We start from the raw sequence: 68,368 nt of genomic DNA, 5'->3' as shown, positions 1-68,368 counted from the left end.
GGGAAAACTGAGTCCTAATTACTGTGCTAGTGTATTCCTCACTCAGGACTTAAGATTTCCAGGCCCTCCCCGCTCCAATCTCTTTCAAAACTGAGACAAATTCCAGCGTGGCACCCAAACAGAGCTTGGTTTCAAGCAAAGCAGCAGCTCCATTGCCCAGTGTGGTGCCCATATCCAGTGGGCTCCAAAACAGAGTCCCAGCTGCAGGAGGAAATGCCGGGGTGTGGGCTCAGGATTGGGGTGTAGGCCCAGGATCAGGGTGTGGGCCCAGGATCGGGCTGTGGGCCCAGGATTGGGGTGTAGGCCCAGGATCAGGGTGTGGGCCCAGGATCAGGCTGTGGGCCCAGGATTGGGGTGTAGGCCCAGGATTGGGTGTTTGAAGGGATTGGCTTTTAGCAGAGAGGAGGCAGAGGGTTAGTGTGGCTTAAGAAATCCTCATGCCCAAAGAGTCCTGCCTAGGTGCAGGCTTGAGAAGTAAATTAAAGGCTGGAGTTGGTGCCATGGAGGAGTGCTTGTCCCCTGCAGTGTGTGTGGATGTGCTCTGAGGGGGAATAAGGGACAACAGGTGACTCTACTGTGCTATCGCTGGGAAAATAAAGGATGTGAGAAAGGTACCACCACACTTCCACAGGCAGCTTGTAGTCCAAGCTGGGATACATGCAGACCTGGGTAAAAGATGAAGAGCCTTACTGTTAATGTTTTCTGCCCCACTCAGCCTTCTGACAGTTGTCTTGAACTTGAGCTTCGTGAAGCTGTTGTGACACTTCCCAAGGGAAATTCAATTTACAGCGAGCTCTTAGTGCTTTTGTGATGGTGGCTGTAAGTACGGCTTGTACTTCTCTCTTTTTTTGAAGTGCTGTGAAGACAGATTTGGTTCCTCTTCACCATTCCTGGAATTGCCTGATTATTCACACCAGCTTCTAGCCTCAAAATAAGTTATAAATTCTTACGTATCCTCCTCTCAACAGTCTCTACAATGATTAATCAACTTTTCTAAGGTTGATTAATTGCTTGACGGAGAGCGGGTAAAATAACTGCACAGAAACCAACTCTTAGTTCCCATATCAGTATTCCTAACCAAGGAAAGTGACCTTGAGTGCCTCCATGAAAGAGGTGAGACCCGTACTGCTGTCCCTGTGAAAACAACAGGCTCGAAGGAGCTCTTGTTTTCCTTGCCACCAGATTCAAACTGCTCAGGAGAAATGGATGCACTGAAGGCTTTTCCCTCTCTTAAATTCTGAATAAGCTTTTAGAAAGAAAACCAGCCCTGCAGATAATGTCAAAATGAGACTTTCTGCCTTTCTTTGTGTTATTCACAGGCCCTGCAATGGGTTAGCTAGTGGGGTATCTGAGGTCCCAACCGTCTTTCAAGACCAGATAACGGCAGCAACCAGAAATTCATAGGGACTTTGTCTTTAAAAGCCAAATCTTCAAAAATTACTGCTAGAATCTGAAACTCTGGTTTGTCCAGGAGTTTATTGGCAGATCAGAGCCCACATTGCAGCCTGTTCTTAAGTTTCTAGCTAAAGGAAACTTTATTTTTCACGTGGGCATGAAGAGAGCTTTTCTGGGCTATTTAAAAGCTGTTTTCCTCTAAGAAAATATATTCAGTTGCCTATCCATCTTCCCTTGGAAAGTGTCATTTTTTCCATTAGAAAAAACCCAGCCTCATAGTGCTCTGTGAAAAGGAGCTCACAGGCTGAGAATGGGAAGGAGGAGTAATAAAAGTGAAAGGGATTTACGAGAACTAACGAAGAAAATCCGTGATGGAACTGAGATTAGAATCTTAATCTCTTTCCCTCTCTGCACCTTACTGTAGATTTAGGTCAGCTCTTGCTGGGCTGAAAGCAGCGAAGCCTTCCAGGAACTTCAGATGCAGTAAGAATTTTCTCCAAATAAATCTGAAATAGAAATGTCAAACTTTATAATCATTTTTTTTTTGCTGTACATCCAGTGCAGGCCACCACCAGCTCAGAGTCTGGTTTAGGATTTCTTCATGGCATTTGTCATCATGTAATGTTCATTGCATGGCTTGCATTGTATTGAATTAAGAAGACACATTACAGAGACTGAAAACACATCTCAGAAGCAGGAGAGAATAAAGGCAGATAGATGTCTTCTACGGGCTGTAAGCAAAAGCTCTTATAACCTTGTGGTGATACAGATGTTGGGTGCTAAATTTTACTGGCCATCCAGAGATTGCTACAGTAGAGGTAAAGGGGAAGAATATCCTTCATGCCCTGATTTCATCATTGAGTTTGGTGCTGATGGAGTATCAGTGAGGGGTCAGAATACAGCTGGAGCCAAGTACTGAACCAGATCAGAGAGTCTGTGTTTGCAGGATGTGAGAGTCTGCTTTGGGCAGCACTGGGGCAGGGATGGCTTTGAAGACCATCACAGAAACTTTGATACCTGCCCATGGTGCCCAGCCACAAGAACAGTTTTTGGGCTGATATATATGGCAAGGGCATAAGAATCACTGAATCACAGAATCATGAAGGTTGGAAAAGACCTCCAAGATCATCTAACCCAACCATGACTGGGAAGTGGTTGAGTCACCTTCCCTGGATGTGTTTAAACAAAGGGTAGATGAGGTACTTAGGGATATGGTTTAGCATAGTACAGGAACAGTTGGACTTGATGATCTTAAAGGTCTTTTCCAACCTTGTGATTCTGTGAAGCTGCGACTCGATTCCAGGAGGTTAGCCTGACTTGGTTCCTTGCGACTGCTAGGTAATCAAGTCAAATACTGGTAATCAAGTCAAATATTGGTAATCGAGTCAAATATTGGTAATCAAGTCAAATATTTCCTGGAGTATATTGCTGGAAAGTGTTTCTGGGTCTGAGGTTTGGCATTGCCAACAGAGAAGCGGAGGCACAACCCACTCAGCAGGTACAAGACTTCCCTAGCTGGGCTCAGGCAGAACATGGCGCTGCAGGAAGGGAGAGCAGGAGGGAAATGGCTGAACGTGGAGGGGGCAAAACTGCGGAGCAGCAGGAAGAGACTGAGAGGGAAGAGGGGGGTTGTAGAAGGGAGGCAGAGGAAAAAGCAGAAGCCAAGTGTCTGTGGAAGCAAATGAAATACTGGGTGTGATAAATGCTGGAAAAGGCCAGGAGAGTTGGATGAGTAACAGGAGGAAGAGGGAGAGAGCTGCTCTTGCTGCAGCCCTGGCTCTGCCTCTCACAGGCCCCTGCACCACTGCTTTGTCCCTCCCGGCCTTCAGATACACAGAGAAAACCCCAATTCACTCCGGTGATATAGTCTGTTCCTCTGTGTCATTACTTCTGGCTCTGAATTCTCCAAGGGGACCAGAGGGCAGCAAAGGGCTTCAACAACTTGTTGCTTTGGGGGGTTTTAAAACTTTCTTTTCCAGGCTTAGTCTGCAGCCTCATTTGATAGAGGAAACTGAGTTTAATCCTCAGGCCTATTAGGGAAACGGCACAGCAGGAAACTAGTTAGACTGTTGAGTAGAAAATAGACTTGCTAATAAACCTCTTGTTCTCATTACAGCCCCGAGATGCTGAATGCTTTTTGTTTCCATAAACAGAAGTTGATTTTGGATGGCAATGGTTTGGGTTTTCGGCCTGTTAGCTGAATACTGTGCAGTGTTTCAGAGCGAGCTGTGCATTTCTTGTATACATCTCCTCCCTTTGTTCGGTGTGTAGAATCACAAAGACAATAAAAACTTGGCTTTTTTGTCTCAGTGTAACTTTACTGTCTGGTGTGGCATAAATAAGAGGAGGACAAGGCCCTGGAGATTGTGTTTCACTCATTGCTTTGTCCTTTCATCTCACCAGTCCTTGTTTTAGTGTATGTCTGTCTGGAGCCAAATTTCATGGCGTTCTTTATGCCTGTTGTTTTTGGAGACCTATTTCTATGAGCATCTCTGTGACTATTTGTGCTTTCCTTAGGAGTGGAGAAATGCCAGCATTGAGAAATGTCTTGTTCAGAGGTACGGCAGAAGGGCTGAAGTGCCCAGAGCAATACATGTAGGAACATTGCATGGAGCTTTTCTTAGGTGAAAGAAATAAAACAAATAAAAACAATAAAAATGGCTATTTCATTAGGGCACTGTTGTGAACTGGTGTGTGTGGGAGCGAGAGGAGCTGAGGGAGAGGAGCTGGTAGCCCTGTTAGTAAAGCCCCAACAAGCATCTGCTTGTGAAGGTCTGACATTCCTCCAGAAGGATTTTTCCCCCCTCCAGGGATGTGGCAAAATCTCTGTCCACTCTGGGTTTGGAACAGGGATATCCTGATCCCCAGATCTCGACTTGCACCACTTCTTTTCCTTCTTCCTCCCAGATACCTTTTGGATGTAGCTAGAGGAAGTGGTAAAATTCTTTGCCTATCTTCAAAGGTAAAGGTTCCTGAATCTAGAAATAATCCCTCAGATCACTATTGCATCAAATACAAGCCTGAGGGGCATTTAGATAGTCTTAATATTGTCCTAAAACAATTAGGAGGAGTTTTTCCAACTTGAAAGCCTGATAAGGCAGGTCTCACCCTGTCTGTAACAGATGACTTTGTTGATTTGTTCAAATGAGGCAGTGAATTGGTGATTTTTTCCTTAGGGTAAAAAATCCAAATGGAATTCCTGATCATCTGATAGGATAACGAGTCTGTAACTTCTTTCTCATTCATTTTCAGCCAGTTTATCTGTTGGAGTTGCAAATTTGGTTCATTTTCTCAGGATTGGGGCTTCTTTAAGGCATCTTGTCATCCTGCTGAAACCAGTTGATGTTCTGGAGAACAGCAATGAGGCCACTTACTTTTGTAACTCTTTTCAGAAACCTTTCATCTTCTCTGAGGTTGTTCACTCTGCATTTATTTGCATTGCCAATTTGATTAGCTCAGTCTTTCATACTTCCCTTTCTTTCCTGGAAGATCCAGCTCTGAAGTCTGTATCTTCACAGTAGGAGACAGTAAATCAGTTGGCTTCTTTGCAGTGTCTCTGCTCGGATTAGTTGCTCTGTGTCCTTTACAGAAGGACTTGTGGCCATCAGGCCCAGATTAACATTCCTTGATGGGATCATCTGTCTTTTAAAGGACATCCCATCTCTTTCTTGCTGCTCTGAGCATGCTACTTAGAAGCTGGTGTTGATGGAGATGGCTAGGAGAGGCTTAGCTTCAGTCCTTAGGAGAATTTTCTCTTGAACAGTGTAAGCAGCCTAAACTTTCTTTTGAAGCCTGAGGATGTGGCTGTTGGGGTTGGAGAATGTGAAACTCCTGAGAGAAAATTAGCACTTTTGTACTACTTGAAGTAACTTAATCGCTGGTGATCAGTAATAAACCACAGCATTTGTTGGACAGGTTCTGGCTTTGAATAAAGACTTTGGCAAGAGAAAGACAGAAACAACTACATTTACATAATTTAAGGAAGAGATTTCTCTGAGGAGACATAACCAGAGGCTCTAACTGTCTTCAAGGTAACTTGGAATATATCCTTTACTTTGTGAATTCCTTTCCAGTGGGACAGCATAATCCATTTCAGAGGGTGGCAGGACAGAGAATGATGCCCTGAGGCTCAGGCAGCGAAACTTTCAGCTGAGCATCACCAAAGTTATTCAGGAGCTCTGAAAGTCAGCACCAAGAAAAGGTACAGAGGGGAGAGGTATGAAGTACCAGTTCGTAAGGGAATCAAAACCGGCCACCTTACTCAGGGGTCTGTGACCAAGGAGAACTCCACGGGTGTCAAGATGTGAAGCTAGAAAGGGGCTTGGTCTGCTGTGATTTCCTGTCCCGAAGCTCCTTTTACTTTACAATATACCAGAGTAAAACCCACCCAATTAATTAAATCAGAGGAAGGGACTCCCACTTGTTCCTCACTTAGGTGGAAGTTTAAAGTTACCCAGGTAAATCCAGCTCTTCTGAAGCTAAGAAAATGTGCTGTGAAATAACCTTCAGTCGTAAGCTTTGTCCAAAAGGTTGTACTTAACATAGCTACTTGTGGTTAATTGGCTTTTTTTCTACAGGATGCAGTTTAACTCACTGATTGGAGATACACTGGGAGTGGGCTGGGCTTGAGTTTGTTTTGGTAGACAAAAAGGGTTGAAATGGAAGAGAAAGGTTAAAATATTCCCTTATTGATGTGGAAAACATGACCTGTACAAGATCACACTGAAACAGTACCTGAAAAGCCAAGAAGTACAGCAAGCTATAAATACAAAAGGTAACTAAACCGACACACTAGTATGTGATCAAAAGAAACTAAAGTGGCTTAGCAAATTATTTCCTGTCAGCTGAGCTGCAGTAACAGCCCATATGGATGTTTTTAATCTACACCAGCAGTGAGATAACATCCATTTCACAGGCGCAGCGGGTGAGGAGCAGGGATGCTCTTCGCTCCGCCCGGCAGCAGGCAGGTGGCAGTTTGCATCTCCAGCTCTGAGCCTGTACTTCCAGCTGACGAATGACTGCAAAATGCAGATTAACCGCTATTAGCCATAGGGAGCATTCCCAGGCTACTGATTTATGTTTCCCCCTCTGAGGTTTTAGGCAGGTCAGCTTCATTTGCTACAAACCTCCTTGAGGCAGCAGAAATATTCCTCGGCGCATCCGAAGTACCAGTAGTAAAGCTGTACCTGGCGATCTTCCCTTGCCAGGGATCCCCAGAGGCTGCCTGTTCCTTCTCAGACCTTGGCTAGCCCTTTGCTGTCACCCTTTGCTGTCCCGTGGTGGTCGTACAGGCCCATTTGACACCTGACTCTGCTTTACTGTTTCCCTCCGCAGCCTTTTAGCAAGTCACGTCCCAGCGTGGGCCCAGGGGTTGGGTTTTGCACCCCTGCCCTGCAGAGTTATTAATTTAATAGCGATGTGATAGAAGGTGGCAGATGTTGCTCCTAATTTGAATACAGAGCTGATTGCTCCTGAGGACTCTTTGTCCCCATATTAGGAGGGAACAGAAAATACTGTACCACAACCAGCTCATGGTGTTTTTACTACGTCCTACTCATCTCTTTTATTCTTCTCCCTCCTGACAGAGGGTTATACGCCTTAATTATCTTTTGGCAAATGGTTATTCTCTCCAGTTTATCATTCTCTGTGTGTGAAGCTATTTACAGCCTTCCCTTTCACTTGCTTCTGTCTAAATAGATTCTAGGGTTGCTTGCAAGGGTTAAGAACAGACGCAGACAGAAAAAACAGGGGACTAGATTGCGGGGTCTGTCTTTTTCTTTCCTCTCAGCCATAGTCACACACATTTTACCATTATTATCTGGTCACTGTGAAGAAATAAAACAAAAATAAGCAAAAATAGATAAAATAATTTGTAGGTAGTTACTGCTTTTGTAGGTGAAGTTACTTCTTTTTATGTGCCTCTTGTTCTCTGTTACACACAGAGGTGCTGGTGATCTGTGAAACACCGTAAGGTGATGGTAACAGGAAGGACACTTGTCCTCACTGACAGAAACAGGATTTCTCTCCTTTGGAGGTGGAAGCTGCTCTATTAGATCAACGTCTTGGCACTTTTCCCTCTGTTTAACTTCAGTCACAGTAGTTCACGTTAAAAGGCGTGTTACAGACACATTTATCCCACAGTTCTCTTGCTCTTTCACTACCCAGAGGCAGGACAGCACTTTACCTTCCCTCAGTTTCTAACCTATTCTTTGTGATCCTCCCTTGGATTCCTCCCTGTGTCACTCACCCCAGATATAAGGATGGAAATGAGCCCAGCCGTGCCACTGGGCCAGGCAGCTTGGCAACGCACTGCCCTTCCTTGGGGCATCACCCCGCATGACCCGACCAAAGCTTTTTATTGTCATGTGATTCTGTTTTTGGGGGGTTGGCGATTAACTTGACATAGAGCACAAGTCCTGTGACTGGAGCAGAAGTCCTGTGAGGAGCAGCTGGGGCTTTTTAGTTGAGAAAAGGAGGCTGAGGGGAGACCTTATCATTTGCTACAACTACCTGCAAGGCAGTTAGAGCGATGTTGGGGTTGGTCTCTTGGATGACAAGCGATAGGATGAGAGAGAATGGCTTAAAATTGCCCCAGGGGAGATTTAGGTTGAATATCAGGAAGAATTTCTTTACTGAAATAAACTAAAACTAAGCAAGAATAGATAAAATAAATACGCTCCAAACGTACTTTTTTCCTAAGCTGCTTAATACAGCTGTGTGAGATGGCAGCTGTAAGGTGTGAGATGGCAGCTGTAAGGTGTGAGATGGCAGCTGTAAGGTGTGGGATGTACAGGGCATAGTAGTTTCATGAAACCACGTGTGCACTGTGTGTATTCCAGCAAGCTCAGCATGAGTACCTGGCTTTGAGCAGTTCCCTGGACAATTCCATCTGCATTTACATCCCATGCCTCAGTTCCTCTTTTGGGGATGATTTTCATCGCCCCATGAAGCAACTGGAGGTTTTGCTTTCCTGGCAAATGAAGGGAACTGGCTGTATAAACTTCACAGGGTTTATACGTGTGGAACACATGAGTCCCCGTTTCGGGGCTGCATGAGAAGGGCAAGATGGGAGATGCTGGTGTGAGGTGTCACTTGGAGGGGAGTAAACTGCTGAGATAGGAGGAGTCTGTTCTCACTGGGTTAAATCTTACCTCTGCTCCCCTTGTTACAGTGCTGTGGGAACAATAACACTGTAGTAACTCCTCTGAGTCCCATGAGTAATTGTAAACCATGAGTTCACCCCTTTTGGTAACAGAGGTTTAAAAGACTGGTAAATCCATTAGTGAGTGGTATTGGGGAGCAGGGGAATCCTTTGTATTACAGCACAAATGCAGAGGTCACCCTGTTTGTTAGGAGGGGCAGCAGCCTGACTGCACTATGGCCACCGTGAAAGGAGATGCTGCTCTTTGCACCCCTTCCTCACCCACCACCTTTATTTCAAACCCAGCATCTTCCCTGAAAGGGCCAAGAGGAGATGGATGGATTGGCTGTGTCACTGCTGGTGGTTTGATAACACGCCTTCAGTCACTGCCTGCCAGCTCACAGGCTCTGGGCCATTGAAAGGAAGCTCCAGCCATCAGGGCAGGGCTGTCCTGTCCATAAGGAAGAAAAAAGATATGCAGCTTCTAGTGTATTTTGTTGTGTTCCTGAGACACTCTGGGAGCCAGCCAACAAGGGCTGCACAAGGCCCACTGACTCTCAGAATCACCAATAAGAGGAATGTAAATGTGAACTCTTTGATTAATGCCAAGAGCCACATTCTGCTCTCTGCCTCACTGGAGTAAAACAGGACAGGATTTTGGTGTAACCAGCAGACTCATTCTAGTTTTCCCCTCAGGTAACAGTATTTGACCCAAAGAGACTGAAAAGAACTGATGTATCACTTTTATTTAGCTGAGTATGGCTGTCCTGCACCAGGGCCCATGTAATATCACCTGGACTCGCTGCCTGATTTCTGCAGCAATCCTCATTTCATTCTGTAGCAATTTATTGACCAGGATCTAAATTGCTTGGCAGGATAATGGCGAGAAGAAAGAACTTGGCAGGAGGGTTAAGTGCTGCAGATTCCATTGACCACAAGCCTGTCACACACACTACAGACCACACAATACACTGAAAGAAAGTTCCTGTAAGAACAATAAATAAGGAGCTTAATACATCGCTGGCATGGAGGAGTTGCTTGTTCTGCTGAAAGATGTTGTGCTTTTTGTCTGCTTGGAAGCTGGGAACCATCTTCCCTGACATGGAAGTTGTTTCAATGCCATGAGCTCCTAAAGAACCCCCCCAAAATGATGCTGTTATTGCAGCACTTCTGCTAACCTCATCTCCACATCATTGCCATGCTAAATCGGTGGGGGGGTGGAGGAGTTACAAGATGTGACTTGTTCTTAAAATCGAGAGTGGGGAGAGAGTTTATGTGGTTTTATTGTTGTGGGGGTTTTGTAAACATTAGGGATGATGTTGGTAAACTCGTATTAAGCAGGAAGGGATTTTACTTCTCCCCCTGTGGGTTTAGTTATTAAAATACAGAGGTTTTAATGTCACTTACTGAGATCTGTTCTGAGGAACGCAGAATAAAACATTCCAGAGGACTTGGACCTGCTGAGTTTTTGAGGATCCTTTCAGAGAGATTTCTGAGTGTCTGAATGAACCCAGGAAGATTAAGCATCAGAAGGACACCGCTTAAATAATGAGCTTGTAATTGCAGCTTTTATGAGCTAGGAACAAGCGTTTTGGTCATTTGCTCTCTTAGCTGAGATGGAAACCGCCTCCCCTTAATTCACTCTTACTCTACCGTGGAGGATGGTTTCTATGGAGCACCGAGGCTCCGGTGAGCTCCATCCGCAGGCTCCAGCCTGGCCTGGCTGTGACTGGAATCCAGAAGGAGGTTTCTCAGAGCCACCGAAGCTTGCCTGGCTGGTGGAGGGCACAAACAGCCATCAGTTTGTTACCTGGCTGTGAAATACATTCCTGTAGAGAACGTGTCACGTGGTTGTCCTGGGGTGACAGTAAATGCTCAGAGGATTGTTGGTCTGGGGCAGACAGGCTTGAAACGGTGCTGGGCTAGCACTCAGCTTAGGGTTATTTCTAACGCTGGGGGAAGGTGTAATGCTGGAAAGCTGAACCAGCTTTGCAGTGTGGGATGTTGCAGCTCCCTTAATCAACGGGGCAGGTTCACCAAAGCTTCAGGAGATGAAACGTTCTTCTGCGCTCTCGTCTCGGGGCACCTCAGCCCCGAGTCGGAGAGAAACCTGATGGTGCAAAGAATCAGTGGCTCTTAAGCTGTTCGACTCCCTGGGTCCTTGACATCCCTGCTGACAATACCAAGAGCCAGTTGAAGGGCTGCCTCACGCTCTAAGAAATACCCGTTCGTTTCCTATCGCCCAAGGAGACGTTTGGCTCTCCTGAAGCATTCTGAGAGCTGACAGGAAAGGCTTTGGCTTTACTTCTCATTTTAAAACATGACTTCCAGTATCCTCAGCCTTTGTCTTGCTTCAGTCCCGGTGTGTACAGGGCATACTTACTCTTTCCAGCTCTTGGCAGCACCAGCATGTCTAAAGCAGCTCCCTCCCAGTAACTAACCCTGAGTCAAGCACGGAAGGAAACTGGTGCAGCACTCAAACTGAGTGGAGAACCAGGGCAGGACAGGACAGGAGAGAAGCAGCCGACTTCCCACAGCGAGGGGCACTTGGGCAGCATGAGGACTGCTGAGCTGAGGGCTGGGAGAGAGGACATCTTCACTGTCCTGTTTTCTGCTAGTGGCAGGGATGCTGTGAGGTAGAGAAGCTAACACCACACCCCGAGGGACTGGGGTTTTGGAGCAGGTTCCCTGCAGACCTTCAGTGTTCTTGCAGTTCTGACTGTGGGAGGGAGGATGGGGGCAGGGGAGGGTGATGGGGCGGCCTCTGTGCCTGCAGACTGGGCAGTGCCCTGTCTGCCCCCCTTTCAGTAGCAAGGGGACGTTGCTTTATGTGCACTTTGCTCATGGTCAGCTTACACAGAACCCTCAGCGTTGGGCTGTGCCTTCAGGGTGGCCCATCTGAAAATCCCTTAATAAACGAAAGTCACCATCTCTTTCCATCCTGGAAGCTCTTCCCTCAGCATCTCCCAGGCCACATATGGGGTGTGCTGTTCCAAGCCCAGATTCACATCTCAGTGTAATTAGATTGTCATCCCCATCTCTGTCTTAATTAACAAGTCAGGCATGGGCAGATGGGAGACGTGATGCTGCTGAGCTGCCAGCTCTGCAGAGGAGACCCAGGTAGTTTAACAGGACAGTTTCATACCAGCTTTTCTTCCCCACAGACAGACGACTCATTATTTTCTCCTACCTGTTAATAACAACAACATTGTGAATGAACAACCATTTCCTTCAGCGTGTTCACAAACAGACTTTTGACCACAGTTGGTGTAGGCAGCAGCTGTCTCACTGGATGCTGGCTCGCAATACAAGAAAGATATAGAACTGTTGGAGAGGGTTCAGAGGAGCCATGGAGATGATCAGAGGGCTGGAGCAGCTCCCCTATGAAGAGAGGCTGGGGGAGCTGGGCTTGTTCAGCCTGGAGAAGAGAAGGCTGCAAGGGGACCTCATTGCAGCCTTCCAGTCCCTGAAGGGAGCAGAGAAACAGGAGGGGAATCAGCTTTTTAAAAGGGTAGATAATGGCAGGACAAGGGGGAATGGATTAAAACTAAAAGAAGGAAGGTTTAGATTAGATATTAGGGGCAAGTTTTTTTACAGAGAGAGTGGTGAGGTGCTGGAACAGGCTGCCCAGAGAGGGGGTGGATGCCCCGTCCCTGGGGGTGTTCAAGGCCAGGTTGGATGGGGCCCTGGGCAACCTTGTGTAGCTCCAGGCCTGGAGGTTGGTGTCCCTGCCTCTGGCAGGGGGTTGGAGCTCTGTGATCCTTGGGGTCCCTTCCAACCCAGACCAGTCTATGATTCTATGGAGCTAGGGAACACTACAACTCACCGGCTCGTGCTGCACCCAGGCAGATCCCCAAGGTGTCAGCCACCTCTGGGTCTGTTCATCCTGGGGACCGGTGAGGCTGGGAACTGTTCCATACCACATTTACACTCAAAACAGGCTGGGAGTGAGGTGGTTTAAGACTGGGAGGAAGGGATCTGGCCCAGCTGTAGCAGCAGTGCAGATGTAGCTGTGATGCAGGTGGCAGCAGTGGAAGCCAGGAAGGCGTTGGAAGGCCGATACTGTACATTGATATACAGAACGGAGCTCTTGATGTTGAAATGGGTTTTTTCTTCCCCTTAGACCCCACTCTCCTACTGCTGATGAAATATTGATGAGTATTGCAGCACATGGAGAGACTCTTAACTTCTGGCTTTCACCAACTCCGCTCAGAACTTGAGGGCTGCGGCCTGAAGAATTCTCTGCCATCGGTTTGTTCCTCCTCACAAGAGCAGTGCCCCAGACTCATTTTTCTGGTCTCAGCTGCAGCATTTTGGCACAGGGAAAGGGCACCCACTCCTGTTAAAGAAATCGGCACTTTAGGGATGCAAAACAAACATCTTGAATTCCACACAGGGCCTGCTGGTGTGACTGCAGGGCCCAGAGCAGTTACATGGTGTTTTCTCACAGTGACATGGGGAGCAGGATCTCCTGTTACTACCTCCAGCAGATTCCAGGTGCGGCCCTGTGAAGAACACCCTGCAGAAATCTAATCTGGAGGTGGGGAAAACAGCACGATTCTTGCATAGGCAGAGGGTCTGCATGTCTGCAGGATGCAGGAGGAGCTCTCAGGTGGGTGTCATACTGCATTGATGATGGGTTTTGCTACACAGCTTCCATCCTGCTCTCCCACTCAAGGACTTTCTTGTCCTACGCTTAGGACACTGTGTATATTTAGTAATGACAATTAATAATTTAGCAATAATGTCCCTGTGCTTTCTCCAGCTTTCAAATGGCTCAATGTGCTTTACTTCTTGTTTTCTCATAACAAGCTGTCTACAAAAACTTTTACATTTCATTCCAACCTGGGTGAGTGGGAAAACAGCCAGAGAAAGCAATGAGCTTAAATCTACCTGATCCCAGAATCATACCCAGCAACGTGAACGAATTCCGAGTGGTTCACACCTGGGAAGGAGCTTCAGCAAGTGGAGACAAGTTGCTTCTCAGCTCAGATGCTCTCAGGCTTTATGTCCCTCACCCAGTGCCAGCCATCACCCTGTTTTCCTCAAGAAGGACTCCACCAAACTTGGGCTGAGCTTCTCCCAGTGTGAAGCACAGGGAATGTGGATGTAGGTCTGGGTATGTCTGGTGGATCAGGTGTGTTGGGTGATGCTTTGGTGACTCTGGGCCGCTGAAACCTTGATGTGTTTACTGGCTTGGTGATCAGTGACAGATGGGAGGGCTCTGCCCAGCACATGATCAAGATTGGCTTTGCACCAGCACAGAGGGAATTGGGCTGCTCAGAGGGAGTTGTGCTGCATCAGGGCTTGATTCAGCTGGGCCAGGCAGGGAGATGGGAGTCCTGAGCGATCAAGGCTCTCCTTGGGAGTCTCATTAACCGTGTGTTTGAGGGGAGGCAGAGATCACATAAACGAGCAGGACACAGGGTAGTGGTGTTTGTGTTACGGGCTCGTCCTGTATCTTTGAAGTGCCGGACGCACACGGAGTGATTTGGAGCCTGGGTGCTGGTGGGGTGTGAGCTGCAGTGGGGTGAAGGCTGAGCGAGCCAGCCCACCCGTGGGGTTTGTCCTGCATCTCATACACCACTTCACTACCAGACAGCAGACCACAACCAGCTGGGATTCCTCAAGGGATGGAAGAAGAAAGACAACAGTGCTAAGAAAGCCAGGATTTAAACCCTAGTCTGGTTCTGGAAAGTATTTCCTGCCTCTATGACGAACCTGGGGTTTGAAAATTGCCCCACCTGAAAGCGTGCAGATTGTGAAGCCGAACCGATCCCATGTGCTGCCCTTCTGCACGAAGGAACACTGATGCTGTGTGTCCTTCCTGCTGGTTTCAACACTTGCCACCCTATAAACCTGTTTATAGCCACTCCATCCCTGCAGAAGTGGCACGGGTGTGGGTCGTAACCCCTGGCAAACAGCACGGGCTGGGTATCGACGTCACGGCCTGATCTCCAGGCAACAGCTTCTCCCCGGCCTCGTACCGTTGCTCTTTCTGAAATGGGAGGGATAAAGAGTATTAATAAGAACCCAGACAGGCTGTAAAGACAGCACAGCACTCGGGAAGAGGGTGCTGCTGGACCTTTGCTAATAAATCAGGATCGTTATCACACCGGGGGAGAGAAAGAGAACCCAGAGCAAAGGCATCTGCTGTGAATTATGTCCCCGAGCCGGCTGGAGCTCTCTGTCTTCCTGGAGCTCTTCCTTCAGCCAAGCCGCAGAGCCTGCCAGCAGCCATTAATCCCTCCTGCTCCTGCCAGAAAGCTGATGCTGGGCTGAGGCAAACAGTTCTCATGTCTGACAGGTTGGGGGGTAAAGGTTTTGGGGGGGTTCATGATTTTTAACACTTGCTGTAATGAGCAAAAGCCCAGAAACGCTCAGAGTGTTTCCTGCAGGGTCTCCAGGCGGGTGTGCCAACCCCAGGAGATACAAAGGCCAGAGCAGCATTCTCTGTGTGCAGGTTCCGTGGCTCTTTTGGCTCCAAATACATGTGCATATAAAGAGAGGAGCGATGTCTGCCGAGCACAGGGGCTTGGCTACAGCACCGCATGTCGGTACAGGATCCGCTGCCTGTGCAGAGCTTTCCCTTCAGGGGAGTCTGGGGGGACGTGGAGGGAATGCTGGCAGCAAAACTCCCCAATCCATTAGTTTCCAATTTCCCCCAGACTTGGTAGGACACAAATGCCCCAAACGTGATTTTCTAAGAATAATCCTGACTGAGGCAACTGATCCTGTTTGGGTTTTGGTTTGGGGGGTTTTTTGGGTTTGGGGGTTTTTGGATTTGGGTTGTTTTTTTTTGGGGGGGGGAGGAACAGCAAAGAGGCTTTTTAGTTTGAGAGCTTGTTTGGACAAAGCTGCCTTCATAGACAGGTGACGTGATGCTAGAACCACGACTGGAAGTAGTTTCAGGTGATGTAACACAGTGTGTTGGAGAATATTTTACAGACCTTTCCTTGTATTGATGTCAGGTTTCCCTAGGGTTTACCATGGCAGGGTACAAACACTTGCATGAGCAAAGCTTGCGTTTTTCAGCCAGTAAAACCTTATGGAGTTACCTGGTAGGCTTTTGTTCCTTGGCAGGTGGTGCTTGAACCCTCCATAACCAAATCTGTGTTTTTCAGAAATAACTGGGAGTCACAGGAAAAGATTCGACCTACTTTTCCTATAAAGGGGCAGGAGTAATGCCAGCAAGACCTTCTCGGGGGCTTGGCTCAACACCACCGGCTGTCATCAAGAAGCTGTGTTGCATGAGTGAGCGTGGTGCTGGTTTAGGTCCTGCACCTTTGCAGCATCCTCTTACACTGCTCCCCTCCGGGACCAGAGCACCAGCTCTCTACCCCTGCGGTGCCGCCTCTCCTCCAGGTCTGTGTTTGGAGGGAGCCTGGTGACTTGGCGTGGCAAGGTGGGCCAGGGGTAGGTCTCCGCAGCGCTTTTCTCCTCCGTGGAGACTAATTGCTTCCAAATGAACATTACCCAGCAGCTGGGCAGGTTCTGAAGCTCTGGCTTTCAAGCTGCTCTGCCACATGTTTGGATGACCAGGGGCAGGCTGAACAGATGAAATCCTCATCCCCAAAATGTTGCTTCACAGTGCCTTGTGCCAGTGCTCAAGAAGCGAGGGAAGAGCTGTGTGCTGGATGTTTACCAAGTGCTGAATAATGCCGGGGAGTGAATCACACAGATTTCCCTTTCTTCCTATTAGAATTATTGCAAGCAATAACATGATTGACCCAGAACAAAAATAACTCCCAACAGACGATGGTATAGTGAGGTATTAGGGGACTCCCTATCTCATAACCGAACCTTAAGCACTGAATTTAGCATTTCCATAAAGTTTTAATGGCAGTGCATGACAGCAAGTGGTGTACCATGACCTTTCTTTAAGGAAAATGAAAAAAAAAAAGAAAAAGAAGGTGGTAAAAAAAGATCCTTAGATGTTACAGGAGCTCATTTAAATTAAATGTGAAGTTCAGCTGTTTGCCATAGAGATGGAACCAATGGTAACAAAGGGTGACAGGTAACAGGAGAGAGGAAGGGTGGACAGGGTGTTCTGGATAATATCGAATGAAGTGGATAAAATAAAGGAGCACGAGTGCAGTTGAGGGGACCCTTGATACCAGCAGAGACTCCCCTGGAAGGAGCTGCCCTGGCCTGGGGAACAGCCCTGAGGCACCGGGGTGTCGGTAGGCCTGGGTGGTTACTGCTCTCTCCTTAGGCCTGTGCAGAGGAATAAAGAAGCCGTTCCAGGCACATGGGCACTGTGATGTGTTCCCAGCTCCGCTCTGCTCTGGCTGTTGCTGTTTCCCTCAGTTATCATGTGTGACAAGAGACAGTATTTCTAAGTTTGGGAGAAGACAAAAGGAGAACCGGCTGGAGTAGTGAAACCAATGGATCCAGCTTACAGCTGCCCCATCCCTCTGAACAAGAGAAACCCTGTGTGCTGCGGTGAGGAGAGGTGGTGGTAGTCAGTCTGCCTTCACTGGGGAGCAGGGTCACACATCACCAACACTCCTCTTCCCAGAGCGCTCTTCCCTTCAGCTTTGCTGCTCCTTCCAGTAATAACATCAGGCTGGTAGCCCCTTCCAGAGGTTTCCTTGGGAGTCAGCAGATTCCGGTGTTACTTTACTCTCTGGGAAAAGGGATGGTCACAACCAATGTGTGAGGGGGTTGTTCTGCTCTGGATTTCGCTCTCCTGAGTTACTACTCATCCAGCTACAGGGAGGGCTGTGCAGTAGCAGACACTTGGGGTTCCACCTGCACCTGGAGCAGTGTGGTAGTACACAACGCTGCTGCTGCCTGCAGTGCTGGTAGCACAGTTAATTGGACAAAACCAGCCCTGGAACACCCCGTGTGTTACCGAGGGCTGGTTGTTCTCATTAAAAACCACTGAATGCCTTTTCTGCTGCTGTCAACGCACCCGAGTCCAGCTCTGACCAGCTGTGCAGAGAGCAACAAGCTGCTTTCTGTCGAGCAGGGTTTTCAACTTCAACACCTGCTCCTTTATGAACTGGCTGCCTGTGCTTTTCCCCGACTCAGAAACATGCTGCTCAGATCAACCAGCTTCCCTGGAAGGACGGGGAAGTGCTGCTGTGTTCCCCAGGCAGGAGCACTGCAGTCGCACATTGTTGCCATTTACTCCTCATTGCCTCAGTAACAACAACAAAAAAATCCCAAAAAGGAAAAGAGAATCTCTTTGTTGTCAAGTTGCTGTGAGGATTGAGTGACTGCATGGAGCACCTCGCAATGCCTAGAATTGGGGGACCTCTGGCTTCTGCTGAGTGTAATTTTCTGCCCTTCCAAGGCAAGGAAGGATGCAGGTGCTGTCCTCTCATGCTGAGAAGCTCCACCTAAGGGACCCTGGTCTGAGTAAGGGTGCTGGTGAAAGCGCTTGTGGGCTTGCCTCGGCTTCTCCCAGAAGTTTCTGTTTCTCTCTCAGAAACAGTTTGTTCTGTAGGTACAGTCACTGCTTTTGTAGCTGAAGTTACTTCTTTTTATGTGCCTCTCGTTCTCTGTTACACAGAGGTGCTGGTGATCTGTGAAACACCGTAAGGTGATGGTAACAGGAAGGACACTTGTCCTCACTGACAGAAACAGGATTTCTCTCCTTTGGAGGTGGAAGCTGCTCTGTTAGATCAATGCCTTGGCACTTTTCCCTCTGTTTAACTTCAGTCACATTAGTTCACGTTAAAAGGTGTTACAGACACATTTATCCCACAGTTCTCTTGCTCTTTCACTACCCAGAAGCGGGACAGCACTTTACCTTCCTTCAGTTTCTAACCTATTCTTTGTGACCCTCCCTTGGATTCCTCCCTCTGTCACTCACCCCAGAGATAAGGATGGAAATGAGCCCAGCCGTGCCACTGGGCCAGGCAGCTTGGCAAGGCACTGCCCTTCCTTGGGGCATCACCCCGCATGACCCGACCAAAGCTTTATATTGTCATGTGATTCTGTTTTTGGGGGGTTGGTGATTAACTTGACACAGAGCACAAGTCCTGTGACTGGAGCAGAAGTCCTGTGAGGAGCAGCTGAGGGAGCTGGGGCTTTTTAGTCGAGAAAAGGAGGCTGAGGGGAGACCTTATCATTTGCTACAACTACCTGCAAGGCAGTTAGAGAGATGTCGGGGTTGGCCTCTTGGATGACAAGCGATAGGATGAGAGAGAATGGCTTAAAATTGCCCCAGGGGAGATTTAGGTTGGAGATCAGTTAGAATTTCTTTACTCAAAGGGTTGTCAGGCATTGGAATGGACACCCAGGGAGGTGGTGGAGTCACCATGCCTGGAGGTATTTAAAAGGTGCGTAGATGACACGTTTAAGGACACGATCTAGAGGTGGACTGGGCAGGGTTAGGCTGTGGTTGGACTCAACGATCTAAAGGGTCTGTTCCAGCCCAGGCGGCTCCGTGCCTCACAGCGTGCCGCGCTGCAGGCAGCGCCCTCTGGTCTCCTCCGCTCTCCGGTGCGGGGCCCATCAGGGTCAGCTCTGCCCAGCCGCGGTCACTGCCGGCACGGGTTCTGCCGCCTCGGTCTCCGTCCCGCGCTGAGGCTGCTTTTCGCAGCAGGGCCGGGGCTCCCCGCGTCCTCTTCGGCTTCTCCTGGTGCCGTTTCCCGGCCGCTCCCCAGCCCGTTCCCCACGTGCCCCGCGGGGTGCCCGGAGAGGCTCCGTCTGCCGCCCTTCAGCAGAGGCGAGAGCTGCCCGGCCCCTGCGCGGGGAGCTCGGCTCCGGCACAGCCACCGCTGGGCAGGCGGCTGCGGGTCTGGGGCCCGGGAGCGCGGCTGGCGGCTGCGCGCCCACCCGGGGAAGCGGCCGGGCCGGGGGCGGCCCCGGTACAGCCCGCCCAGCCCGCGCCCCACGGCGCATGCGCCAGCACAGGGTGCGGAGTGGCCGGCAGGCGGCGACAGGGAGCTGCGCAGCTCACGCATGCGCTCTGCGCACCCCGGCCTTGAAGCTGCGCTCCGGCGTCCCTAGGACCGCCGCGGGACCTTGGCAGCAGCGCTGGCGCTGCCCGGCGGGCGGTGCGCATGCGCGAAGCCGAACGGCCGAGTGCAGCAGCGGGGGTGTCACGCGCGGCCGAGTCAGGCGAGCGCTCTGCGGCGCGGTGGTGACGTCACTACCGGAAGGGCTGATCCACGCTTCCGGTTGGAGGCTCGTCTGCCGGTCGGCGGGACTCGCCGGGCTGGAGCGAGTGCGGGGCGCTGGGGAGGGCCCGGGACCGGCCGCGACAGCGAGGTGCTGGGCCTCGGGAGCAGCTTGAGGCCCGGCCCGGCCCGGCAGGCGGCTGGAGCTGCGCTGCCCTGCTCGGGGCCGGTGAGGCGCGGGGAACGCGGCCCTTGGAGCGCTGGCTGCCCGCGAAACGCCCGCAGCCGCTCCGTGCGCCCCCTGAAGCGAGCGGGACGGGCTGCTGTGCCCGCCGGAGCCGCTGGGCGGGGCCGGGATGCGGGGCCGGGCTCTTGAGGGAAGCGGCCGCTCCTACTCAACAACCGTCGGGGTTTCCCTGAAGCCTCGGCAGGCACCGACCGGCCCCGACGGGAAAACCCCACGGGAGCCGGTTGGGCGAGTGTGATGTTGGTACATCAGTGGAGACCCAGAGGCGAGCACGAGTTCAGACCCAGAGCCCAGCTTTGCCCACTGGGCCAGGCTGGCAGCAGTGAAACCACAAAGGGTGGTACGGAACCTGCGGTGGGGACAGTGCTCTGAGGTGAGGAACTCAGTAACCGTGTTGTTAAGCCGGCACTGTTTAGTGCAGTGCTGGGGATGGTTCCCTTGGAAGCACTTCAGAGGGCTAGCAAAGCACACAGTCCCTGCACAGGAGTGTCATACACAGCCCTTGAGCTTCCTGGAACGGGCAGCCCCAGGATGATGTGTTCTTGGGGTTCAGTTACACAGCCCAGGCACACGCAGTAAAATTAGGGTTAGGGGCTTTTCCCCTTCTGGTGGTTGTCCTCAGTCTTCTTCACACTGCCCATAGTTGAACTTCAGGCTTCCTTTGTCTGCACACAGTCGTGGCTGCCCTTCATCCCCAGATTCCCCCTGTAGTGACAGCAGGCAGGAGTGCACCTGACTGGGTGATACCACCCTGGGGATTTGTCGCATTTCACACGCAGTGACATAGGAAGAGCCCCAGAACTCACGCTGTGGATGTGGCCTCTTCGCATTCAGTGTGTCGGTGAGCCACCCCCTGGGCAGAATGGGTCAGTTCATGCTTCTGTGCTGGGTGGTTTCTCTAATCACACCTTCTGTGTGATTGTGGTTTTGTGTGGCCAGGTTATGGTGCAGTTAGGGGGCTGCAGGGGTGGCTGCTGCAAGGAGCAGCCAGAAGCTCTCTGCAGCCCCACAGAGCAAACACCGGCCGGCTCAAGGCTGGACCCGCAGCTGCCCAAGGCCCAGCCCATCAGCGACGGTCACAGCGCCTCTGGGAATCCCAGTGAGGAGAAAAACCCACCAGCAGCTGCTTTGTGCCCCAGAGAAGGGAGGGAGAAGGTGTGAGGAGCTGTGCAGGCACCAAGGGCAGGGAAGGGGGGAGGAGGTGCCCCAGGTGCCAGGGGGAAAGATGCCCCTGCAGCCCCTGGAGAAACCCATGGTGGAGCGGGTGTCCCCCCACAGCCCATGGACAAGGCCCAGACCCCACCTGCAGCCCGTGGAGAGGCCCCACGCTGGAGCAGGGGGAGACAGACAGGAGATGCTGTGACCCACGTTGGAGCAACCTCCTGCCAGCACTTGCAGCCCGTGGAGAGAGACAGAGACAGAGATGAGCGAGGGAGAGATCCATGCTGGAACAGGTTTGCTGGGGGGAATTGTGACCCCGTGGGGGACCAGGCTGGAGCAGTCTGGGCCTGAGAGACTGAGACATTCTGTGATTTGTGACTGCCCCCATAGCAGTGACCCACGCTGGGGCAGCTGGGAAAGAGCTGAAGCCCTGTGGGAAAGGACTCATGTTGGAGAAGTTCGTGGAGGACTGTCTGCTGTGGGTGGGACCCCACGGTGCAGCAGGGGCAGGGGGTGAGGAATGACACCCCACCCCCCAGCTAAGGAGGAGAACATCTCATGATGGGAGACCCCATTCCCTTCCCCTCCCCATGCCACAAAGTTGGGAGGTGGGTGGTGTGGGAGGTGTGAAGGGAGAGAAATCCTGACTAAAGTGAAGTCTGCTAAGAAGGGGTGGGGGTAGCATCGCCACAGCGATCCTCTTCAGTTGCTCTTGACGTACTGGAAACACTTCTGGTAATACTGTAGCTCACACAGCTGTTTACTGGGTGCCCCTGGAGCAAGGAGAGGCAGCCAGTGTCCTTATGGGCAGCACCGGCACCAAGAAATCACGTCCTCAGCGCTGCACACAGTGTGCACTCTTCTCACTCTTCTAAAGATATATTGATGTCCTTCAGTTCAGTGTAGGGCAGGAGGAGGGGACAGCTGGCTCTCTTATCATTGTAAAATTGCATGTAGCTCCGAAGGTAACTGGATGTTTTGTTTCCTTTGACATGGACAGGTCTTGATACTTAAATACTTTTGTGCCTCTACGTAGAGGTCTGTGGTTTCCTGTGCCAATCTATTCTACTTTGAGCAGTTCATCTTAATCCCAGCAGCTCAGGGCGGTACCAAACCTCTGCCTTTTAAAGCCCTGTAACGAACTTGGGATGGCTTTTTCCAGGGAAGGTGAAGATGATATCTTTGGCTGCATCCACCAAAGTGCCTGCAGCTGAAGGATGAGAGTGAATACCCGGTGCTTGCCTGCACGTCACCTACTGACACTCAGTATCTTCTACAAACAACCAGATATGACCTCATGAGGCCCCATCTGGAGTCCTCTGTCCAGATCTGGGGCCCCCAATACAAGAAAGATGTGGGACTGTTGGAGAGGGTTCAGAGGAGCCACGGAGATCATCAGAGGGCTGGAGCAGCTCCCCTACGAAGAGAGGCTGAGGCAGCTGGGCTGGTTCAGCCTGGAGAAGAGAAGGCTGTGGGGGGACCTCATTGCAGCCTGCCAGTCCCTGAAGGGAGCTTATAAGCAGGAGGGGATTCAACTTTTTAAAAGGATAGACAATGGCAGGACAAGGGGGAATGGATTAAAACTAAAGGAAGGAAGGTTTAGATTAGATATTAGTGGGAAGGTTTTTACAGAAAGAGTGGTGAGGGGCTGGAACAGGCTGCCCAAAGAGGTGGTTGATGCCCCGTCCCTGGAAGCGTTCAAGGCCAGGTTGGATGGGGCCCTGGGCAACCTTTTGTAGCTCCAGGCCTGGAGGTTGGTGTCCCTGCCTGTGGCAGGGGGGTTGGAGCTCTGTGATCCTTGGGGTCCCTTCCAACCCATGCCATTCTATGATTCTAAGCAAAACCTGCAATAAAGGTGGAACTGTACCCAAGTTCCCTTGGAAGAAAGTGTCGTGTCACTTGCTGGAGCGCTCAGCATGAGTTTTACCAGACAACAGTGAATCCCAGGCTCCCCAGTGTCCGAAGGGCAGGGACAGGGGCAGAATCCAGCAAAGGGCTGGTAAGATGTTGCCCCATAGCCCTGTGGGATTCTTCACTTGCTGCTTGAGTAGCAAAGAACTGCAGCGGGGGCTTCCCGTGTCCACAGACACTGCCTGGGCAGCACCTGCATCCCACCCGCCCGCTCTCTGCCACGCTCAGAGGGGGCACAGACACCCGCTTTGCCTTGGGGCAGGTTGTGCTGGGACACCACCGTCCCCTTCAAGCCCCGCGTGTCCCCAGAAGACGCCCACAGCTCCCCTCTCACAAGGCTGACGGCAGCCCTCAGGCAGCCGTCCCTCTGCCCCGAGGGTCTGCAGCGCTGTCCCTCGGCACACGCCGCCCCCCGAGCCGCACTATACAGCCACAGGGGCGGCTGGAGGGTCCCCGAAACGCCTGAGATGGGCCGGCCAAACGCCGCCACCTCTCCGGGCTCCTCCGGCCGCCCTGAGGCACTGCGCCATTCCCGCCGGAGCGGCGCGCAGACGCAAAGCGGCGCTTCAGAGCGCGACGCCTTCTCCCGCCTTGGCCTCGCGCTCCCCCTTCCCAGCCCCGTCAGGTCCCCCCCCGGCAGTGAGCGGTGCTGGCCGGGGGCGGAGACGGGTCCGAGCGCTGTGCGCCCGGCTCCAGCCGGGCTGGGCTTTCGCGGAGGCAGAACCGTGGTGTAAGGGGCTAGGGCTGCGGTAGGGGGGGTGTCACAGCAGGTGACGGGGCTCTGACGGGTGCCTGAGGTAACGGGGCTCTGAGGAGGGGCACAAGGCTCTGGCTGCGGGGCAGCAGCAGCTTGCGGGCTGCCCATAGCCCTGCTGAAGCCATGGTCTCCGACACCCCGCCACGCCACAGCAGACGTGGTCACCAGCCCCTGTGAGCTCTACCCCAGGGCAAGGCCCAGGGACACCCCCGTGTCCCCACACAGACAAGGCGCTGTCTTCCAGCGCAGGGCCACAGAGATGATGAAGGGAGTGGAACCCCTTCCAGATGAGGACAGGCTGAGGGAGCTGGGCCTCTTTAGCCTGGAGGAGACTGAGGGGTGACCTTATTAATGTCTGTAAAGGGTGAGAGTCAGAAGGACAGAGCCAGGCTTTTCTCAGGGATGGCACCGATAGGACAAGGGCAGCGGGTACAAGATGGAGCAGAGGAAGCTCCATGTGAATGTGAGGAGAAACTTTTTCACTGTAGAGAGTGACAGAGCCCTGGGACAGGCTGCCCAGAGAGGCTGTGGAGCCTCCTCTGGAGACATTCAAACCTTGCTGGATGCGTCCCTGTGTGATTTAGTCTGGGTGATCCTGCTCTGGCAGAGGGGTTGGACTAGATGATCTTTCGAGGTCCCTTCGAGCTCTTAACGTTCTGTGATTCCTGGGTGAACTTTGCCCGTTTCTGGTTGTGAAGCCCATGGGTAGACGTGCCGCTGCCCACCCTGTATGCTATTGATCAGTTAGTGGAAAGGTCTCAGATGTACCAAGGAACTTCCCTTCAGAAATGACCAGCCCTACACACTCCCTTCATGTCAGCATTAGACATACACACAGGCATTTTTGTGTGTGTTACATCTGTGGCAGGTTTTTGCTGCTAGAGTTGCAGTACAGTGCTGTTACCCTTCAGATAACAGGGAGGTTTAAACCACGCTGTGGGACAGGCACAGCAATTTTCTGGCAGGTGTTGGAGAAAACTGCAGCAGACCCCCTATTACGCAGCGAGGTACATCCGTCTCATTTACTCGAAGCGGAGGTGGGAGGCAGGGTCTGCAGTGGCGCGGCGCTTCCCGCGGCCTCAAGACACTTTGGGGCTGAGAAATCCGGCTGCGGAGACGCAAAAAATAACTCGGAGAAGGAATCCGGTGGAAAGAAAAAGTGAAGCTTCCCATACCGGGAGTCGAACCCGGGCCGCCTGGGTGAAAACCAGGAATCCTAACCGCTAGACCATATGGGAGGCGCTGGGTAGCTGCCTCTCTGCCTGCCTCATAGCGCTCTCTACCTGTAGCCTTCCGCTGCTAGGGGCGGTACGGGGCTCCGACGGGCTCCGCTCGGCCGCGTCGCACGTACGGGGAGCCCCTGCCCACGCCCGGCCGCCTCCATAAAGCCCCTCCTGGCAGCGGGGGGCTGCCCGTAGTTAAGATGGCGGACGGCACCTCTTTCCCTCTCCTCGCCCCGCCCGGCTCGCCGTTGGCGGCGCCGCATCACATGACGGGAGGAGGCACGGGCGCGCGGGAGAGGGCGGGGTGAGCGCTCACGTGACCGGCGGCGGCTGCCGAGCGCTGGGTCTCGTGAGCGCCGCTGGGGGGGGGGGGGTGGGGGGTCCCGGCGCCGTGACGGGAGCAGGCGAGACCCCGGCGGCGCGGCGGGCCCACGCGAGGCCGCGGCTTTGAGGCCTACTGCGGAGCGGGTGACGCTCGGCCCCGCCGAGCTCCGCCGCCTCCGGCGGGCAGGCCGGCAGGCGCCCCCGCCGCCGCCCGCGGGCACCGCCGAGCCGGCCCGGGAGGCGCCTATCGCGGCTGGAGGTAGCGGGGGAAGGGGGGGCCGGGGGAGGTGAAGTCGCTGCCGGGCCCGGTGGGGCTGGGGACGGCCGAGGGGGACCGCGTTCGGGGGCTGTCCGGCTGGTCGAACGCACCGGCCCGGGCGCGGGGGGTGGGGGGCAGGTCTCGGCGGCGGCAGCCGGGCGGGGTGCGGGGTACCGTGACGCCGCGGCCCTGTGTCGCTTCGTGCGGGCTCCGGAGCATCCCGGGGAGGGTGGGGTGGGGGGCTGTGGCTGAGGCTGGGCCCGGGTGCCGTGTGCGAGGAGACCCGAGCTGTGCGGCAGCTGCGCAGGTGTCTCCTGCCGCCTTCCAGCGCCGGCCGCGTTTATCCTGCTGAGGCCTGTTTCGGCCGCCTCATTACGGGAACCTTGCTCACCATGGGCGTGTTGGAGGGCTTTCTAACAGTAGGAGGCTTTCGCTGAAGTTTCCCCCAGCCGTCTGGAGCAGAAGCTGTCAAGTGCCTGGTGAGGTGGAGGCTGGGGGGAGTTGTGTCAGTGTGGGAGCGCTTCCCCTTTTGCATGGCACTTCTGGGGGTGGGAGTGGGATGTTGAAGTGAAGCCTGTAACTGAGGAAAGCAGAGCAACGTCAGAAGATGTCCTTCTCTCTTTAGGTGGGTGATGCCAAGCACAGCCATGAAGAAGAAGGTAAGAATGCAAAGCAGAATCCTTTGCAGTTGGATTTCCTTCCCCATCTGTGCTCGTTGTGTCGTTAGGTGTTTGTATCTGTGTATCTTGGTGTGTTCTTCGGATGTCAGGTGCCTCTTAAGACTCTCAAGTCAGCAGATGTGTCCTTTGCTTAAAGTGCTAGAAATTCAAATCGGATGTGAGTTTGTTCCCTGGCGTAGTGGGGTAGGGCAGGCTGGCTGTGAAGCCAGCTACAGTAACTGCTGTGTGTTTCTGGTACTTACTGCAAAACCCTTTGGTCACAGTGTATCTTTCACAGTACAAGGGAAGAGGATTGCTCTAACCTGCTCCATGGGTCTGTGGGGACACACCCCCCCTGATGCCTTAGACAAGCTTGTGTGGGGAGCTGGTGACTTGCTGGGGGCTCCTGGGAGGATTGAACTTAACACACAGGGCAGGAGTAGCACATTTCTGAGCTATGGTTTGCGTGTGGGGATGTATTATAGCAGGAAGCATGTTCAGAGCTGTTAAAGCTGCTGTGTGGAGGCATACAGCAGCCTTTCTGCTAGGACTGGGTTTCCTGCCTGGCCCTGAGTGCTGCTGTCTGACCCCTTTGAAAGGCTTCCACAGTCTAATCCTTGGGAGTTGGGTTTTCCAGCAGGCTGACTTGTGCTGTGCCTTCACTCTGTGGTCAGTTCCCTTGCGTGTTTTTTCTGCAGGTGGTACAGAATGAGAGACGTTGGTGTTAGCTCTTTCTGCCCTGTGTGTAGCTCAGTGGAAAGACACTAGCAAAGCTGGGGCTTTGTTCCAGAAAGGCTGGTGACCCAACCAACCTGCCTGTTTGAGGAAAAGCCCTTGTTACCAAATCACTGGGGCTTGTGGTCAGCTGCTCTTGGGCAAGGGCGCTCACCAGGCTGTGAAACGTTGCGGTGGCTCTTGGGAGGGTCACTTGTGCAAACAGGGTGGTGCGATTCTGCCTCTCCTCCTCTGCCCTGAGACTCCAGCAGCTGCTGCTGTGCACTCACAGAGTGAGGCTGGGAGTCCAGTGTGCTCCCAGCGAGCGGTTGGCACTGCTGTGGTCTGGGCAGGCGGGCTGGGGTTGGTCGTGCTCTTGTTAAACCTCTCCTTGATGATGGATTTCCAGAGCTGTTGCCAAAGGCTGGATTTGACTTTGTAACTGGAACTTGTTTAACAGCTGTTTTTGTGAGCAGGTCCTTGTTGACTGTCACTGCTTTTTTTTTTTATTTATTTTTAGATCCCCCTGTAGAGTCTTGCCTTGTGTGACTGTCTCCCCTCTTCCCCCTGCAACCATCCCCTAGTTTTTGGCTACCAAAGGTGTTACCTCTCTGTTGGCCTGCTGATCTGCAGACAGGACTCTGGAGTCAAGCATCTCCTCTGCTTTATAGCCTGTCCCATCTGCTTTTACAATTTTTTTCTGGACTTCTGATACCTGAAAACTTCAAGTGTCACTTGTGTTTCACTTCTGTTGGGGAAGAGAAAACATGTCATGTTATGAGAAGGAAGAGAGTGTGATAAGGACAGAAGTAATGGGTGGAGAATACTGGTGCTGAGTGGCCAAGGGCTTGTTTCTAGCCTGGTTTTAAAGGCTTGAGATAAAGCTGTTCTATTGTCTTGGCCAAGGCCTGTGATGTCATCAGAAAAGACAGGCCTTCACCTGAAGTGCCAGCACAGTTGGAAAGTGGGCAGGTGCCAGGGCTTGGGGATGGGGGAGGCTGTTGCAGCTTCTGGAACAGACCCCACTCTTCCCAGAGCCCTGATTACGAGCTCTGTGAATCCTCAGCCAGGGTGTGTTAGGAAGGGGGGTTCTGTGGACAGGCTGCATGTCCTTCTGGGTGGCAGGGAGTTGCTTGAAGGACAGGAGTGTGGTGCCTGGAAAGGCAGAGATTCTTGCAAGGGTGGGGGGGCAGAGCTCAAAAATGTGAACAAGATGGAATGGTTTTCAACCTGACCATGACTGAGTGACTGTGGAAGGTGAGGACATGGGTGTCTCTTCTTCACCCATCCCTGCTGGTGCATTCACATCTCGAACACGTTGGTGCTGTGTCTTGGTGGCTTTGCAGTAAGAGGTGAACCCTGCTGGAGCTGTGAAGGCCTTGGTGCTCTGTGCTAGCTAATTTTTTTTATTTTTTTTTCTTTTAAATTTTCTTCCCAGGTGCTGCTGATGGGTAAAAGTGGGTCTGGGAAGACCAGCATGAGGTCCATTATCTTTGCAAACTACATCGCCAGGGACACGCGGCGCCTGGGTGCCACAAGTAAGACTCCTCTTGTCTGAACTGTGGGTTCTCAGGGCTCAGTTCCTCTTCATTAAAGGGGTGAGGCTGTTCCCTCCAGCGATATCCTGGTCTCTCCTCTGTTCTGGGGTAGGTGGGTGTCTCCTCCCCACTGCCACACCCTGCAAGAAGCTTCACTCCTGAGTTCAGCTGAGGGCAGGTAGGAAGCTGGAGTGAAAGGGGAGGCAGCAAGAGCCGAGTTTTGCTGCTATAGTGAGCTTTTATCTGTAACTCTTTGATAAGCACAGCTGCAGCAACAGCTGCTTCTCAGTTATCAGAGGAGTGTCCAGCCCCTCCTCGTGCTCCTGTGTGTTGGTGGAGCACTCCTGTTGTTAGCCAGCTGGTCACTAGCACAGCTGGAGGTGCACTGATCTTGCTCTGCACCCTGCCCTGGGCTCAGTTAGTGTCTTCTGCATATTTTTTTGTTCCTTCTAATGCCACTGATCTGAAAAAGCACCAAGTGATCCTCTGAAACAGGGGGATGCATTGCCAGGATCTACTGCTCCATGCTGGGGAGCACCTGTGAGGCCTTAATGTCACAGCCTGGCCTATGTAAGCTTGGACTGCACATAAAGCTTGTGTCTTTTGTTTACTGATTTAATTTTTTTTAAGGCTTGTTTAAGGCCTTGCAGAGTGTGCTGGATTTAATGTCACACAGAAGAGTAAAGATCAGGAAAGGTGTTGTTAAAGGGGAACCGACTGCCATCCTGCTCAGGAGAGTAGTGTCCTGGGTAGAGAGCAGGAAGGCTGGAACTGCTCTGGGAACTGCCTGTTTCTGTAGTGCCTTCAGCTCCTGATTCATGTGCAGCAGTGCTTGGGTGGGATTTCACAAACTGCAGGCTGTCTGGTGAAGAACAGCACTCTGCCTGGGGAAATAGCTCTCAACTGGGTGTGTGGTACAGTCGGTAAACCTCCTGTTGTCTCTTTGCAGTTGATGTGGAGCACTCCCATGTTAGATTCCTAGGAAACCTGGTGTTAAACCTCTGGGACTGTGGAGGGTAGGTACTGCTTATTCTCTTGCTTTTGAAACTGTGTGTGGGGGTGGTTAGCTTTGGGGGTGTAACAAAAGAAAGCACCTCCAGGCCCAGAGTGATGGAGGGGAATAGAACAATTACCTGTGTCCTGTAAAACTGGTGAGACAACTCTGGAAGGAAGGATGCCACATCTTGGGCTCATGCGTGGAGGTGGGTGGAAGAGGTTGGCACAATGGCACTTTCTCCCTGGAGTTATCCCTGTGTAGAAGGGGCAGTGTGTACGTCCACCCTTCCCTTGCTGGCTGCTTTCTTCTGCTGGCAAAAAGCCTGAGCCCTTCACCTGGGCTTTCTCCTGAGGTGCTGGAAGGTGGTGCTGGTTTCACAAGTGCTTGTCACCAGCTTGATCCATGTGGGGTGCGTGCTATGAAGTGATGGTGAAGGGTGACAGTGATCCTGTGGCTTCTGGAAGGAGCTTTTTGAAAAGCACTCTCCTATTGACAGAGCCTCAGCAGAGCTGTCCAGCAGAAGTTAAGGGATTTACATCCTGTAATAAGAACCTACACTGGTGGCTTTGCTTATACTTTAGCTTTTGGTGCTGTGGATTTTGTTTAATGCAACTCTCTAAAAACCAGTCTGGGTCCAGAAGCAGTGAGCTCTGTGCAGGACACTGAGCAGCCAGCTGTGACAGGAGGGAGGCTTCAGCTTCCTGTGACACTGCCAAGCAGATGCTCTTCAGGAGCATCCAGCTTTGCCTGGTTGGAAGCTGCTGAGGGAGCCTTACACTGTGGGGAATTCAGCCACCCCAGGGTGCTTGTCCAGACCCCTGGGCCCTTCTAGCAGGAGGCACCTTTCCTGACAGTGCAGAGCAAGACCTGGTTCCTCTAATGAGAGTCTCCTTGCTTTGCTGCTCTGCTCCTTCTCAGACAGGACACCTTCATGGAGAACTACTTCACCAGTCAACGGGACAACATCTTCCGCAACGTGGAAGTCCTCATCTATGTCTTTGATGTAGAGAGCCGGGAGCTGGAGAAGGACATGCACTACTACCAGTCGTGCTTGGAGGCCATTCTTCAGAACTCTCCTGATGCAAAGATCTTCTGTCTGGTGCACAAGATGGACTTGGTGCAGGAGGATCAGCGGGATTTGGTGAGCAGCTGATAGTTGCCATAGAAATGCTTTCAAAGGGAGCATCTTCTGACTGCACTAACACGCTGCAATTTCGTACTTCAGATGTGGCCCCTTCAGCACTCTTCCTAGAAGGGTTTCTCAGATGCTAAGAACTTTCAAGCCCTCTAAGCCTTTCTTGCCCTAAGTTGTCTGTTGTCGCTGTCTCTTGTATATGATCTGGTGGAGAACAGAACTAATGATTTTTAGTGGCAACTATTCTAAGCATTTCACAGCAGTTATCTAATACTTTGTCCAGTCCTTGGTGAAAGAAATCCATCCATCTTAAACTCACTGCTTGCCACTTGGATGGCCTTGAGGGTGGTGGTGGTGACAGTGGTGGATGGTTTCTCTGTAGCTCTTGCTTTTGGTCCAGCATAGGCTCCCTTTTAAAGCACAACCAGAGAAAAAAAGAAGAGTTGAAACTTTCCTAGTTAACTAGAAGTTGGTTTCCATCAGTTGTTTCTGTTCTTTGGCTGGCCTGCCCTGAGACTGTCTCATAAGTACTCCTCTGCCCCAGAGGCATCAATCTTTTTGTAGAAATTTGGTGTTTTCTGGGGGGTTTTTTTAGTTTTTAAAAGGTTGTGGGGCGGTTGGAAGACATTGAGTTCTTCCCATCCTTGCTTGTTCAGCTTGGACTGAAAAGCAACCAACTCCTGATACCAGAAGAAAAAATGGGCTTTGTGTGTTAGACAGGTGCAGCCTTGGCTGCTCCCTGGCTTGCAGCAAGTTTGGAAGCCCCTTTAGGCTGTTGGCTTTTGACTGGAGGAAGAAGCCTTATTAAACTTCCTTCTTGATTCCTGGGCAGCTGCAAAGGAGGCTGTGTGAGGTCCTATGGCTCAAACCATACCCAGACCTCCCCCATGGACAGATTGCTCCTGCTGCCTGAGAGTGGTGATCCTCCTCTTCCAGTGTTAGTTCTGCCTTCCAGCTTGGTGCAGAAATAGCTCAAAGAGCTTGTTTGTACAGTGACTCAAGGAGCTTTCCCTTACTTCCATCTGCCTTCCCTCCAGACATCCTCGTGGTGCTGTCCTGTCCAGGTTTGTTTTGGGGCTGGTGGACAAACACTGGATTTACATGCTTGTGCTGACTCTAGTGAGGGGTAAACCTAAAAGGGGCCCTGCTTCAGTTGTGCTCTCAGTGTGTATCATTGCACAGCCATCGAGATCTGTGGTGTCTGCTGCTCAGAAGAGCATGCAAATACTGGGCCAAATTGCTGTCTCCATAAGTCTTACTGAAGCCTTTGGTATCCCAGGACCCAGATTGTAAAGTGTTGGCCCATGCCACGTTTCCTGGGGTCGGTTAATGCTCTGTCCTGTTTCTGAAAGCCCTGAGTTGAGGTGAAGATGTCATCATGCCTTCCCCTGTGGAGATGCTGGCTGCTTTGCTGCTCTGTTAGCAGTTCTGCAGGAGCCTGGCGCAACGCTGTGGGGTCTTTGCTCTTCCCCCTGCTCCCTTCTCTAATAGCCATAACTTCTAAGGGCAGAGTATGATGTGAGAGGAGAAGAATCTCTAAGTATGTGCCTCAGGACTGCTCAGATTTGAGGAGGAGCCTTGAGGATGGATTAAAGCTAAAGGAAGGAAGGTTTAGATTAGGTATTAGGGGGAAGTTCTTTACAGAGAGAGTGGTGAGGGGCTGGAACAGGTTGCCCAGAGAGGTGGTGGGTGCCCCATCCCTGGAGGTGTTCAAGGCCAGGTTGGATGGGGCCCTGGGCAACCTTGAGTAGCTCCAGGCCTGGAGGTTGGTGTCCCTGCCTGTGGCAGGGGGTTGGAGCTCTGTGGTCCTTGAGGTCCCTCCCAACCCAGACCAGTCTATGATTCTATGATTTTTCTTCCTATGCTGTTCTCAGTGGCAGAGCTTTTTGCACGTGGCCAAAATTCAGGTCTTTGGAGACACTCAGGTGTCTCCTCTTCCATTCCTACTCTGCAACACTCATAAGGGATTTCAGCTTTGAGTATGTCAGATCTTCTGCAAGACATCTGTGGTCTGCTTGTCCCCGCTGCCCCAGCAGAAGGGGGTTCCACCAGCCCCTCCTGGCCAGCGTTCTCTGCTGGTGTCTTCTCCAGTCCTGGAGGTATTTGAGATTTCTTTGAAACACAGGGTGTAAATGCAATACAGCAACCACACCAAAGGCAGAAATATTTATGCTCAGCTGCTGATCTCCTTTATTTTTTTTTTAATTTCCCAGATTTTTAAAGAGCGTGAGGAAGACTTGAAGCGCCTTTCCCGTCCCCTGGAATGTGTTTGTTTTAGAACTTCCATCTGGGATGAAACACTTTACAAGGTTTGTACAGCTTTCTTTCCATATCTGGCTTCTCTCCTCCCACTTGGAAAGGAGAGCACAAGAAAGGCAAGTGGTTAGCTGCTGGTTTATTAGTCACTGTCCCTTTCTAGTTCTACAGCAACTGCTTCTACAGGTTAGCTGTTGTAAATGGCATCTGAGCATCCTGTTTTAATTAGACCAAGTAAAACCCCAGCACATCTTGGAGCCGTGGTATCAGTGTGTTACTACTGCTTAAACACTTTGGCTACTTTAGAACGAGCTTCTGTGTCTTTTAGTGATGTTTATCCAGCATGGAATTGTTCCCCATGTTTCTCTGCAGCACTGTTAAAACACGAGCATTTACCATCCTGGGGTTGCTCTGCTTTCAGGAGTGAGGTGGGGGTGAGGTTTGGTGGGTCGTTTTGCCATGGGTCAGTCTTGACTGCAGTGTCAGATGTCTTCTGGGTGTGGGAGTGGTGAGTGCTGCCTGAATACACTGACCACAAGTGATGGTCCTAGCCACCAGCTCATGTGAACAAGCAGCAGGGTTGCTGGTCTGAGGGTGAGCACCATTTGGCTCTTGCTCTTGGCGTCAGCGGGACTTGGGGTGGCAGATCTCACTGTCCCAGCAAATCCATCCCAGGCCAGTTCCCTGCCTCCAGTGTATGATGTGTTTGGCTGAGGCTGGGGCAGTGCTCCCTGCCCAACATCACCTATCACAAAGCACCCAGCTCCCTTTCTAAGCAGCACCCCGTCTCCTGCAGGCATCCCCAGCACTCATCAGTTACGCTCGTTATTCTATCTGCATCCAGAGGCAGACCTGTGCTGTTCTAGATGCAGCCCTGCAGAGGCTCTTCAGAGCTCAGGCCCTTCAGTTGGGCTTTTAACTTGATATTTGGCAAGTGTTTGGTAAACAGGAGACAAACATCCACGCTGACACCTCAGGGGAGCGTGTGACCAGGTGCTGGCACAGACCCTGGTCAGCAGGTGGGCGGTGAGTTGGAGCTGAGGTTACAGGCCCTGACTCTGAGTGAGGACACCCACCCATCACAGCACCTTCAGTCCCTTCTTGGGCTCGTTCCTGACTCATTGCATTAGATTAGAGCTTTCTGCTTGGATCAGTGATGAGCTGCCAAGTATTCCTCTGCATGTTGACCTCCCTCAAGATAGGAGAGGGAAACCCCAAACCTCTGAAAACTTGAGTGGGTTTATCTGAAAGCAGTAGACTGGAACATTGCCAGCTTAAAATTAGGATGAAGAAGCCTGGTGCATAGCATTCTAGTTTCTCTATGACTGATGTGGAGAAGAACTTGACATAGTGCAGAGTTTACTTGGGTCTGGGGTACCACTGGGTACTCTCTACTGGTAGAGATACCTTCGGGGGGGTCACTGACACCTAGGACTGCAAATCATCAGGTTTCAATCATGTTGTGTAACAAGAGGATGAGGCAGAGAAGTGCTAACACAGCCTTTGTGTTGTGTCTGTCTGTCTTGGCAGGCTTGGTCCAGTATAGTCTATCAGCTGATCCCCAATGTCCAGCAGCTGGAAATGAACCTGCGGAACTTCGCTCAGATCATCGAGGCCGATGAAGTGCTTCTGTTTGAGAGAGCCACGTTCCTGGTGAATACAGCAGCTCTGCCCTTTGGGTTCCTCTGCCCAGCCTAGGATGGAGTTCCCAGGATGGAAAGTGCTGTCGTGGCAGTAGCCCAAAGAGAGGAGCCAGTGCCAGATGGCAGAGTGCGTTGATCCAGGGCTTGTGATACTGAAAGTAGCTGACGTGATCTTATGGGATCTTCCCAGAATTTCCACTTCTAGCAACTGAGCTGAGGGCTCGATGGGTATTTGTCTCTCCCAGGCTATGAGAGGGTTTCATATCCCTCTCAACTACTTGTTGGCCGTGGGACTTTTTTGAGAATTCCTTTCTGCACAGAGCAAGAACCTTCTTTAGCTTGAAACAAGCCTTTTCAGTTCCTCCTGGCCTGATGTTTGAACTGGTCTTGATTTCTCCTTTTTGTCTGAGTCTCTGCAAACCCAGAGTGTGGATAGAGGCTCACAAGGGCTTGGATTGCAGTGGCCTTCAGAGCTACTGTCTGCATGGTAACTGTTCTTTCAGTCTGTTGTCTCTGCAAGGTAAAATGTGTTGGTTACAACCAGCGTTGCTGCTTCTCCATCCATACTCTTGGTTTCTGGACTGGCCTTTTCAGGCTGTTCACCAAAACCCTTGCTGACCTGAAGGAATGATTCTGAATTATTATTTTTTTAATGCTTTCCTCTGGTGTCCACATGTCTGATTTTGAAATGACAGCGGGACTGTGGAAGAGGAGACATTCCTTTTCTCACTTCTTTAACTACTAGAAGTGAACACCTGCTATTTCTGGGCAAGTTCTGCTTTTTTTTACCTTCTGTAGATAATAAATAGTTCCACCTTGGTGGTATGTACCAGTTCTGTTATTAGAAGTACTTTTTTCTTTTTTAAGGAAAAAAATAATCTTCACTACAAAATTTCTATACTTATTTTCAGTGTAATGGTGACTTAAAAAGACTTTTTCTGGCTTTTTTTCATCTATTTAAACTTCCCCCAGGATTCCTTTCTCCTGAAGTGAAATCTTCCTCTGAAATGTGTATTCAAATCACAGTAATAGACAAAGCTATCTGGAGAGTTCAGGAATGAGCTTGCATGGAGTGACAGCTTTGGTGTGAGTCCTTGAAGCTGCCTAAACCCCTATGTGGATGAAAATTAGGTTTAAAAAGGTCAAAATTACATGATTGTTTCAAGGTGGCCAAAGGGAAACCAACCAACCAGACCAAACACTTGGTTCTCACAAGCCTGTTAAATGTGACTCCATAGGTAGGAAAGTGTAAAGTCCTTGTGCATGGGCATCTTACACTGCCAGTCATGGTTGGTTTCATGATGCTTACAGCTTAGTGTGCAGTGTAAGGCTTTTAAAATACTCCTTTTTGTTTTGCTGTGGGAGGAAAGGTGGTAGAACTCCTTGATTGTGTGCCATTCCCCTCGTGCAGTAAAGGCAGCTCTCTGCCTGGTGGCTGATGGGGCTGAAGAGTGAAGGTCTGTAGGCTACCAGCCTCCTGAAGATAGGTGGGGAGAGGGAGCTGTGGGTCACCTGCAATGATCCCTAAAAACTTTGGACCCTCTGTATTCTTGCAGCCAGGCACTAAGGTCTGCGTGCCACTGCTTGATGGCTGTGTGGGAGAAAGAGGATGGGAAGCAATCTGAATGCAGGCAGCTTAGTGCAGTCTTGGTCTGACTCAGTGAACTGATGGAGAGAGAACTCCCTAGGAAACCAGCTGCTTTTGTTCTGCTTTTCCTGGGGAGGAGCAGCTTGCTTGAGCTCTGGGGGCAGGGCTTGTGCATCCCACCTGCTGCAGAGTGGGAAATCTCTCCAGTGCAGTCCTTGAGAATACACAGCATGATAGACTTGGGAAGGAAAAACTATTCCAGCACTTCTCCAGTATCTGCTTCTCCACCCAAACTGATGGTCTTGCTTTCTTTTCCCTCTCCTTCTGCTTTCTAAGATAGAAAATGCTGGTTATTCCTCAGACCTCAGTAGTGTCTCTAGTGTGTCTTAGACTTGCATCTATGCTTGTGAAAGGCTTCCCCATGATTGTGTTCCCAAGTCCTGTTTTCCCATGAAAGCACAAGTGTTGTTGCAAATAGTTTCCAAGATTCAGACAGCAAAAGGCAAAGGGAATCCCTGTCCTGGTCACCACCTGCTTCCCCTGTAATTGCTGTGGAGCTGGAGAAGCCTGTACTGAAATAAATTACTGACTGACTGCACTCTCTCTTTCTGCCTTCCAGGTCATTTCTCACTATCAATGCAAAGAACAGCGGGATGTCCACAGGTTTGAGAAAATCAGCAACATCATTAAACAATTCAAGCTAAGCTGCAGGTGAGCTGGTGTAATCATTAGGTGGGGGAGATGTTCCAGCAGGTATTTCAGCTTCATCCAGAAGCACGAAGGCTCTCCAAATTAATCCTGGCTCTGAGACTCCTCAGCAAGCTGAGGTGCCTTAGTTAAATTGCACCATGCTTAGGCAGAACTGAGTTAATTGTTATCCTTTGTAACTTCCTCCTTTGCTGATGGTTGAAAGAAGTTTGGTTTTGGGGTGCAGGGGTAATGACACCAAAAACCCCAGGGTTTTAGGCCTTGTTCCCTGGGCAAGGTAGGAAAGCTGTGGGGCTGAGCTGATAAATCAGTGGCAGCAGGCAGTACCATGGAGAAGCTGGTGGAGAGCTTCACCTCAGCCCCTGTGCCACAGCAGAGGCTCGTGGGGAAGAGGCTTGCAGGCACTCTCAGTATTTTGAAGGGAAAAGGGGAAAGCTTGCTGTGGAGTAGCCTGGCTTTTCAACAGCCTTGAAGGTCCACAGCCCGTGGGTAATACCTGTGAGTGCTGGGAGCCTGGCTGGGATGCAGGGGTGGCTGCAGGGTTACAGAGCTGCCTCCAGGTACTTCAGTTTTACACTTAGTTCTGATAGCCACAAGAGTGTTTGCCTGCCCTGTGCAGTGCCTGAGCTCTTGCATCTGAGGCCAGTAACACTGACTGCTTGGGCTTGGCAGGTTCAACCAGGCAGTGGGGCTGTGTAGCCTGAGTTACCTTTACCATTCTCCACACAAATCATTTTATGTCATTCCCATTTAGCCTGAAGCTGGAGAGTGGTTGGTTGTTTGTTGGGTTTTTTCTTTAAATAACCCACCAACCAAACTTGTGGCTGCACCTGGTGTTGCCTGCCAAGTGGGGACTGAAATGCTTTGTTACCAGCAACTCAGATGATGGGGTGTTGGCACAAAAGCTGTTGGAGCAATGTTACAGCCATAGTTAATTTACTCTTTTTCTTTCTTTTTCTCTTTTTTTCCCCACCCTCTTAGTAAGCTGGCAGCTTCTTTCCAGAGCATGGAGGTCAGGAACTCTAACTTTGCTGCTTTCATTGACATCTTTACATCAAATACATACGTGATGGTGGTTATGTCAGACCCTTCAATACGTAAGTTAAAGCTCAGATGAGCCTCTGGCCAGCTTCTCTTGGCAGGGTCACAAAGCCAAACGAGTCTGGTTTAAACTGGGTTCCTCTGGGAACATGACAAATGCCTGACAAGGCAGTAAAGCTGATGGGAATGGAAAGACAGAGCAGGATCTGCTCCTGCTGGTTTGCCCTGTCTGAGCTGAGGGTGGGGGAATGTCCTTAAAAAGTAACTTACACCTTGCAGGAGGGGAGACACGTGTGCCTTTGCCAGCTGAGCTGTTTGTTGCCTCCTCGAGTGGAGGATCGTAGCAGCGGTGGGGAACCACTAGAGCAGATGTGACCTGATTTAGTAGGTCGTGTCTAATAACCTATTTTGGGCTGTTCTGATCTGGCAGCTCCGGTGATTTTTGGAGAGGAAGCAGAGATGGATCGTATGTGAGTTTTTGCTTCTGCTGCCTGAGCTGCCTTGATGGGCAAAGACTCTCTAATTATAGCAGCATCTATTTATCTTAGAGAAGAAGCCACGGCTGGCTGTGGCAGCCCATGCAGGCACAGAGGGGCTGTTTAACAGTTCTCACAGCTCCAGCTGAAACTGCTCCCGTTGGGATTTGAGGTGCTTAAGAGACACTGTCCAGGACAGCCTTGTGCTTAGTGTTGCTGCTGCCTGTCCTTCTCTTCTCTGCTGGTTGACTGAATTAGGGAAAGCCTGTGCAGCGCCCGTGACTCAGTCACCAGCTGTGATGTTGTGCTTGAGGAGCAGTGGGTGAGAAGCTGTGGTGACTGGAGCAGTTATCCCTGTGAGCAGACTGCTTGCCTGTAGCTCGCTGACACACTCTCCCTTGGTGTTGTGCTGGGATCTGCAGAGAGCCCTGACCTTCCAGCGTTAAATTCTTGCACCACTCAGGAGCAGTGGGGATGAAATAAGAGAGCTTGCTGACAGGGACCTTGCAGTTAGGCAGAGCTTAACTTTGAAGGACTTGGTTATTCACACCTCTTTTAACTTTCTGGGGGTTTTTTTTCCCTCTTCCCCATCCCTTTTTGGGCCCAGCTTCTGCAGCTACGCTGATCAACATCCGCAATGCCAGGAAACACTTTGAGAAGCTGGAGAGAGTGGATGGACCAAAGCACAGCCTGCTCATGCGCTGAACCTTGCCCGAGACACGTGGTCTTTGGGGGGAGAAAAAATGAATTGGAACTACTTATTTTTAGGAGAATCTAACAATGTTTGATGTCTTTGGGCTTTGAAATGAGTGTGCTGCTTTATTTTTTCTCCTTTTAATGTTGGACACTAGTCGCTCGGAGGATGTCTGGATACACTGTGGACCTTCAAAAGAGACTTCCCTGGCGTATGTGGGGTTGGGAAGGAGTGAGGACAGGTGATGTGCACGTGGTCTTGTACTCCTTGTTGTCATAGTGGCACGTGGCAGGGCCCTTGGGGGGGGGGGTTTGGCTCCTGGGTGAACATATATTAAGTCACAGGAACGGAATATTTACTGTTTCATTGGCTGGTTGCTAGAATACGTTTATAAATTTCTCCTTGTCTTCAGTCATGAAAATAAATTTTTGCTACCAGGGATTTCGGATCCTAGAGCTTTGGGAAGTGGCTTTTCTTTCTGCTAAAACCTAGGGCCTGTGTGATAGCTGTGTTTCCTCCCTCATGTTACCAAGGGTGGGGGTTGTGTGGGACTGAAGGCCATTCCAGAGTTTCATTTAAGATAATCTTATTTCCCTCCCTCCCCCCACACACACACATGTGGAGGCCAACTTCACTCAGCAGGTGAAGCAGGCTGGCATCACCCTCTCTGCACTTGGCAAAGTGATGGAAAGATCCCAGTAAATAAAAGGGGCCAAAGATCCTAACTGACCAACTGGCCATCCCCTCCTTGCATGCCCGGGCCTCGTGGACCTACATGTGCCTACACACCCACCCCAGACCGTGGTGGTTGTGGGCAGCGTGTGTGTGAGCTACACTAGCTGTGTTTGCAGTGAGCCAGTTGGATGGTGTTGGGGCTGATGTTAATTGACATTGTCTGTTTTTTAATGATTTTGTGCACGTGTGTGCTCATTTCCATTAACCACAGGAACCAAAGCGCTGGGAGTGAGGGGAATCTGTCACTCACTGGGTGGGAGCTGGAGCCTGTCAGCATCTCTCTTCCCTTGCTGCATCAAATCCCTGTATAAAGGGTGTGGTGACTCCCAGCCTGGCTTTGTGTTCTCAAGATCAGGCTTTTCCCTGTACCCCTGGCCACACGTGCAGGAGGAGGGGGTGGGATTCTTGCCTTGGTGAGTGTGTTACATGAGAAGGGTGAGCTGCAGGGTGCAGCTGGGCTGGGGACGGGCTCCACACCAAAATCCTCCATCGATTCTCGGTCTTGGCGGCGCGAAGCACCCGCGTCTTGCACCGCCCACTCAGCAGATGCACCGCTGCTCTGCCAGGCCCCCTGTGTTTGCAAAGGGAATCGTCAAGTCAGTGTCCCCGTGGGAGAGGAACTGACTGAGATTCCTGTTAACGATTCAGGTGCTGGAGAGCCTGTGCATGGGCTGGGGATGCAGCAGAGGGGGTTGCTGTTGCTCTTTGGAGCTTGCAGGTAGGGAATACTGCACCTGTCCCAGAGAGGGAACAGCAGATCTTGCCCTCTGCTGCTTTTGTCTGATGTCAGGAGGGAGCAAGCCAAAACGTGACAAGGGTTTGCTTCTCCCTGTGGTTTGGACAAGGCCCGTCCCTGCTTTCGCTCTGGCCAGTGGAGGAACTTGACAGCTTTCTGCAGCCAAACCCTGTGCTCAGTGGTGTCCAGCAGGATGGGAGGGTGAGTTGCTGCAGATCCGGATGTTGCTGGAGCCTGGGGAACATCCCCTCCAAGGGATGAACAGCAAAGGCTCTGCTTGTGGGAAGACAGGCAGCTGCCAGAGAGCAGGAGACAACGGGGACAACTCCAGCACAGCCTGAAGCACCTTGTGCTGAGAGGATGTTTTCATGGCAGGCAGCTGTTCCTGCAGGGCGGGAGGGAAGGGCAGTGGGAAGTCCTGCCTTATTTCCCTGGTTCCAAGGAGCTGCTGTTGGGTTTCCTCAGGGAATAAACCTCCCTGTGAAAGTGGGGTAACATGAAGGGGGCAGGGGCTGTGCTGACTCCACCAAAGACAAACCTTGGGGCTTTTTTGCCAGGGGAGGCCCATGTGGGGCAGGGTCCTTCCACCTTGGCCGTTTTTTCATGTGTTTCCCAAGAAGACCCTGCTGCCTGGGCTTGCTCCTGTGCTTGGCCCATGAAGGCCAAGGGAGCAGCAGGCAGCAGTGCTGGGGTGGTGGGGAAGGGCTGGTAACCTGGGGAGTGGAGGTGTGGGGCTGCTGCCCTCCCTTGGGTGACTGAGTTGAGGAGGGAGCTGGCTTTATCTGACTTGGAGCTCCTTCCTGGGGGTGGGTGAGGAGCAGGGGAGTGAGGACTGGGGGGAGGCTCTGGCTCTCCTCAAGCCTGAGGAATCACCTCTGGACCCAGGGCTTCCAGGGCACAGCAGTTGCCACCTCATTCAGCTGTTGAGGAAGTTGGGGGGCCGGGGTGGTGGTGTGCAGCTCAATAAATAAAGGGGGGGTGACCCTGACCCTCTCCCCCTTCCAGCCCAGAGGAGGCAGCGATGCTGCAGGGCCAGGACACCCTGGGAGCTGCCAACCCCCTGCACTACCACCAGCCCAGGGCTCCCTGTCCCAGCCCCTCCCCAAAGAGCAGGGAGCACCCCAGCTCCCCAACTGCTGACAAACAGCTGCCTATTGTCTCCTGATCCCGTCCCTGTGGTCCCACCCCTGCTGCTGTTTTCACGGGGCTGTATTTCAGCTCTGGGGTTGGGGGGGGGGGGATCTGTGCCATTCCCCCTCCCCTTTTTACTGTCCTTTTTATGGTGGTTCAGGGCTTTGGGATGGGGGCCTTCCCCCCTTACCTCTACCCTTTCACCACCCCCCAAGTGTTCCCTTTCAGCATCCATCTCTGTCCCCAAAACCTTCACAGCACTGGGGAAGGTGGCAGTTGGCCACAGAGGTGAGCAGGGGCCCTGCATGAGCTCAGCCTGCTGCCCCCCTGCATCCCAGGGGAGGTGAGGGGGAGGTGGAATCTCATTTCGGAGAGCCAGTCTGGCCCCTATGCCTGTTCCTGTGGGGCAAACTCTGTCCTGGGGAGGGGGGTTCTGATCATCTTCCCCCCACCTACCCCAGAGGCTACATCCTGCCTGCACCCTCCTGGGTGCTTAGCCCGGGGTTTTGGGGTGCTCCATGCCCCTGTGAGATGTTTTGGGCATGGTTGTAGGGGGATACAGCCCCATCACCTGTGGGTGGAGTAACACGGCCCCAAGCTGATGTCTCTACCCCTCTCCCCATTACTGACACAAGGTGGCCAGGTCTCAGCCCCTCCAGCAGAATGCCACTCACCCCTCCCCCGATTTGGGGGGGGAGGGGGGGGCCGCGCCTCGCGTGGGTGTGGGGGATGGGAGCAGGTGGGGGTTAGCCCCCCCCCCAACCTCCCCACTCCCCAAAGCCTGCATCTGTTTCCACGGCAACGCCGGATGCGAGAGGAGCCGCCCATTGGCTGCCGGTGATGTCACCGCAAGGGCGGGGCACCCCTTGATTATTTTTTGGGGGGGGGTGTGGGAGTGGGGGGGGGACCCGCCCCACCCAAAAATGGGTGGGGGAGGGGAGCTCCGCCCAACACCTCCCCGCCCCTCCCCGCCCGTGGGGCCCCACCCGCCCCACCCGGCACCGCCCCGGGGCAGCGGCGGCGGCGGCGGTGGCGGCGGTGGGGATGCACTCGGAGGAGGCTCGGGGGAAAGTGAGTTTGGGGGGGGGACGGGACGACAAGGGGTGGAGAGGAAGGGGGGGACGGACACGGACACACACACACACACCTCGACCGGGACGGACCGCGGGGTGGGGAGGGCCGGGGGCGCGGCCGTTTCCATCTTGCGTGGGTTCTTAAAGGGGCAGCGCTCACGGGTGGGAACGGACCTGCTCGGGGGGAGGGGGTGTTGGGGCGGGGGGGGGGAATTTGGCAGCGCGGGGCTAAGCCAAGGAGGGGGGGGATGGGGGGAGGGAAGGGCGGGGGGGGGCGGGGACCGCCCCCCCCCGCCCTTCCCTCCCCCCATCCCCCCCCTCCGGGCCTCGCGTGGGCCACCCCCCCACCCCACCCCCCCCCCCGCTGCCGCTTCCGGGGCGGGCTCGCTTGGGAGGTCACAGCGGGGGGGGGTGGGGGGCCGAGGGGCGACGTCGCGCCCCGCCCCGCCCTTCCCTTCCCCCTCCCCCACTCCCACGCCCTTTGCTCTTAAAGGGCCCGTGTGTCTCTCTCCCTGGGTCCGCTGCGTGTGTGTGTCCCCCACACACACCCCACGACACCGGGCTGCTCGTGGGAAGGACGGACGCACAGACAGACAGACGGACGTGGGGCTGAGGGCGGCAGCGCCGGGCAGGGCAGGGTGGCTCCGGAGCAGATGGCGTTGGCGGGATTCGGTGCCCTTCCCCACCCCCTTCTCTTACACCTCCCCCCTTCTCCACCCCCCCCATCCTCCCTCTCTGCCCGCCCCAGCCTGCGCCTCTGCCCGCGCTATAAAAAGCCGCTCTCGAGGTTGACACGGTCGCGTCCCCGGTTGCCCATCGCTGCCCGGCCCCGGCGGGCAGATCCCGGACGGGTGACCCAGCGCCCGGGCCGAGCCGTCGGGACCAGACACGCTCCCAGATTCCCTCCCGCTCCGGTCCCTGGGGGGGGGGGAGTTTGGCTTTTGGGGGAGCCGCCCCGCCACCCCCACAATGATGGGGTGAGCCATGGGGGGTGTCCACCTCCTCCTCCCTCTCCCCCTCGGGGCAGGGATCGTGCTGTAGGGGTGCCCCAAAATCCATCCATCACCCCACAACTGTCGGGAGCGGGGCCCAGCCCCCCCCCCCCCCCCCACGGCCCAGCGTGAGAAATCTCACCCCCTCCCCCCCCCCCCCCCCCCAAGCCCCCCACCTTCCCCCATGCTCGGTCCCTGCCAGCCCCCCCACTCCCTCCCTCCCTTCCCCGCTGCCAGAGGGTGGAGCGGGGAGGAAATTCCTCGGGGAGGTGTGACGGCGGCGGGGTGTGCCCCCCCCACGCCCACGGGTGGGGGACATGGACGGGGGACACGCCAGGGACCAGGCAGGGAGGGATGGAGAGCAGCTGCCAGCACTTTCCCACGCCTGCTCCCCCACCCCCAATGTCACCCCCTGGTTTGAGGGCACCCCAGATCCCTCCAGGAGAGGGGGAGGGCAGATATTTATTGCCCCGGGGGGGTACAAAACAGAGGGTGTGCACAGCGAGGTGGGGGTGCTGGTGGGTCCCCTGAGCACCCTCCCCCCGCCCCCTCCCAGCCTTGGGTGGGTTTTGGTGCACCCAGGCTGAGGACAGACAAATTCAGCTCACAGATGAAAGCCCAGCATGGTGCTGGGTGTCTTGAGGGAGGGGGAAGGGCAGTGAGGCTCGATTTGGGGGCAGAAAGTGAGGCCCCTGCCTGATCGACTGCCACATCTCTCACCCCTTAGCCCCTTGGGGCTTTGGGGTGCAAGCCCCCCCTCCAAAGTGGGGCTGGGGAGGTCTTTGGGAAGAGGTGACCCTTTGTGCCCACACCGCCCCCCCCTCCGCCCAAATAGGCCTGGTTGTGGGGTCTGGGAGTCCCTGTGGGGGGGATGATGGGGTTGGGGGTCCGCCGCTGGTGGGAGTGAGTAGTTGTGTGGCCATCTGGGGGTGTCCACGTGGGGGAAGGGTACCTGGCTGTGGGTGGAGTTGGGGGGGGGGGGGGTTGGCTGGGGGGTTGTTTTGGGGACCCTGGTGAGGTCTGAGTGTGAGTGGATGTGTTGAGGGGGGGCTTGGCTGGGTGTGGGGGTGTGTTGGGGGGTCCCTGCTTGCCCAAGGGGTGTGTTTTGGGGGTCCTGGTGATTTGTGAGTGGGGGGCTTTTTTGTCCCTGGCTTTGTGTGGGGGTATTTGGGGGGGGTTGGCTGGAAGTCGGGGTGATTGGGGGGGTCATTGGCTGAGTCTGTGGGTATGGGGGTCCCCAGCTGAATCTGTGGGTACTGGGGGGGGTCTCTGGCTCTTGGGGGGAGCGTATTTTGGGGGGTCCCTGGCCATATGTGAGGGTGTCCATGGGGTCTCCAGCTGAGCGTGGAGGGGCTCTGGGGGTCCTGGTGCTGTGGGACTGGGACAGAGTGTGTTTGGGAGGGGGGAGGAGTAGAGGGGAGCTGGCTGAGTGCGGGTTGGGGGGTCCCTGGCCGTGCGTGGGTGTGTTTTAATCCCCCCCCCCGAGAGGGCTGGGTGGCTCCCGGCTGCCTGTGTGTGTGCAGGGGGTGTGTGTGCGGGGTGTGAGCGCTGGGTGTGCCCGGGGAGGGGCCGGGCCGGGCCGGGCCGCGCGTGTGGCTGAGCGAGGGTGCGTGGGGGGCTCCGTGTGCCTGGCTCGGGGGGGGGGAGAAGGTCTCTGCTCGCGGTCAGGTACGTGCGGGGGGGTCCCCGGCCGTGTGGGGGTGCTGGGGGGAGGTGTCAGTGCTGGGGGGGGGGTGTGTGTAGCGCTGCTTTGGGGGAATGGGGGAATGGGGGGAGTGACCCCCACGGCGTCTCCGTGCGGGGCACCCCACGCGTGCCCGCGGCCCGGAGACACCCCAGCAAGGGGGGTGGGTGGGGGGGTGTGCTGGGGATGCCTGTCGCCGCGTGCGTGTTGGGGGGGGGGGGGTCCCTCGGATCCGCGCGTGTCGGGGTACCGCGTGTGCTTGGCGTTTTGGGGGGGGGGGGGGGAAAGGTGGGGTGTCCCGGGTGGGGCTCTGCCCGGGCGCCTCCCGCGGGGGCTGGGCCGGGCCGGGCCGTGCCCGCAGCCCCTCCCTGCCGCGGCCGGGCCCTTTTAAGGAGCTCCACCCCGGGCCGAGCCAGGGTGGAGCCGTGGGGCCGTTCACACCTCTCGCCCGGCTCGGCACGGCACGGCTCGGCTCGGCACGGCCCGGCACGGCCGGTGAAGCGCGGCGGGGAGCATGATCCTGCCCGCGGAGGGGATGAGCGCTGCGCACCCGCGGAGGAGCCCCCCCCGCGCCGCCTGGGCGGTGAGTGACCCGCCGCCGCCTCGGCCCCTTCACCCTGCGGGGCGGCGCGGGGGGGTGGAGGGGGGGGGGTGGAGGAGGGGAGGCGCGTTACGCGCAGCGGCGGCGCGGCCCCTTTAAGGCGCGGGGGAGGGTAGCGCGGCGGGGCCCGCCGCCGCCCCGCAGGGCCCCGCCCCGCCCCGCCCGGCACGGCCCGGCCCGGCCCGCAGGGGTGCGGGGGGCCGAGCCGCGGGGAGGGGCGGGGCCGGCCGTCGGCACAAAGGCGTGTGGGGAGGGGCGGGGGTGGGGCCGGGGCGGGGCCTCCGCTTCCCGCCTTTGCTCGCTCCGAGGAACGGCGGGGGGTGTGCCGGGCGGGGGGCCGGGCCGGGATGGGATGGGATGGGATGGGATGGGATGGGGTCGGGGGGACACACGGCCCCGGCCCCTCGCCCCGCCTGGGCTTCGCTGGGCGCTGTGTGCCGGTCGGGGCAGGCCGGCAGAAGCCCTTCACGCCCCCTCCCCGCCCCGTGCCTCAGTTTCCCCATCTGCTCACGGGTCGTGGGTCTCTCGCAGGGCCAGGGGAAGGCGACGCCCGCCATGAGCTCGTCGGCGCTGCTGGCTGAGGGCCCCCTCGACCCCCCGGTGCTGCTGGCCGACATCAAGACGGAGCCCCCCGAGGAGCTGCTGGCCAGCGACTGCGGCCAGCCCCAGGCAGAGCCCGTCGATCTCTCCCTCAACAAGTCCAAGGTGGCGCCGGCCACCTCGGCCCCGCCGCCGCCGCCAGCCCCCACCTCGGTGCAGTCCTCCCCGCTGCTGGTGGCTCCCCCGCTCCCCGCTCCCACCACAGTCTCCATTTCACCCTCCGGCCTCAGCTCCACCTCTGCCATCCCGGCCGTCCTCTCGCCCGGCTCCATCCTGGCCTCCACGCAGGGCAGCGGCGGGCAGCAGATCCTCCACGTCATCCACACCATCCCCTCCGTCAACCTGCCCAGCAAGATGGGCAACCTCCAGACCATCCCTGTGGTCGTCCAGTCCCTCCCCGTCGTCTACACCACCATGCCCACCGACGGCGTCACCGCCATCACCGTACCCCTCATCGGGGGCGACGGCAAGAACGCTGGGTCTGGTAAGGGCACAGAGGGGAGGAAGCCCTGAAGTTTTACGTGGGGGCAGAGAGGTCCCACCTGGTGGAGCAGTACCCCTGAAGGGGGTCCCATTTCTCCACCCACCTGCTATCTGCATCCCCACATCTGCTGCTTTTACCCTATCGGCCCCCCGTGCCCTCAGCATCCAGCCTGTGCCCCAAAGGGGACACAGGGGGAGGGTGGGGGACACCAAGGGCATGACCCTGCTGGACCCCCATCCCTGCCTGCCCCCCACCACTGCCCACCTGCTGCCAGCAGCTCTGGTTTCATGCTCCATGATGTGGGGTCCTCTGGCTCCCCAGCTTGGGTTCATTGGGGGGTGGGGGCAGCATCTGGCGAGATGCAGGAGCAGAGAGAGGGTGGGTTTGGGTTTTTTTTTGGGGTGTTCTCTGCTCATGAGCCTCACACCCTCCTTCCTTGTTTCTCAATAGCTTTTCTTTCCCGCCCCCCACCAGTGAAAATCGACCCAGGCTCCATGTACCCCATGGCCATGAGCAGCGACAGTGAGGACAGCGCGTCCGAGAGTGGCCCGGCCCCTTTCCAGGACCCCCAGAGAGAGTGAGTTTGCTTTTCTGCGTGTCCCCCTCCTAATCCCCTGCCATGTCCTGCGGTGCCCCGGGGCTTGGCGGGCTCCGGGGATGTGCCCTCCATCCCTCCCTCCTCCCGGCAGGCCGGCACCAAGGGGGCAGCGAGCAGAGTCCCCCGACCTGAAGAAGAGGCGCATCCACCAGTGCGACTTCGAAGGCTGCAATAAGGTCTACACCAAAAGCTCCCACCTCAAAGCTCACCGGCGGATACACACAGGTAGGGGCCAGCGCCGCACACCCCCCCTGCCCAGGAGGGTCAGGATCAGGGTCCCCGGGTAATGATGGGCTGGGGGCACCTGGGAAGTGGGCGATGGTGCTCTGCGCCCTCCTTTGGGTTGGTCCTGGGAAGTGCTGACACTCTGCGTTTGGAATTGGGGAGGTTCTTTGGGGTCTCAGGGTGGCTCTTTAGGGGTGCTGGAACCATGATATAGGGCTGGGGGTGGGGGGGTGCACTTTGGGGGTGCCAGTACCCAAGGCCATGCTCTGGGGACCCTCCTGCCCCTGACTTCCAGCTCTGGTCATGGGGTGCTCCTTGGGGTCCTTGCCACCCCCCAGCACCTTGGGGTCCCCCTGCCAGGGAGAGCTCCCAGTGCCCCTATTGAATACTCGGCACCCCCATGGACTGGCACTCTGAGTCCCCACGGGCCCCCAGGCTCTGCCGTGGGGTGCTGCAGCAGCAGACCCCTGGCAGGATGGTGGGGTGCAGCCACATGCTGCCCAGGGGAGGGGACCACCTGTGGAGGGTACCCCTGCCACCTGCAGATGGGGTGCCCCGGTGAACCCCTTGGCTGCTCCCTGGGGGGTGACCACACAGTGCTGCAGGTGGGATGCGGGGGGCGCACACCCCGAAATACCGTCCCTGCCCTTGCTGGCGGCACAGGCGCTGCTGTTGGGCTCAGCTCCGGCACTCGTGCAGCCGGTGGCGCCAGCGGACCGTGCCGGTTATCGGCGAGGGCTGGATGCCGAGGGCTCCCTGCGGCCGTGGCGGCCCCGCTGCAGCCAAGGGTGTCCCCCCCCTGCTCCCTGTCTTCGTGCTGAGCCCCCTTCTCCCCCCACCCCGCGCAGGCGAGAAGCCCTACAAATGCACCTGGGAAGGCTGCACCTGGAAATTCGCCCGCTCCGACGAGCTGACCCGGCACTTCCGCAAGCACACGGGGATCAAGCCCTTCCGCTGCTTGGACTGCGACCGCAGCTTCTCCCGCTCCGACCACCTGGCCCTTCACCGCCGGCGGCACATCATGATGTGAGGAGCCAGAGGCCCCGGGGCACCCGGCCGGGGTGGCAGTCAGCTGAACACGGGGGTGCAAGTGTCCCCCCCGCCCTCTGCTCAGAGGAGAGACCATGGGAGCAGAGGCTGAGCTCTGCCTGGCTCGAGCAAAGCGTGGCCGCTCCAGGAGCCCCCCGCCCCGGCGCAGGATGTAAAAAGATGGGTTTCCAGACTGCTCCTCCTCCTCTTCCTCCTCCTCCTCCTCCTCCGCCCTTGTCCCCCGTTTCTTGTTTTTCCTGGGGGTCTCCTCCCAGCTCGCAGCATCCGGAGGCTCCTCCTTGACTCCTCACCTGGGATTCACCCAGCAGCAGCCTCCGGACCCGCACATCCATCCGCCTCTTCAGCCTCTCGCCCATCTCCACCTCGTGTGCTCGTTCTTCACCCCCCACCCCCAAGTCCTTTTGGGCAAAATCTGGGACCCACCTCAAGGACAGAAGTGTGGTGAGGGGGGGTTCTGCCATTGCCCCCGTGCAATAGCCATCGACTTCATCCTGCTCTGGAAATCCACTGCCTCTCCATCCCTGGCCCACAGTGTGTCCCTGCCCCTCTGGGAGAAGGGACCCTGGAGACCCTCCCTGCCTCTGCGTCCCTTGGGCGTGGTGGTGGGGAGGGGCCAGGAGCACACAGGAGGAGCAGGAAGAAAAGAAAGAAAAACACAAGAAGTGGGGGAGGAAATGCAGCCACCCACCAGCAGCCACATCCGAGCCCACCGCCGCCACAAAGGGAACCTGCGGAACGCTGAACTGTGATTTTATGGAGTTTTAAGGGGGGGGTGGGACGGGGTGGGGGCTGCCAGCTCCCAGGTTTTTTTTGAAGACTATGGGACAGTTGAACCATTTCTAAGTTAAAAAGGCAGACTGTGGCCACACGCTGTTCTTTTTAATTGCAACTGGCATTTTAAGTGGGGTGTCCTGTCCCCGCCCTCCCCCCTCCACGGTTGCTGTTGGGGCAACCCCAGAGGGAGGGCAGCAGGATTCAGGGTTGGAGCCTGGGGGCTGTTGGGTGGTGGGAAGGGTGATGGGGGGGGTACCCCAACCAGTACCTGCAAGTCTGGTCAGGTCAGGGATGAGCTTTCCAAAATCTTTGAACCTGTGCCTTTGGCTTGGGGGATGCTGGGGAGGGGGAACTGGAGTGGGGAGGGGCTGAGATGGGATGGGGGGCAAAGAGCCTTGACAGTGGCTGGATATGTCCAGAGAAGGGCAGCGGCATGGGGAAGGGTCTGGAGCACAGGTCTGGTAGGGAGCGGCTGAGGGAACTGGGTGGGTGGTTCTGGAGAAGAGGAGGCTGAGGGGAGACCTGAGCTCTGCAGCTCCCTGCTGGGAGGTCGGTCTCTTCTTGAGAGGAAACAGCCTCAACTTGCACCCGGGCAGGGACAGGCTGAAGATCACAGAATCACAGACTTGTAGGGTTTGGAAAGGACCTCGAGAGATCATCAGGTCCAACCCCCTGCCAAAGCAGGGTCCCTTAGGACAGGTCACACAGGTAGGAGTCCTGTCTTGGATACCTCCAGAGAAGAAGACTCCACAGCCCCCCTGGGCAGCCTATTCCAGATGAGGGATGATGATGATGAAATCTTCCCACAAAGGGCTGCCAAACACTGGACCAGGCTGCCCAGGGCAGTGGTGGACTCCCCATCCCTGGGGGGATTTAGAAGCTGTGTGGGGCTTGGGGATGGGGGTTAGTGGGGGGCTTGGCAGCACCAGGCCAATGGTTGGACTCCGATCTTAAAGGTCTTTTCCAACCTGGCTGGTTCCACAATTCCCTGTGCACGTCCCCATCCCACTGTGCATCCCTGCTCCTGAGGCTGTACCACACTCACCTCGCCGGCTCCTCCAGCTCCTCCTGGGGCTGGACAACAAACCCCCCACCCACCACGGGAGTCTGAGCTCTGGAGCTGCCAGATCTGTACAGAGCTGATTGAGGTTTGACACATCCTCTGCCCCCGTCTCGCTTTGCTGCAGCAACAGGGCAGGAGAGGGATGGGCACCAGGGCAAAGCGCGGGTACAGCAGCTCCCCAGCCCCCTCCCTGCCCAGAGGAGAGGGGCTGAGCTGGGCGAAAGGGGGGCTTGTGGGTTAGTCACCTCTCCTCTCCCAGGAACTGAAGGCAATTCAGAGCTGAGGAAGAAGGTGGCTTTTCCTCCCTCCCCAAACATCCCTAGCAAGACACTCCCTGGCAGCGACTCATGCGATGGAGGGGGCTCCCCTCAAAGCACCCCCAATCCACCTCCCTGGACCCCAGAGGTGGAGGAGAAGGACAAACCCCTCTGGGGTGGCAGTGATGGGGGCTGATGGTCCCCAGCTGCCACCTGGGCAGGAAGAGGTGCTAAGAGCTGCCAACATGCCCCCCTCCTGCTGTTGCCCTTTGGCTCAGTGCCTCGTTAAAAATGACTTTTTTGAGACAAAAATGACTTTTTCCCCATTTTCCCCAACAGTGAGTGTGATGCCAGGGCCCTGCTGGGGGGACAGGAGCTCCCTGGGAGGAAGAGGAGGAGGAGGGGGAGCCCCACCACTGAATGAACTGCTAGCACGAGCTGCCCCTCCATCTGTCCGTCCGTCCGTCTGTCTCTCTTTGCCTGCCCCACGTGCATCCAGGGCCGGGTGGTTGGAGCGTGACGGCCTGAGTGTCGTTAGGGAGGCGAGGCAAACACTCAGCCCCTGAGCAAACAGCCCTCCCGCCCGGCCCCGCTCGCCTTGCTGCCACTGCTGGCTGAGCTTGGGAAGCCCTCAGACCACCCCCTACCCTGGCAACCAGGACCCCCTGCCCTCTCCCGCCCCCATTTCACCCCCTTCATCCTTTCTCCTGCCTCTAGCAGACTTTTGGGATGCTGGACCTCAGCCCCCCCAGTCCCTCAGCACCACAAATAGGCTGGGCTGGAGTGACCCCTCTTCAGGAACCCTCAGCATCCAAGCTCCACCCTGTCCTAGCCTGCTCTCCTTCCTAAAGCCCAGGGGGCACTAATTGGCCTTAATTGCTCTAAGCAGCCCTACTTGAGGCCTTCACACCACCCCTGGGCTCAGGAGCCCATTTAAGCTCAGCTTGGAGCCTCCAGCTCTTCCTTCAGCTGAGCTACAGCCACCTGAACCCCACTGCAGCCACCTGAACCCCACGGCAGCCATGCAAACCCCACTGCAGCCACCTGAACCCCGCTGGGGAGGAATTGGAGATTGGGCCTGTCTCATCCCTGTGGTCTGTCCCATCCTGTCCTGGTTTGGGAGCAGCTGGCCCTTGCTGTGCCCCGCAGCAGGGACAGGCATCTCCTGCTCTCCACACCGAGGCAGCAGCTGGCAAAGCTTCCTGAGCCTGAAACCACCCGGGACCTGTTTTGGAGACAGTGGGACTGACTCTGGACCCTGTACACCCCTGAGTGACTTTTTCATCTGCCTGTGAGCCTCCAATACCAGCTTGGTGTCCAACCAACGCCACCAAGAAGTGTCCTTGAGCTGCGATACCTCCCCATGCTCCAGCTCTGGCTCCTGTGGGCTCTTTCCCCATCACCCAGCTGCCCTTTTCCCTCACCTCACATCGTGATGAACTAGGGAGCCTAAAATTGCTTCTCCCCTGCAGATGAGGAATGGCTGTGTGGGGGGCTGCAGCCTGCCAGGGGGGTCCCTGCTTGGCTGGGGGCATCCCCCCCTCCCCAGGGTGTGCAATGGGTGCCCATGTCCCCATCTGTGGGGAGCGATGCTTGACTGTCCCCGTGCTCTGGGGTCACCCGAGGTCCCTCCGGCCGGTGTCTCAGCTCTGGGAAGGGGTGCTGGGGGCCTCTCCCTCCCTCCCGCCAGCCCCACACTGCTCAGACTGGTTTAGCAAGTGGATGGGGCGGCCGCTTTCCCTTTGAAGGGCTCCGGGGAAGGATTTGATGGCTGGAAACCTCCCAAGGAGGAGAAAGGGAAGGGAGGGGAAAAAAAAAAGGGACAAAAATAGGTGGTTTTGGGTTTCGGTGGGGGAGAGGGGGAGGCGAGGTGGCGGGTTGCTCCGGCAGCTTTGCAGACCTTTGTTCTTGGTGGTGGTGAAAGGAAAGCTGTGCTGGGGGTGTACCCCCTCCCCAGAGAGCTGAACGAGGGGCTCTGGGTCTGGTGTGGCCTTGTCCCAGCGAGGCAGAATCCAGGAGGACTTGGGGATGTCGACCACGGCACGGCGAGAGGTGGGTGCTCTGGTTTGGGGGTGGGTGGGTGAATTGGGGGCTGCAGCAAGGTGAGGAGATGCTGCTGCAGGAGGAAAACAAGGCTCAGAGACCCCTGGCTGGGGGTGAAGGGGGTGTCTGGCCCCCCCTTCCTCAGCCCCCACCCCCTCAGTGGGATGTGCTGTGGGACCCTGGGCAGGGATGGGAACGGGGTTGTGATGCTGGGCTGTCACCCATGAGGGATGGCTCCTGGGGCTCCTGTGAGGCCCAGCCCAGTGATGGCTGGTCCCCACCAAGCGATGGGGTCTGAGGTGGGTGTGAGGAGCCTCTGGGACTGGGGGCTGGTGACCAGCTGGAGTGTAAAACCCACTGACCACCAGCAAGCCCCATCCCCTCCTTCATGTCACAAAGAGGAGACCTCAGCTATGGCCCCGAGAGCCCCTTTCTGCTCAGCCACCGACCCGCCCTTCACTCTCTTTGTGGGGTCTCCCTTCCCCAAGCCCCCTCAGCGTCTCGGTGCAGCTTTCCCCCACAGAGAGGATACTGTACACCAGGAACAACGCTAGGAGAGCTGCCATCATTGCCAAGAGGCGAGCAAGACACACTGTCCTCAGTGTTGTGTGGTGGCACGTGGGGACAGAACGGGGCCTTAGGCCAGCGCCAATGGCTGCAGCACGGCTGGGCCTGCGGCGGGGCCCTCCCGAGCGAAGGGCCGGGCGGTGTCGATAGGCCCAGGGCCGTTTCCCTTCCCATGAGGCTGGCAGCAGATAAAGATGCTGCAGTCGGCTTTGGCCCCTCCCTGAAACAAAAAGCTGCACCACCTTGGGAAACCATCACCGGGTCGGGCTGGGCTGGGCGGGCACAGCCCAGCACACACCCCGCTCCCAGGAGTGGGGCTCATCCGACCCCCTGGCTGCAAGCCTGTGCTCTGGTGATGGGATGGAGAGAAGAGCAACTCCTTTGGTTCATCAGATTTATCATCACTAGGAAAATCCTAAAGCTTCCCAGCTGGCACCCAGGAAAACAGGAATATTTTCCCTGAGAGCTTCCTTTCATCTTTCTTTGTGCTTACTCCCAGCACCAGTAAACCACGAGCAGCATGAGGGGCTGCTGCATGAGGACCTGTAGGGTTTGTACCCCCTGCCACCAAACCGCATCCGTGCCAGCACAGCCAGAAATACAGTCAAATGGCTTCCTGTAATACTAGGAACACAGGTAGTAATGCCAGGAGAAAGGGGCTAACTCCAACCCCCAGAGGGATTTACCTGAAGTCTGTGAGGATTGTGATAGCCCTCCAACGTCCCTAAGGTGGGCTGATGGCTTTTTTTTGGGGAGCTGGAGACAAACTTCTGTGCTGGGACTTTAAACTACTGCTTCACCTAGGAGATCTAGATGGAGCTCTCGACCTTCTTCTCCTCGGTGTCGGTGCTCAGGTGAGGATGACAGCATGGGTGCGCTCAGCTGGCTGTCTGCAGCCGGAGCTCCTGCCTCGGGTGATCCAGGAGATCCAGGGGATGTTATAAATTCCACAGCACAATCGCTCCCAAATCGAAGCAAGAGAAACGGAACCAAAATCCCCTCCTGTGCCTAAAACTAAATTCTCATCTGAGTATTGAAAGGGTTCTGCAGTTAAGGCTTCCACCCGGCAGCAACTCTGGTAGCTGCTACCCAAAGCTCTTGCAACAACACACCAGAGTCCGTCCTGGACAGCAGCAAAGCCACAGGGGGAGATGCTGCTGCTGAAGCCCGAGCTGGTCCCCCCTTGTTTGATTTTCCAAGGGTTCAATGTTTCTGACTGCCCCACCAGGGCTGAACTTTCCCTTGTTTCTCCTCAGGAGGACCTGGACATTGGTTCAAAGTCTCCTGCGGATATTAACTGTTGGCTGCGTGTTTGTGCAGCTGGGAGCCCGGGGAGGGGGTGTTAAAACCCTCCTGATCCGTAGCCCACACAGCTTCCCTCCTGGTGAAGGGTCTCATCCTGCTTCGGGGCAAAACGTTCTGGAAACTGGAGGATGTTTTATGCCAAGTCTTCAGCCCCACAGCCCTCAGGGAAGGTGTTCCCCATAGGATGTTTTGGAGCCGTGGCCCCTGGCTGGGATGCTCAGTCCCCAGCTGATGCCTTTCAGCCCCTGGCTGGGATGCAGAAGGGGGCAATGGGGCTGCGAGGCACCGAAACTCCCCAGCCATGGCTCATGGCACCGCCTGAACAACCACAGACCTCGACCATGTGTGTGGCTGCTGTGAAGTCCCTGTGCTCCCACCATGCTTGCTGGGGTGGCAGCAACTCCAAGGAAACTGGCTCTGCTCTTCCCTAGCAGCAGCCCAGCTCCCTTCCTTTTAGGGAAGTGGGGAAGTTGGGGCACCCTTAGCCTTCTCCCCCCTCCCCATGTCCCTCAAACGTGACAGGAATGTGCTGGGGGGGTGGGGATCACAGCAGCATCCCCCCTGAATGCTGGACCCCGGGCAGAACCCCACAATGGCACAGCCTATGTGTGGTCCTGCCCAGGAGGCACCTGGGTGCTGGGGACAGTCGGGGCTGGACGAGTCCAGGGGAGAAATGGTGCTTTAAAAATTTTTAGATTTTTTTTTTTCCTTTTTCCATTTTTTTTCTCCCTCCCCCTCCCCCCCTCCTTTTTCCTTTCCCTTTTCTGCCTTGTGTTTTTTTTTCTTTCCCTTTTCTTCCACTTTGTTGTGCCCTCCCAAAAAGGTGATTCTCATTCCCTTGTTGCACTGGCTTCTTTGAGTCCTACCCCCCCTTCCCCTCTCAAGAAGAGTAACCCAAGCACAGCTCCTGGCTTCCTTGGCAGGCGCCGAGCGGCAAGGCGCCGTGCCCTCACGTTTGGGTCTTTTAAACTCCTTGTTGTGTTTCTTTTCCTCAAGTTTTATCCCTTTCCCCCCCACTTACTGAATCTATTTACTCTAGATCTTCCCCCCCCACACCCTGTGAATGAGCAGGGTGAGCACGCAGGGATTCCCCTTGCCTCAAAAATCCAGTTTACGTGCAAAATTCAGCATTTCATCGGGAAATGCCGTTTTCTCATGGAAAAACCAAAACAAAGCAGCAAAACCCTGTTGCTTTGAGAAACTCAACCACCCCCAGCTCGTTCCAGCCCTTCCCCAGCCCCACGGCCGGGCTCCAGCCCTGAGGCAGGGGTCTGGGCTTCAGGCGGTACCGGTGGGCCGGTGGATGCCATCCCGGCGGGGTGGCAGAGCGTGGCTGGCGGCGAGGCGAAGCGCGACTGCCGTCCCGTTGCGGCTGCCGGGTTTTTATCGTCCAGCGGCCCGGTGGAGCAGCCAGTGGGGTGATCGGCGGGAGCCTGATTGGCTTGACACGGCCTCGCCGACGCTTCCAGGTTGGCGTTCCTCCTCCCGCAGCCAGGTAAAGCCTTCCCTGACCCGGCACCTGGCCTCCCAGGATTAGCAACTCGCTCTGCTCGGCTCTGCCTTCAGGGATTTTTTTTCCCCCCCCTTTCCCTCCTCCCTTCCTCCTCCTCTTCCCCCCCTCCCACTATTTTTTTTCCCCCTTCCCCTCCATATTTTTCTTTTTTTAAGTATTATTTTTAAATAAGACTTGGTTCCCCCCCCCGACCCCTACCCCGCCCCGGTGGGGAGCGGGTGCGAGGGGCGCGGGAGGAATGAGCAGCGGGTTGGTGCTGCGTACCCCGCTCCCCGAGGACGCCTCGGCGTTTACGCCGCTGAAGCCAGTCACCATGTCAGGGGAACCTGGAGAAGACCCCCCTGTCTTTGAGGACATCAAACCCCCCTCCCGGTCCCTGGAAAGCCTGCCCGACCTGGCGCAGGTAAGGCGGAGGCCAGTGGGTGGTTTGCCGTGGGGCGGCAGGAAGGGCTCGGCTCTGCCCGCTCAGGTGCGCCGAGGCTGCTGTCGCCTCCTACAAACCCCAGCCTGGATTTTTGGGCTTAATTCGGCTTTGTGTTCCCACTCTCTGATCAAACACCTTGGTCGCTTCGTACGCTCGTGGCTTCCCCCTCCGCTGGATTTTCTCTTGGGCGTGTTGGGTTTCGTTTCGTTGGTTTGTTGCTTTGGGTTTGTTGTTTTGGGGGTTGTTTTGTTCTTTCCTTTTCCCCTCCTTTCTCCTGCTTCACTCCGAAACGCCCTGGTGCCTGCTTTGGAGGAGAGCCTGAGTTTTGCTCGCTCCCCACGGCCAGGGCTCGGTCGCCCTCCCCCAGGGCCGCAGGTGAGGGGGGTGCTGAGGGGCTCTGCGCCGCCGCTGCTTCGCTGGGAAAGACGTGGGCGGTGGGGTCGCCGTGTCTGTGTGTGATGGGGGGCTGGGGGTGTGTTGGGGGAACAGGAGGTTATTTTCTATTTTATTTTATTACATTTATTCTCTCCGCTGTTGTGGTGGGGGGAAGTGGGCTCCTTGCAATCCCCCCCACCCTGGTATGGGCTGGAGATAAACTCCTGGATAAATGGCTTTGGGGTGCTGCTTCCCGTGTGCCCCTCTCACATGCCTGCCCCCCGTCGTGGGCCGTTCAAGCCCCGCTGCCCATCCTGGGCTCCTCAATGGTGTTTTGGGTGCTGGACCCCTCGTCCCACTATGAAGAGCCTTCAGCTGCCCTTCGTGATGGGACAGGGGATGACCAGACCTGCTCCCACCCTGCTGCCATGGGTTTGGCCCCTTTTTTCCCCCTGCAAGGAGTGGGGCAAGTTGGGGTGTGGGGTGCCCGGCGCTGCCACGGGCTAATGATTAACTCTGCGCCCCGCGTCCCCAGCGCCATTTTGATCAGGGCGGGAGGGCGGCTCCGGCCCCTTGTTCCATGGCTGCCCCGCAGGGATCCCCCTCATCCCAGCTGCCGGTCCTTCAGGGACCTCCAGGAGGGAATCCCCGTGGTGGGCATGGGGCAGGGTTGGGGTTGGGCATCCACTTCCCCTCTCCCAGTGGCGCCGATGGCCCAAGGGCCAGTGTTGGGGCTCCGTCCCTCAGCGGGAGGTGCATCTCCACGGCCATATGTCCACGTTCCCTAGCAATCCCGCATCCACAGCGGCCGGGAGAGGTGGTAGACGTGGGGGTCCAAATGGGGTGGTGGGGAGAGGGCCGGGCAGTGCCCTCCTCCTTCCCCTGCGGTGGTCTCAGCTTGGCACCTCTCCCTGTCACCCCAGGGCTGCCGGAGCCCCAGTCCCTCAGTGCTAGATTCGGGTGGGTTATCTAAGTCGGAGGGTGGGTGGGTGGTGGCTCTTCAGAAAGGTGTGGGTTATCTCCGGGGCCCCGTCCCTGGTGCGAAAGGGCAGCAGCTCCCTGTTTGCTCTGCGGGGAGGGCGAGGTTTGCTTTCTCTCCTCCGTTGTAACCCCGGCTGCCGGGTGGGATTAGGTGGCAGAGCTGGTGCTCGCCCCACACTGTGGCCATGGCCATAGGGCTGGATAGGCAGTGGTGCCCCTGGCTTTGGCCAGCCCTGTGCTGCCTTCTCATCCTCCTTTTAGGGGAATGTGGGGATGTAGAGCCCACCCAGGTTGGAAACGCTTTCATCCCACGACACCGTCCTTGCTGCCCTTGGAAGCAAAGAGGGGTTTCTCACCCTGGTTTGGTCCCTGAAGGGAAGAGGGGTTTCTCACCCTGGTTTGATCCCTGGAGTAATGCAATCCCACCTCTGGTGTGCTCTGTGTTGTAGGCATCTCTGGGCCATGTCTGACCAGAGGTGTCATCCCTTTGCCCCTCAGACCATCCTGCGTCCCTGTTATGAACAACGGGGTCCCTGGCAGAGGCTGGAAAGCTGCGGGCTGGGAGCTCAGTACCATTTTGCTCATGGTCCCTCCATCACCCCCTCAGTCCCCAACAGCCAGGGCAGGATTAGTTTGCAAAGCCACCCTGGGTGAAGCATGACAGGGTGGCAAAACCTTGACAACCCAGGGTCAAACCCCCATATCTCTTGGGGAGAAGCTTCCCATGAGCTGTCCCCCTTTCTCCTAATGAATGCCCAAAACTGCAATCCTCGTAGAAGAGATGCTGAACTAGCTGGAGGGTGGAAAAGCTGGATGCCTGCACGTCTGGGAAAGGCTTTGCTCAGGGAGGGAGTTTATTAGAGCAGTTTGACAGGACTTATGGAAAAGGCTGTGACCTGTCAGAGCTCTGGCACCAGCTTTCGCCCACGGGGCATTTCCCCGCTGCTCTGCTCTCTCGACTTCGGTCTGGCTGATCTCAGGCAAAGGAAGGAGCAAACTCTAATCTCTTTATCGTGCTGGTTGCAAAGTTCCCCTCCCACCTCCACAAATCGCTTCTCAAACACGAGCAGAAGGTGGGAGCTATTTGCTGTTGAAAATTTTATTCGCTCTGAGTCAGGGGGGAATAGGTCCTTTGTGGAGTTTAAGCTTAGCTTTTCCCTTTTCTCTGCCTTTCCAGCTGCCCTGCCCCAAATTAAAAAGCAAACAAACAGAGAAAAGAGGAGAGAAAAGGGCTTGTGAGAGAGAAGCACTTTTCCTTTCTGATTTGAGTCAGAGCGGCCCAAACCAGACCTTTCCGCTTTCAATCTCAAGAGGTCGATGCTGGAAGGAAGGTAAAAAACCAATAGTTGATGAACCCCAAAAGCAAGGCATGTTCAGGGAAGCATTGAGGAGGAGACAGAACTGTGCAGCTGTCAGGTTCCCCCCTCTCCCAAAGAAGAAAGGGTCTGTGGGAGTGTAGGGGCTCATCTGCTGCTCCCACCTTGCTGCTCTTTGCTCTCCGGGTCTGATGAACCAAAGATGCTCCTGGGCACCTTGTTGTTACCCAGGGCTGGGGATCTCTCCTGGGATCATCTGCTGCTGGGCAGACGGGTGGTTGTGTCCCTTGGGGCTGGACTTGACCTTGTGGTAGATGAGCTACCCCATTGCCAAGTCCTCTAAGCCACCCCATCCCTCCTAAGCTTCCTGGAGCCACCTCTGGGTTTATGCCATGGTCTCCCTTGGGTGTCCATGTGATCCCTGGTGCAAGACCCATCCCTGCACTCCTCAAAAATGACATCACAATCTCCAAGTTTCCATGATCCTGGGGATGTTTCTAGAAGGAAGGTATGGTGGGGAAGATGGCACTTTCCTTGCTCCCTGCCAGTAGGTTCAGTGCTGGAGACTGTGCTTGAGGAGCATGAGGTGCTTGTAAAGATGGAAGGGATGGTCTGCGCTCATCTCCATGGTTGGGTTTGCTACAGTTAAAGGTTGAGGAGAACGGGGGCTATTGGGAAGTGTTGGCCCCACCATCTCCTGCTGGGTGCAACTGCCTGTCCTTGAGGATCTGGGGGAGGCAGTGCCTGTCCCGATAGATCGTATTGGCTGTGAATTCAGAGCTGCTGTCTGATGCTGGAGGGTCACTTGGGTTTGCAGCAGTGTGGAGCGAGGCCAGAACCTGGTGGCAAATCTGCTGGGAAGACAGAGATGACATCTGCAGCCTCACTTAACCCTTTGTCTACCTGTATCAGAAGCCCCATGGGCAGTTGTGTTGAGGCTGGTGAGCACCCAGTGAGGACAGAGGCTGCCAGGTATGACAAGGAAGATTGTGGGATAGCCCCACTTTCCTCAGGTGGTCTACGGTGCTGAAGGCTGAGAAACTGTAGCAAACAGCTCTCCTTGTGTCCTCTCAGCCTAGTTCCTACCCTGTAGGTAGTTTCTCACCCCTGTGCTTGGTGCATCTCCCTTCTGCCCTGCCCAGGGGCTGGGTGATGGGCTCTTCTAGGGAGAAGACAGTTCCAGTATCCAAGAGGTGCTCCAAGATTTGTGATGGTATCAGGATGGTGCCATTCCCTGGCATGTCAGATCCTCAGTACCATGAATGGCACTTCCCAGACCCTTCCAGCAGAGCAGATGGAGGTGCCATGGTGTTCCCCTGCCTTTACTCTGGCAGGGGGTTTTGCTTCTGGTATCATAGGAGAAGTCAGGCCAAATGTTTTAGGTGTGCTCCAGCTTTCTGGACAATGGAAGAGCTGTTTCAATCCTGGTCTGTCTCTGCAGGGCTGTGTATGCCGTGTCCTGCATCTCCTTTGGTCACATCCTTGTCATGAATGCAGCTGCACTGGGGCGATGACGGTGGCTCTCTCTTGGACCAGGGATGGGCTTTCCTGCTCCACGGTGCTCCTGCATCTTGCAAAGCCCAGCTGGAGCCAAGGTGATGGGTCTTGCTTGGGCAGATGTGGTTTGTGTTGGGAGCAGGGAGGAGTCCTTCATTAGTGGAGATGCAGAAGGCCAGGGCATGGCTGTTGAGGAGTGATTGGTTTCCTCAGGCTGTCAGGAGTTGCATGCAAGGCACGGACTCAGCTTCTTTGTAGGGAAAGGGGAGATGGTAGCTGTGCAGTTTTACTCTGGGTCTGTAAGGAGATGGTGACAGCTTGTGGTGCCTGTGAGCAGCTGAGCCCAAGCATCTTTCTGCAGTTTAATGTCACTCCTCAGGTGCTCAGAGGGGGCTGAAAATATCCTGTCCTCTGCCAGGGGGTCGTCCTCGTCCCTAGGTCACGTTGCTGAATGTGGCCCCAGGTATGGGGACACCACAGACACGAGCTGGGTGGGTTTGTGCCTGCTTGTGACAGGCTTTGAGCTTGCAGCACAGCGATGCACAGGCATTCCCCTGCCTGCCTCTGCCGGAGCCCCACAGAGCAGAGGGATGATGCCGGCCTGGCATGGCCACGCGTCAGACGAGCCGCGGTTCACAGCGCCGGCAGGGGCCTTGTGCTGCCGGCCGTCCTCACCCATCCTTAGCTCCTGGCTCAGCTGGTGGAGCAGAGCTCAGGCCTCTGCTGGGATCCCACATTTACAACTGTGCAAACAGGTGTGGAAAGGGAATAGGGCGGTGTGAGCTGCCCAGGCTCAGTGACTCAGTCCCTTCCTCTTCCGCCTGAGCCTCTCAGTTCATGGAGTGTGCTTTTGTGGGCAGCGTGAAGTTGAACTTCCCCACCCCACCTTGGGTGTCTGGAATGTTCTGCCCTCTGGGGTCCTCAGAAGTGTGCACAACGCTGGGAAGAGTTAATTTTCGAAGCCTGAGCAGGCTTGAGGGGTGTGCAGAAACAGATTGGTGATACAGAGAGGCCAAGTTGTAGGCTGGGCAAGGAGGGACGGGCTCACTTGACCCCTCCCAGTGCAAAACAAGATGGTGGGCTGGCAGCCGGTGTGGCTGAGACCTCTGTGGCCTCTGGCTTGAGGGATTTCACCAGGGAGGGATCCTTTTGGGCTTTGGGATCAGCTGAAACCTGATGCTTTTGGGATCAACCTGCACATTTGCTGGTCTGATGGTCTTTCCGTCTAGCAGGTGTCTGCAGGGCTACAGGAAATTAAGTTAGAGTGCCCCAAAAGGATGAATTTCTCCCTTCTACTCTTGCAGGAAGACCCTCAGGGGCAGTCCCCAGGCAGGATGCCTGCCCACACGGCCTTGTGCCGGCTTGGTGGTGAGGGGCTCACTGCAGATCAGATCCTCTTGTGGGAACAGGTCTGAAGTCAGCAGGGAGCTTCCTACCGCTGGACAAAACCAGTGTGTGCCAAAGACTGGGAAGTCTGGGGGAATCTCAGGCACGGTGTTTGTTGTTGTTTGATTTTTCATCACCCTCCAGAGGCAGAGGCCCCGCATGTGCGCACGCAGGCGCTGCTGGAAGCAGCCAAGGTGTAGGATGAAACGGCTTGGCCGAACTTTGAGCTCGTTGGAGCACAATGGCTTTGTCCCGGTGGTACAAAGGCTGATTGTTCTGCTTGGGGGAAGTTTGGCTGGGTGAGGTGGGGAGCAGAGAGAAAGGGACAGCGCTGAGAAAGGAGAAGATTACAGGTGCCCTGTTCCTTGTCGTCCCGCGCAGCCCTCCCTGGGACCTGTTTTCCACTTGCCACCACGGAAGAGGATGCAGATGAGCTAGATCAAGCATGTTGTGGGGTGGCTGGCCTTGGTTGTGGTGTTTGGTTTTGTAGAGCACTGAAAAGGCAGGTATTTAAGGGAGGAAATGAGCAGGGGACTCCGACTCCATAATAAATGCAACGGATTTCCCTTTATCACTCTTCCTGCACGGTGTGTGGGAAGCAAACACACTCATCTGAAATTACTCACAAAGGTCTGGGGTAATGCATTTCTGGCTGGTGCATCACCAACTGTGAATTTTCCCCTCTCAAACCTGTTTGGTCAGCTACCTACGCTATTTTGTTCTCGTTCTTTGGTCCAGTGAGTTCTTTTATCTAACCCATCCACTGCAAATAATCACACTTACGACCGTCTTGTTAGCTGAGCCCCTTGATTAGAATATTTGCTTTTCTTGTGCTCCATTGGTGAATTACATGAGTCACAGGGTACAATTCATGTTTGGGGATTGGATAACTAATGTTTGCAATTCAGATGTTCTCAGAACTTGAGCTAGCATGAAAACTCTCTCAAAAAAAAAAAACCAACCCCATGGGCTGTTTACCACATCAAAGAGGTCCAGCCCCTTCTAAGCTCAGATTGAAACTCAAACAAAGAATCTTTCATTAAATTCAGAAAGGAATTCTTTGGAAATTATTGTTTTGTTTTGTTTTGTTTTAAAATGCGATGAGGACCTTCAAGTTTCCACCAAGGACAGGATTTGCAAGTATTAAAATGCACTTAATGACCTTGATCTCTGTGGCATTTGCAGTACAAGCAGGAGAAAAGAATGGTGAGGAATTGTTCCCAGTGTAGCTGTTCAGAAACACACTGGTACTTATCACTGCAGGAGAAAGGGATATCATCCATCCATTATCGCATCTGTCACACCCAAGGCATTTTGTTTCATGAATCTGAACCCATCCTGGAGAGGGCAGAGATGTGTGGGTACCTTCTCACCAGCCATATGCCCATCGTTTTAATTCTGTTGTACAACATTATAATTCTCTGTTCTGCTGCTTCTTGAGGACAGTTTAGGGGGCTGAACCCTGGGATGGATGAATATGTTCAAATGAAAATCCTTCCTGAAATGAGCAGAAGGTTTGATGGTGTTCTCTAAAATGTGGACATGATCCAAGCTTGGTAAATGGAATGGGAAAATCAGTGCATCTCCTCTTCCCAACTGATCATTCAAAATGCTGTTGTTTTAGAATGTAACATTTCATCCTGAGCAACCTTCAGCTTTTTTGTGTTGGGTTTTCGTGGTTTGTGTGGTGGGTTTTGGGAGAGCTCCAAATCGTTGGCTTGGCTGAGTGTTTGAAGCCACCTCTGGGATGCAATGAGCGTCACAGCCCTTGCGTTTCCCAGGGGCTGGGAAACTGGGGGCTCCAAAATCCTCTTGATGGAGTTTCTCCAAGGCTTGGTGCCTTGTCCACAGGAACTGTCAATTGCCATTTACCAGGCTGTGCCATCACCAGTCTCTTTGAATTGACAGCATCTGGCAAGTTACTTCTATACAGGGAAAATGTTGACAGAGAGGGTTTAAGCTGAAGGGAATTGATCTCGAGGAAACTCTTTGAGGCTTTCTACTCTCAGGCTACACAGAAGGACCCTCCTAGCAGGGCAGATGCTAGGAAATAAACAGGGTAGAAGGAGCTGCAGCACATGGTCCTGCTCCAACATCCCCCTCAGTCCCTGAATCTGGCAGTACCTTCTTGGCCTTGTACCCTGCTAGGTGCTGTGCAAGCTCTGAAGAAAGAAGTTGGCCCAGAGACCTACTCCACTCGTTCAAACACAATGTTTTCACCTGCCTTAGGGTTTGTTTTGTTTTGTTTCACTAACTGGTTTGGCGAGGAAGTTGAGGGCCGCAAGGACAGTGGGATTTGCTGTCCGAGAAGTGCATGGGGTACTGGGTCTGCCTTGAGCACAGTAAGGGGAAGAACAGGCTTTTTGGCCTGTTTTATTGCTTCCTGAGTGCCAGGAGGACTTCACAAGCCCCAGCAGGCAGTGGATGACTCACTCTGCCTTTGTTAGACACTGCCCTGTGTATGTGCTGCTTTTCTTCTGATCAGAGGAGGTGAGGTGATGAGTGTGAGCTTCTAGATGGTTTGAGTGAGGTGGAATGAATCCCACCCATAACCCAGCTGGGGAAGCTTCCTATGAGCTCTAGCAGCATCTCACATGTCACACTCACTTCAGGGCCTGCGGCACAGATGTGTAACAAGAGGGGAGCTGGAAGGCTCAAGGACAAGCCCAGTGACCTAAGCCCATGCAATAGCTAGAAACAGATGGATAAATTTCTCCCGGTCATCCTGGGGAATTGGACACATCTGAGAGCCTCCATCTTCTCAGATTCAGTGGAGAAGATGTGCTGGAGCAGGGGCTGCAGCTGAGGAGAAATGGAGCTGCAGGTGGACCTGCTTCAGGCTGATGGTACCAGCAGGGTCTGCATGGCTATCCAAATTCAACTTTTCACTGCATGCATGTATAAACTGGGGGAACACTTGAGTTCCTGTATGTTTTGGCTGGGGCTGAAGTAGCTCCAAGCTTCCCGACCTTTCAGAAGTTGAAACAACACAAGACCTCACCAGCTTTCTAGAAAAAACATCCATGTGGGGCTGTACCAGCTCACAGCAGAAGTGTACCCAGCTCAGCCTCCTGCTTCCAACAGTGGGTGCCTGCTTAGCTTGATGGAAAACCTCCGGCTGGCTTTGATGGGCTTGACCCCAGACTTTGCTGAGCAAGATCAAGTCAGGAATAGAAAGCTGTGTCTGAAGGCATGACTGCCTGAAGTCCTCATGTCCTTCCCTTCCATGCCCCTCCTGCTGGGGCAGAGCAATGGTTGAGGAGAAAGGGCTGTCCCCCATTTCCCCACCTGCCTTCAGGCTCCATCCAGTGCTGAGGTTGTGTGTGGTACTTCTGCAAAAAGGGAAACCAGTCTGGAGCTTCTCTAATGTCCCACCCTCATCTAGACCTGCCTGAGGCCAGATGGGCTGAACAGCCACTGTCTTCAGTAAGGTCTAGAGCTGGTGTGGCTGGGACAGAGCTTTCTGCAAGCTGGGTGTCTCCCAGGTCTACCCTGCTAGTTCTTTTTCAGCCTATGGCTTTTCAGTTTACAGCTTGATTTTTTGAAAGGCTTCTGCGTTGTCTCTTTGAGCCCGCTGGAGCCTGGTTGTTTCAAAACGCTCCTCTTCCAGCCCCTTGACCTTGGAGTTGGATGAGGGTGTTTTTCCTGGTTTCTTTGGCCTTTGGGATCGCTGACTGTAGCGGCATGATTTCTGTGATAAATAACCAAGGTGGATTGCCTTTGAGTGAGTCTTTATCAGTTGTCAGAGGAAAGGAATAGCAAACAGAGTCAGCAAGTCTGCTGGAAATGTTACTGCCTACTGGCTCAGCCAACCTTCCAGCTGCCCACATCTGCCTCGATGGTGACTCTTGGCCTCAGGAAAATTCCTTGCTTCTGAGAGGTGATAACTGCCTTGGGAAGTTCAAACACAAGCACAGAAAAAAAGTAACCAGAATAATCCTCCAGAGCAAGTGTGGCCACTCATGAGCTCCTGGAAGACACCTGGAGAAAGGGTTTATCTCTGTGGCCTTGTCTTGCTCTAGGTGCTGCTCCTGCAAGTGGGAAGCTGTGAAAGGTTCAATATGGAAAGCTGTTGGGATAGATCAGCTCTGGCAGTCTTCTCAATGGTCTTCAGAGACCGCTTGCACAGAGACTTCAGCTTGGGTGCCTACTTTCCAGCTGGCTAAAACTAGTGAGGATGAACCTTGTGCCACTACATGATGAATGCTTCAAGGGTGGCACTGGTTTCTTGGAGTTGCTCCTAACCAGGAGATAAAGCAAACAGAGTAGCCCACCTGGGGCATTCTGCAGCCCAGCACCCACCCACAAAAGCACAGAGAGCTTTGTTAGTTCAGGCAGCTAAACATTTGGCCCTGTGTGTAGTTGAAAGGAAGAGTCCTGGGGGTTTCTTTGCTAATCCCGTTTTGCAGAGAGTTCCAGAAGACTTGAGGAACAAACAGAAAACGTTGATCGAGGTCAGTATCAAAACCAAATGATCAGAGAAACAAATATTTACTCAGGTCAATATTTAACTAGGAGACAATAAATGCTGATATTGAACCAAATCTGTATATAAATATGGTCTATTTATAACGTGTGCCTTTTAAGGGGTACTGCCAGGTACTTGCCGTGGGTTTTGATTGATGATTATCCTCCCCATTGTTTGCTGATTCCCTTGGAGGCTGGAGTTTCATGCAGGTGCATGTATGAGAAAGCGGCTGTACTGCGTAATCCCGGGCACAACAGGCACAACCGTTGTCCCACACATGCCTGTGCTCAGGGAGAGTCCCTCACCCCAAAGAGACAGCCCTCCTCCCTCCCTGTGCACCTGGAATGGGTACCCTGTTGTTCCCTTGTCCTGTGAACCCCCACGTTACAGAGACTTGCTGCTGGCCGAGATGCACAGGCAAAGCTGGTGATTTTCTTGCATCCCTTTCCCAGAAGTTCTTTACATCAATGACCAGCACAGCATCGTGTCTGGGAGCAAGAGACTGAGACCCAGTTGGGAGGGTCAGGGGGAGCTGCCTTGATGCCTCCCAGCATTGCAGAGCAGGATGGGGGCTGCTGTCTCCGGACAGGGGCTAACACAGGGCTCAAAGCTGCCAACTACTGAAGAAACTCCCCGCTCCCTCCTCGCTGAGTCCTTCCCCCCCCTCAACCGCTCCCTCTGCCAACTTTACAAGCTCATTGCCTGTTCAGCAAACATTGATTTCTCTCCTTGTTCTCGGCTGCTGCCCGTGTGGTGACAACATCTGATGTTTCTATGGCGGTTTGTTATTTATCAACTTCAGATTAGAAAGCGTTTAATCATGGGAAAGACACGTCCCGTCTCCTGCCTCGACAGCCTGCGGTGCCTAGCGCGGGTCTAACGATGCTCACGGTTAATTGCTGGCAAAACAATGGCCTGGTTGGCTCAAGCGCCGTTTTCTCCTGCATTGTCCCAAGAAATGTTTGTCTTGGACCCTGTGTGTATTGGTCAATGTTCTGATAACACCTCACTCTGCCTCTGACGGTATCTGAAAGAAGGATGGACATCTCCAAGGCAGGAGGCTCCCGCAGGATTTATGAAAGCTGGCAGATGGTGGAAGGGAAAGGCTCATGTCAGCACTTATCAGCCACAGGAGAATCTGCTCTGGAGGAAGCTAGAGGATGCAGGGCTCTGTTACCTGCTTTCTTCATCCAGCCACTGCCTCCCAGGGCTGGCTTTGCACCGATTTCACACCGCTTCGCCGCAGACAGCTCCTTTGGAGGCTGCTGAGGTTATCTTGCCCTCCAGGGAATTTTGGTGGCTGGGTCCCAGGTTGGGCTGTGCCAGTGCTGAGTGTAACATGGTCTGGCTGGTCCAGTGACACAAACTGGAGCCTCATCTGGAGCGGACAGAACTCTACCCCCTTTCCTTTTCCTGCTTGGTTGAAAAGACCCCCTTCTGTGGTCATGAACAGATACTATGACTTTGAGGGGAAAATACCACAGGAGTTCAGTGCTCTTATTATATATGCATATTTATATTATTTATTAGAGTTATGTTTTACATTAT

The 68,368-nt window shown here is 54.6% G+C and overlaps 3 protein-coding genes across 5 annotated transcripts in view; all 3 read left to right on the top strand.

The window, feature by feature from the left end:
- Nucleotides 1-25,278: 25,278 nt before the first annotated feature.
- LOC311195610 (ras-related GTP-binding protein A) lies at nt 25,279-39,395 on the top strand. Its single transcript, XM_084269018.1, has 10 exons — nt 25,279-25,493; nt 26,119-26,152; nt 28,305-28,404; nt 29,354-29,420; nt 30,320-30,542; nt 32,750-32,845; nt 34,323-34,445; nt 36,643-36,734; nt 37,713-37,828; nt 38,856-39,395. Exons 2-10 carry the CDS (start codon nt 26,126-26,128, stop codon nt 38,951-38,953), a joined length of 942 nt encoding a protein of 313 aa, XP_084125144.1. The 5' UTR covers nt 25,279-25,493; nt 26,119-26,125; the 3' UTR covers nt 38,954-39,395.
- A 3,172-nt stretch (nt 39,396-42,567) lies between these two features.
- KLF8 (KLF transcription factor 8) lies at nt 42,568-49,700 on the top strand. Of its 3 annotated transcripts, none has more exons than XM_084269337.1 (5): nt 42,568-42,615; nt 46,426-46,978; nt 47,429-47,555; nt 47,668-47,801; nt 48,650-49,700. In XM_084269337.1, exons 1-5 carry the CDS (start codon nt 42,589-42,591, stop codon nt 48,829-48,831), a joined length of 1,023 nt encoding a protein of 340 aa, XP_084125463.1. In that variant the 5' UTR covers nt 42,568-42,588; the 3' UTR covers nt 48,832-49,700. The 3 variants fall into 3 exon arrangements, with proteins under 3 accessions (XP_084125463.1, XP_084125462.1, XP_084125461.1); XM_084269336.1 differs by lacking the exon at nt 42,568-42,615 and adding an exon at nt 45,739-45,876 and having other exon boundaries at nt 47,453-47,555; XM_084269335.1 differs by lacking the exon at nt 42,568-42,615 and adding an exon at nt 45,739-45,876.
- Nucleotides 49,701-56,536: 6,836 nt separating this feature from the next.
- LOC311195895 (Krueppel-like factor 5) overlaps nt 56,537-68,368 on the top strand; it is a gene marked incomplete at its 3' end in the record, with an annotated part of 23,710 nt that continues 11,878 nt past the window's right edge. The window contains exon 1 of the mRNA XM_084269343.1: nt 56,537-56,776. Coding sequence (XP_084125469.1) covers nt 56,612-56,776 — 165 coding nt within the window. The 5' untranslated portion in view covers nt 56,537-56,611. The remainder of the gene's footprint in view (nt 56,777-68,368) is intronic.

This window comes from Gallinula chloropus, assembly GCF_964237585.1.
Source record: "Gallinula chloropus genome assembly, chromosome: 11".
Taxonomy (NCBI): domain Eukaryota; kingdom Metazoa; phylum Chordata; class Aves; order Gruiformes; family Rallidae; genus Gallinula; species Gallinula chloropus.
This window is presented reverse-complemented; position numbering and strand designations above follow the sequence as displayed.

What these genes read in the sequence shown, in the direction of transcription:
- LOC311195610 (XM_084269018.1), top strand. Translation starts at nt 26,126, where the DNA reads ATGCCAAGCACAGCCATGAAGAAGAAG. An exon ending in GGGATGAAACACTTTACAAG is followed by an intron (nt 32,846 to 34,322) that starts GTTTGTACAGCT and finishes CTGTCTTGGCAG; the next exon opens with GCTTGGTCCAGTATAGTCTA. An exon ending in CAATTCAAGCTAAGCTGCAG is followed by an intron (nt 36,735 to 37,712) that starts GTGAGCTGGTGT and finishes CCACCCTCTTAG; the next exon opens with TAAGCTGGCAGCTTCTTTCC.
- KLF8 (XM_084269335.1), top strand. Translation starts at nt 45,808, where the DNA reads ATGATCCTGCCCGCGGAGGGGATGAGCGCTGCGCACCCGCGGAGGAGC. An exon ending in CCCCCCGCGCCGCCTGGGCG is followed by an intron (nt 45,877 to 46,425) that starts GTGAGTGACCCG and finishes GGTCTCTCGCAG; the next exon opens with GGCCAGGGGAAGGCGACGCC. An exon ending in CGGCAAGAACGCTGGGTCTG is followed by an intron (nt 46,979 to 47,428) that starts GTAAGGGCACAG and finishes GTTTCTCAATAG; the next exon opens with CTTTTCTTTCCCGCCCCCCA.